The sequence below is a fragment of the Lactuca virosa genome, chromosome 1 (genome assembly GCF_052849685.1).
Source record: "Lactuca virosa cultivar CGN04683 chromosome 1, Lactuca_virosa_CGN04683_v6, whole genome shotgun sequence".
In the NCBI taxonomy this organism is placed as follows: domain Eukaryota; kingdom Viridiplantae; phylum Streptophyta; class Magnoliopsida; order Asterales; family Asteraceae; genus Lactuca; species Lactuca virosa.
In genome coordinates, this window is record NC_136426.1 from 64,999,626 (window position 1) to 65,071,714 (window position 72,089).

Sequence of the window (72,089 nt, forward strand, 5' to 3'; positions counted from 1 at the left end):
AAGTGTGATTTCTGGTTACGAGAGGTCCAGTTCCTGGGACATCTCGTTAATCAGAATGGGATATTGGTCGATTCGGCCAAGATTGAGGCGGTGATGAGATGGGAGGTGCCGAGATCCCCCACCGAAATCAGGAGTTTTCTGGGGTTGGCCGGCTATTATAGGAGATTTATTAAAGATTTCTCCAAGATCGTCGTGCCTCTCACCAGGTTGACCCGGAAGGGCGTTACTTTTTCGTGGGGTCCTGAGCAGCAGGCCTCGTTTGAGACTCTTCGCCATAGGTTGTGTGAAGCCCCGGTGTTATCCCTTCCAGAGGGAATGGAGGATTTTGTGGTGTATTGTGACGCATCGATATCGGGGTTGGGTGCAGTGCTTATGTAGAGGGGGCATGTGATAGTGTATGCATCGAGGCAGCTGAAGCCTCATGAGACGAGGTATCCCACCCACGATCTGGAGTTGGGGGCAGTGGTGTTCGCCCTCAAGATCTGGCGCCATTACCTGTATGGGGTTCGGTGTACCCTATACACGGACCACAAGAGTTTGAAGTATCTGATGGATCAGCCTAACCTGAATATGCGCCAGAGAAGATGGTTGGATGTGGTAAAGGATTACGATTGTGAGATCCTGTACCACCCGGGCAAAGCTAATGTTGTAGCTGATGCGCTGAGTCATAGTGCGGAGAGTGCCCCGATTCGAGACACTTGTATTCGATTGACAGTGATGACTCCGGTGTTGGACACCATTCGGGAGGCCCAGGCAGAGGCCGTGAGACTGGAGAACCGCAAGAAAGAGCGGGTGATTGGGCAGGTACCTGAGTTTGTTACCGATAGTCGTGGGCTGATGACCCTTCAAGGTCAGATTTGGGTGCCGTATGCAGGCGGGACGCGCACCACTTTGATGGAGGAGGCGCACCGATCGAGGTTCTCGATCCATCCCGGAGCCACTAAGATATATTTGGACCTGAAGAGGGACTATTGGTGGCCCTGTATGAAGAGGGATGTAGCATGGTTTGTTGAGAGGTGCTTGACCTGTCGCAGGGTTAAGGCCGAGCACCAGCGTCCGCATGGCAAGTTGCAGCCACTTGAGGTTCCCCAATGGAAGTGGGAACAGATTTCTATGGATTTCATCACCAAATTGCCGAGGACCGCGCGGGGTCTCGATGCAATTTGGGTGATCGTCGAACGGCTGACGAAGAGCGCGTATTTTCTTGCTATCAGTGAGAGCTCTTCTGCTGAAAGGCTGGCAGAGTTGTATGTGAGGAAGGTGGTATCGCGGCATGGGGTGCCGATCTCGATTGTGTCAGATCGAGATATACGTTTCACTTCCAGGTTCTGGAAGAAGTTCCACGAGGAGTTGGGTACGAGGTTGCATTTTAGTACCGCCTACCACCCCCAGACGGACGAACAGAGTGAGCGGACGATTCAGACACTCGAGGACATGCTTCGAGCATGTGTGTTGGACTTCGGGGGAAGTTGGGACACGTACTTGCCGTTGGCTGAGTTTTCCTGCAACAACAGCCACCATTCGAGTATTGGTATGCCTCCCTTCGAGTTGTTGTATGGGAGGAGGTGTCGGACTCCCATTTGCTGGGGAGAGGTAGGGCAGCGTGTGATGGGTAGCACCGAGATAGTGCTTCAGACGACAGAGCAGATACAACAGGTTAGACAGAGTTTATTGACGGCTCAGAGTCGTCAGAAGAGTTATGCGGATAGGCGACGATCCGAGCTTGAGTTCCAGGTGGGAGACTTCGTACTCCTGAAGGTGTCTCCTTGGAAAGGAGTGATTCGGTTCAGGAAGAGGGACAAGTTGGGGCCCCGGTACATCGGTCCGTTCAGAGTGACCGCGAGAGTGGGCAGGGTAGCGTATCGTTTGGAGCTACCTGCGGAGTTGAGCCAGATTCATGATACCTTCCACGTGTCTCAGTTGAGGAAGTGTATAGCCGACGAGTCGGCGGTGGTACCGCTGGAGGATATTCAGGTAGATGCGAGCCTGAATTATGCTGAGAGACCAATTGCGATCCGGGATCGGAAGATCAAGGTTCTGAGGAACAAGGAAGTGCCCCTGGTGCAGGTCCAGTGGCAACATCGGAAAGGGTCCGAGCTGACTTGGGAGCCGGAGTTGGAGATGCGGGAGCAGCACCCAGAGTTGTTTGCCGAGCAAGACTTTGAGGGCGAAGTCTGATTCTAGTGGGGGAGAATTGTAACATCCGGAATCCCAGGTATCTTATTTTAAGAATTTATTTTGAGTTTTAAGGAAGGACTCGGCGAGTAGGCGCTCAGACTCGCCGAGTAGGATCGCGCATTTCTTGTCTGATTTAATGAAGGACTCGGCGAGTCAATGCGTGGACTCGGCGAGTCCGGCTGTTAAGTGAAACCCTAATTCTCGGGGCCTGTGCCCTATTTAAAGGCCTTTATAGCCTCCATTGCGGCCACTTCACCCCTGAGAAACCCTAGAGAGAGAGAGAGAGAGCGTTTGTGGTGCTAGAGGAAGGCTAATTCACCATTTCTTGAGTGTTTTAACAAAGGAGAAGTGGTTTCCAACAAGAGGAGGTCAAGGGGAGCTGTGGATCCAGGGTTTTCAAGTTCAGATCTACACTATTGAGGTATCAAATCGAACTTCCTTTCTGTTTTGGGTTAAGATCTATGATTTAGGGTTTTTCTATAACCTTTGAAGGCTTAAAGAGTTGAGTTTATGGTCCCTTGCTGAGTTAGGCCTCAGATCTGGACCCATAGAGGTCCAAAGAACCTTCCTCATTCTGCTTTTTGTTTGTTCATGGAGGATTGGAGACTAGGTTGCCATATTTAGAGTTATTTCTCCATTTATGACTTGTTGTGGGTTGCATGAACGTAAAGGTTGCACCTTTACGTGACATTTGAGCATTTGAAGGGTAGATCTAATAGTTGGTGAAGCAGATCTGACCTCAAGGGATCTTTTGAGAGTTTTCATGAGAGGAACTCGCCGAGCCCATAAGGGACTCGACGAGTCGAGTCGGGTTGCGCCGCGACTCGCGACCCGTGGCGACCCGTGGAGTATAGGGTTGACTCAGCGAGTCAAGTGAGGACAGGGGCGAGGAGGACAGGCATGTACTCGCCGAGTCACTCTAGTGCACTCGGCGAGTCCGGTCAATGTTGACCGTTGACTTTCGTTGACTTTTAGGGTTTCAGTTAACATTTGGACTTTTAGGCCAAGGAGGGGTAAAATGGTCTTTTACCCTTCTGAGAGATCGTAGAAGGGGATTTAATCTAGCCTTTGAGAGCCATTATTTATTCGAGGATATTGTGTATGTGATTAGGCGGGGGCTAGATCAGTATATTCGTAAGCGAGATCATCCGAGATACCCGAGGTGAGTCTTCTCACTATACATTACCTACAGTGGTATCTATATGTAGACCGGAGGGTCTTGTGTGCTATGTGTATGTATGAGATTATGTGCATTGTGATATATGTATGCTATGTGTTGTGTAGACCGGACCGGAGGGTCCAACGATATAGACCAGACCGAAGGGTCCTGTAACGCCCGTAGATCCGGGCTAGTCAATTTAGAGACGATAAGCATCAAAAATGACTTTTTGATGGAAGATTAATTAGAAGGATTAATCTTAACCAAGTTGTAGTACATGTCTCGAGGTTTCCGAAAATATAAAGAACGCCGAAATCCGAGTAATAACGAAGAAGTTATGACCTGTCGAAGTTTCGCGACAAACAGGCACGGTGCCGAATGTCGTAAAAAGTGAGTTTTTGATAAACTAGTTTTTAGCCTTAGTGATCTAAACGAAAGTTGTAGTGCTCGTTAACCCGAGAGTATGTATAAAAAGAACGCCCAAATCTGACTTCGTATGAGGAAGTTATGATTTTTCGAAGTTTCAGCTTAGCAGTAGACAGCTAAAAACTCGAATTTTAGATCGAGTGATTTTTAGCCGACACGACCTAAACGAGAATCGAAGGTCTCGTAAATAGTAGCACAACGGTAAAAAGTCTAACGAAAACGGACGTCGGATGAAGAAGTTATGAATTTTTAACGGATTTCCTGTCCCGGTCTGTTAAAAATAATAATATAAAAATTAAAGTCAAAATTTTCCGACGAAGTCTAAACGAAAGTTGTAGAGCATAATTTTCTCTACGCGTGCATATAAAGAACGTCCAAAACGGAGCTTGTATGAGAAAGTTATGGATTTTACAAGATTTGGCACAATTTTCAAGAAAAATCGCATGAATAGTGATTGCCACGTCACCCTCGCTCGGAGTTGGCCACGTGTCCGAAGCTGCTGCGTGGCACGTCCGAGAAGCGACGCGTGTCGCACAGGTGTCCGTAATCGTCACGTGATCCTCGCATGCACCCACGTGATTCGACCCGCGTGTAGGCTTCTGATTCGACCGAGGAGGAGGCCCAATCCGAAGAGACCATCTGTCCGAACCGAGGCCTCGCAGCCTGCCGCGTGTCCGGACCCTCGCATACGTGTCCTCCTCCGGATCCGACCACGTTTCCGAGCCTCCTGCTGCCGCGTGTCTCGCCTGCTGACTCTTCCCTTCTAAGCCGACCTTCGGACCCCTATATATAGAAGGCATGCGAGCCTTCTCGGCTACATTTGGGAAATTGCCATTTTTAGCCCCTTTTTCCATATTTTCTTCATCTTAACATTCCCCAAAGCCCCGGTATCGATTATAACCCTTGGAATACGCCACGAAGTGCCCGAGAAGCCCGGAAAATTTATCTTTTCGGTTTTGAAGCCCGACCCTTCGCAGAGCCCGGTTTCTCAATAAAACTCCCGGTTTTATTAGAAACGATCGTTTTTAGGAAACGAATTGCTGCCCGATTTTCATTAAATCAGGTGAGTGTATAGTTACTTTCACCTTACACATATATATGAAGTATTTTCTTTAAAATACGTGCTATGTGTAAATATATTAATTGTTTATTTGAGGTGACTGTTGAATTGATATTTTATACAAGTTTTAAACTGTATATATATTTTTATCTACAAATATGTTGGGTAAAACATGGGTAGATGAATTAGATGATGAGTGATGAAATAAAAGTGATGAGAGGTATCGATGTTTAAGATGATCTAGTCATCTAGCAGAGTATAGACAACGGCCACAGACTATTTTAGATAGCCCAGTGGATACGTTAGTAGTCTTGTAATCGGTACGTATGTTCGAACTATATGTTCATTAATGAACTTGAGTGTTCATTCGCTGTGAATTTCGATTCAGTCATTCAGCAGAGTAGGGATGACAACCATGGACTGTTCTAAACAGTCCAGTGGGAAACATTAGCAGGCCCGCAACCTGTAGGTGTTAATGGACTTGGGTGTTCATTCGCTGTACTCTATTCCCCTCATGATTGCCTTTAGTGCATGTGTGGCTGGGGAAACCCTTTAGTATGTTCATCAGCTGTATGGAAAAACCCATTGACATGTATTGCGGGGGGGGGGGGGGGGGACACCCTTGGGAAATACCGTCGATGAATAAGAGTTATGGACTAGCACATGGCGACGATGTGACTTCGTGCCTATTTGACATAAATTGCTGAAGGAAAGCAATGTTGTCACCTTGTTGGTTGTTTTATGTTAGGATGTCTTGTTTGACATAACTTGCTGAGGAACCCCCAAAGCAATGGTGTCACCTCTAGTGATAATCCTTAGGCTAGGTCCCCTGTGATAGTTGTTTTAGGGACGTAAAGTGAGGATAATGGGAATGGGTAATTAGGGTTATTTTGGTTGATGAAATTAATAAATTTATTTGATTGAGAACTTAATAAGTTTATTATTTATTGTGGGTTGAAAACCCTATATGCTCACCAGGCTCCCAAGCCTGACCCACTCAGTTTAATTGTATCACAGGTATCGATACGAAGTTGCTTTACACTGAGAGATTAAAAGAGAAGTAGATCACTAGTGTAAATGAATGTAAGTTTTGTTTATGCTTATGTTTTTGTATTGACAATGACATCCCAATGGTTTTAGTGAATAAAATACATTTCTTCGGAAATGATTTGATAACATTTTTATCATGTTTCTCTGGGAACAAATTCCGCAACACTTTTAATCAAATGATTACTCTGATTTTATTTTTAAAAGCATAAACGAAATCGGTCTTTTCTGGCCGTGAAATTGGGGATGTCACAGGTCCAACGATACAGACCGGACCGAAGGGTCCAACGAGCTATGACCGGACCAGAGGGTCCAACGAGCTACGGGACTGGAGGGTTCCGCTGAGACACATCGACCGGAGGGTCGTACTGTAGCCTCGAGTGGCGTATATGTTGTATGTAGTATTTTGGGGAACTCACTAAGCATTTATGCTTACAGTTGTTGTGTTATGTGTTTCAGGTACTAGCGATGATCGCGGGAAGGCGCCGGCATGATCCGTACACACTGAGAAGATTTATGTATTTGAGGATCTTGGGATTTGTTTATTGTGATAACATGTGATACATTGGATTACTATGATATTTTATGAATGAAAGTATGTTTTTAAATTGAAAAATTGTTTTTGGAAATTTACGTTGTTACAATATTATATACATATGACGCCACCTAGGATGGATTCATCAAATTTGTTGGTAAGACTTGAGGGTGTAGGTGCGGTTCCTACCACAGTTCGCCACCTCAACATTGCAGCACATCGCCCCCACCCTTCGGTTCCTACCGAGGTTCGGCCTAGTGCTGCTAGGGAGTGCCACACTCCTCTCTCTCTCTCCCTCTCTCTCTCTCTCTTATATATATATATATATATATATATATATATATATATATATATATATATATATATATATATATATAAAAGGTATACACACCTAGTGGTGTCTACATGACAGAAAAAAGAATGTGGTTTTTATGGCATCATCCTAAGATGCAAATTTGGATGAGAGGTAGACATCAAAAACTAGTTCTAACATACAATGACACAATAGCAAGCAACAGTAAGGTTATGTAGGGCCCACATCCATGCACCACACTGTCCCAACCCATATTTTGAAAACCGGACCGAATCGGCCAGTTCAACCGGTGTATATATATATATATATATATATATATATATATATATATATATATATATATATATATATATATATATATATATATATTTATGGCACCATCCTAACATGCAAATTTAGATGAGAGGTAGACATCAAAGACCAGTTCTAACATACAATGACACAATAGCAAGCAACAGTAAGGTTATGTAGGGCCCACATCCATGCACCACACTGCCCCAACCCATGTTTTGAAAACCGGACCGAACCGGACGGTTCAACCGGTCCCGGATCCGATTCTTAAAGGCCAAAAAACCGGTATTCATGTGAACCGGCAAAAACCGGTCGAACCGGTAAAAACCGGTCCTGTTGAACCGGTCAAAACCGGTAATTTTAAAAAATATTTATTTTTTATTTTTTGTATTTTTTTATATAATTAAAATTAATAATAATGTATTTATGACATCATCCGGTTTTTCCGGTTTTTGAGACCGGTCCGACCGATTGTACCAGTCGAACCATCGAACCAGTAAGACGACCGGTTCAGTCTCCGTTCCGGTTTTCAAAACCTTGGTCCCAACTCCCATATATACTTTCCCCAAAATATGGCTACAAGACAAATAATATTATAGTTGTCGTATATTAGTAGCAACTTCAATTGTAATACATAAATTCAGCTTTTATTAATATAAATAATTAAATACAATCTCTTTTAGTTACAAAATTGAAAAAATACAGATATAAATCCTGACTCATTATCTCGACCGCATTATCATACAAAAAAGACCACCATCTTCATTGTTTGCTAATTAAGAATACAATATTTCACAACAACTTAATAATAAATATCCGCATGTCTTAATAGATGCTTGCTTATGGTGACGTGGCAGCATGATCTTATCTCTTCTGGAAATTGAAGGCTCTAATACAGTAGGCAAATATGAAAGCGAAAAACATAATCAATCCGATATGCACTCCGGCAACCGCGGGCAGAAAATCATGCTTGTAACCAAAATACCGATCCAAGTAGCCTTTCACGGTCTCGTCACCAAGCTGGGTGTCGAAGTCCCCAAACTGCGATGCAACCATGCCGTAGATGGTCCAGGCCAATGGGTTCCCCCAGTAGTACCATCTCCACCACACCGGAATCCTCTGTAAAAAGGGCACCCGAGTTGTATCAGAAGGTGCAATTGAACAATAAAGAATGTAAACAACAATAGATTTTTGAGAAACTTACAGGTCGTGGGATAATGAACCCTGAAAAGAGATTGAAGATTCCGAAAAATGAAGCGGCGATGATGGCAGCAATGTTGGCGTTGGGTGTAATGGCGACTGTCATCATTCCGTAGTATGTCATGTAGAGTAAAGAGCAGAACTGGAAGAACAAGTACCAGAAGAACTTGGCTGCTGTCCAATCGAACCCAATCATCGCGTACACTATTATACTATACACTGCACTTTGTGCAAAAACGTATGGGATTTCAACCAGAACCTGAAAAAATTGTGAGAATGTAAGAATCCAATCCAATACATTTCAACCAGAACCTGCACTATAATGATGTTGGATCGATGTAGTACCTGAGCGAAGGCGTATGGCAAAGCGGAATACATTCCGGCCGCTCGTTCTCTGTAAAAGACGGTGCGTTCTACATCTACAACCGGCTGCACCGCTAATGCGTTTTGAACTCCGAGGAAGAGGGTTGCAGCATACACGGAACCCATTGCGTTTATTAAATCCCGTTGAGTCGTCCTGAAATGATTTTTAAAATTAATACACTTCGAAAGATGGGATGAATTTCATATGTTTAAGTTTAGGGAATTAATTAGGGTTTTACTTTTTGCTTCCGAGATCCCAAAACATGGTACCGAACATGATGGCAATGAAGGTGGTGAAGACGAAACGGACAGCAGTGTAAGGAGGGTTTCTCCAGTAGGACCAACGTTGTTTCCATAGGCAAGCAACGAATTGAATAACGAATGACTGCGAGTATTGGGTCGGGAAATAGAGATCTTTTGTTCCGGGACGTGGGACACTCAGTTCAACGATGAGTGCTTTGTTTCTCTTGTAAAGATCGGAATTTCTGTAGATTTCAGTGAAATCTACCCCTAAAGCCGTTTCTTGTGCTGAAGTACTGACTTCCAACATCCATGTAGCGGGGTTATATCCGTCTTTTATCTTGCTTATCCCATCGATCTCCTCGAAATATTTGATCAACTCGCAAGATTGACGACCCACGGGTCCCACGTATAATTCTTGTCCTCCTCGTTTCATCAAGAACAACTGCAATTAAACCGATTGTTGTTTTAAGTTATGAACAACTAACCAAATAGTAATCATTTGTAATAACGAATTATGTGCACATGACTTTCTTTGTTACCTCATCAAAAGCTTCAAAGATGTCAATGCTGGGTTGATGAATGGTGCAGACGACTGTTCTTCCTGTGTCCACAGTGTTCCTAACAGTTCTCATGACAATAGCAGCAGCTCGAGCATCAAGTCCTGAAGTTGGCTCATCCATGAAGATTATAGACGGATTGGCTACAAGCTCAACTGCTATTGTCAACCGCTTTCTTTGTTCAGTCGATAGCCCATTGACACCTGGCAACCCGACCAACGCGTCTCTTAATGGGTTCAGCTCGACCAGATCCATAACCTCATCAACAAAACTCTGTAAACAAACATCAAACTTTGTCATGTAACTTGACAAAAACTGACACTTCAAATATTGGGACAAAATGTATGTTGTAAACAAACCTTTCGGGTATTTTCGTCAACATCATTAGCCAGCCTTAGCCAGGCTGAATAGAGCAAAGACTCGTAAACAGTGACATGTGGCGAGTGGATGTCGTTTTGCTCACAGTAACCAGAAATTCGGGCAAAAGTTTCTTGTTTCTTTGGATACCCGGAAATCCTAACATCACCTTCAATATAACCACCGGTTTTTCTTCCAGCCAAAACATCCATCAGAGTTGTTTTTCCAGCACCACTGACTCCCATGAGAGCTGTAAGAACACCAGGTCGGAAAGCTCCACTCACACCTTTAAGTAGCAGTAATCTGTCTTCACTCACCCCTTGATCTTTCATTTCCTACAACATTTATCATCATCATATTAGTTTATTAACACAACCACATTCCACTCCGAACTGTTTTCTGAGTGTTGATAGTAAAGGGTTTTCTACCTGTGGCATATCAACGGAGTATTTGACATCATTAAAGGTGATTGAATGTGGTTCAAATGGCAGAATCATCCCTTTCTTCTTGGCCTGAGTGGCACCATCTCCGGTTGTCATGGCTGACAATTCAACTTCTGTGTCACCATCAGTCTGCGCTGCATTCGACTGAGATTTCCCGAATGCTGTAGTAGGGTTGAAAAAATGTTACGTAACATACCCTTTTAATGTTTAAACAATACTTGAAAAGTCAAAGATGGGGATACTTACGGTCAAGGAAAGCGAGAGACAAACCGAAACACAAGTTCAAGACAAGAATGAATCCCAACAAGGCAGCCACTGCAATCCAGTACCAGTAACTTTCCGCAAAGAACCCTCCGGATGTGATGATTGTTTTCCCTAATGTGGTGTCGTTTAATCCGGTATCGGTATTGTTCCATGGCTATAACACCAAATAAAATTGGTAAAGATAAATTTCATACATATGTTTATATCTATCGATATATAAACACACACTATGTCACTATTTATATTTTATAAGCATTGCTTGACTTACTGTTCTCCACTGATGTCCAAGAAACTCGTTCACAGCAATTCCGTTCATGGCATACATCATTGGAGATGACCAGTATCCCCACAACCACCACTTCTTTACATCCTCTTTTGAAAACAGAAAAAAGAAACGTTAGTTGACCAAAAAAAAAAGCGGATGGAAGGTCATGTTTTGAACTAATTAGTACCTCGAACAATAACAAAGCCACCCAAAGCAAAGACTAAGAGAAGCGCAAATGAACCAAATGTGTTTGCAACAATCATATTACGACCCAATGCTCCAATGAACCGAAACAATCCAGAAGACATCTGATTAACAAGCAACAGAATAAGGTACTGCTTGAAGAATCTGCAAAACAAAAAAATATTCCATAAATAAGCATATGAAAATCAGAAAACACAAGTTTCCAACTTTTAACTGGTAGTTGTCAAATGTTATTACCTAGAGACATTAGGATCGAACCCGATTACATAATAGGTGAAAATTGTCCAAACAGCAGCTTCAATAAACGAAACGGGAATCTTGATGACCCATGAGGGTAGAGCATAAGACCACGAGGGGTAAAACAGGTAGTCCCTTTGTTTGTAGTATACAGGAAGCTTTGCAATTGTCATTGATATTTCAGACATCCCATTAAACATGATTATAACAACACCAAAGAAAAGAGCACCCGTATACAATGCACCATCTTCTGCATCATTTCTATTCATCTCAGTACGGAAGAACACAGTCATAGTGATCAGCGACATGAAAAGTAACTGAAACCGAGCAAAACAACATGAAATTGGTTAGACTTTGAGCAAAAAAAAAACCTGAAATTTTGACTTTTAGAGAAATATGATACTCACTTGGAATATCTTGAAGAAATAAACGAATGAATTTCTCTTCATGAGCAATATCTCTCTATCAGTACAAGCCTTCAAGAGCTCCTTTTTGTTTAGACCGTATTTTTCAGTTGTGAGAGCAGCCGGATGGCTTTTTGATTTGTCATAAGCCGTTGAGATATCTTCACCCATTTTCCTTCCAACATGAAAGGATTGGTATGCCTCAGCAAATTCTTTAGCAGTCACAAATCTATAAGCCTGGTCTCTTCTCACCCAATACTGCTTTTGATCTTTCTTTGATGTCACCTGTAACCCAATTTTGTTAATAAATACTGGATGCAAACAATCCTCTCGATTACAATTATAATTTAAAATCACTTTGTACTTACTTCTTGCAAGAAATCAGCAATGCCCTTCCTCTCGGGGCATTTGAACCCCATAGATTCAAAAAACTCAAGCACATTTTCTCGCGGACCGTGATACACAATCTTTCCATCAGTCAGGAGGATAATGTCATCGAACAAGTCATATGTTTCGGGTGCCGGCTGAAGGAGAGAAATGACGGCTGTTCCTTCTAGAATGTGTAGCATCTGCTTAAGTGATTTCACGATTTGGAAAGTTGTAGAACTATCCAAACCAGTAGATATCTCGTCCATAAGAAGAACCTTTGATGGCCCCACAATCATTTCACCTGTTGTCACACGTTTCTTTTGTCCACCAGAAATACCCCTTATCATCTGATCCCCAACCATGGTATCAGCACAGATGTCTAACCCCAATAACTGTAATCATTAAAAAATTCATATTAGATCTTAACTCGGTTCCCATTTTCTATATATAATTATAGAAATGTTGTACAATTATTATACCTTGAGAGTATAATCTGTGACCACACTAGCTTCTTGTCCAGCTGTTGCAGCAGCCTAAATGATAAAACAACATTCCTAAGATTTCGATAATGTTCTCGATTAAAAGACGTTCTTGGAAACACGTTATTTACCTTCATGAAGATATCGATGTCAGGATCGGGTTTAATATTTGCGTCTTTCTCCCTTCTTGACAACTCTGCCAACATCTCTGTAATTCATACAAGAAAACAATTATTAATCAAACCAGTTGTCAAAATGATTTCCTTTTATATATTCTAACACCATTGTTGATGAAACTAACCATAATGTGACCCAACTCCTTGGCATCGTGCAGAGAAAGCCAAGGTTTCTCTAACTGTCATTTCCCCAATATGGACATCATTTTGACTGATATAAGCAGATGTTCTTTCGGGTACAAACTCATGCAACTCATGGCCATTATATGTCACCTTCCCCGAGCTCTACATTTAGAAAATTTAAATTTAGGGTTTGATACAAGACTTGAATAACCAGAGTCACTTATGAATGATGAAAATTACCTTAACTTCCTTTGCAAGCTGACCTGCCAAGGCCAACAACAATGTTGTCTTCCCAGAACTTGGAGGGCCCAGTAGTAATGTCATTCTACAAACACATTTGCATGAAATCTTTGAGTACAATAACTGAATTTTGTTACCAATGAAAGAAAATCATAATCTAGTTATATTGATATGTTATTCATGTTCTTTATAATCCCACCTGCTAGGTTTAACAACACCACTAACATCATCAAGGATGGTTATATGCTTCTTCGAATTTGGAAGTAGATGGAACAAGTTCAATAACCCCTATATAACATGAACATGAATGAATATTTTAACCCTTGGTATTAATATTAAAAAAAAAACAGAATGAAAAAGAAATTCTTGTATTGCTTACCTCAAAAATATCAATGTGGAAATTTATAAAACTAGGCAAAGCTCTGCTTCCTGTATTGACATCTGCTTCCACAGTCAGATGTTCAAATCTGACTTCAATTGTAGGCAAATCAATCCCAACCCTGTAACATTCCCAAATTAGTATATGATTGAATAGATTTCTAAGCTGGGATCATTGTTAACCAAGTATCATACTTTGTTAAATACAAAAAATGAAAAAAACATAACATGCTAATCCATTGAAAGAGTTGAAAAATGAACCTGTCAATTCTATTTCTGAGCTTCAACAAGAATTTCTCATTATCTTCATCAGCCACCTTCACAAGTCTATCAACCAAATGTTGTCTCTGTTCAAATCCAAGATCAGTGACATCAACTTCATTGGAAGGTCCTTTTGATCCAAACAGCAAACCTTTCCTTAATCGATCAAAAGTTGGTAGCTTCTCAAGTGAAGCCCATTTAAGAGCCTCTTCATCATCTTCTTCACGAGAAGATTTTGAAAACACATCATTGCCAGAATTCCTCCATACAGAAGTACTTCCAGATCTTAAACTTGGTGTTCTTCCACTTGGTGCCCTTAAACTCCCTAACCGTATACTACTACTAGCTTTATATATATCACCACCATGCATTTTTTTGTTTAACAAAAAAAACCAGTTAACTCTGATAAACAAACACCTTCGTTTTTTAGCCAAGTCCCAAGAAGTTGTAAACTGAGAATCTTTATCAAATCAAGCATAAAACCTAATTTCTCTCTATCCCTTTTTATAGAGTTTGTTAATTATGAGAATACTAGTGTATTCCGTCTTAGGAGATGGTTGACTGGTCTTGAGGCTACTATTCATGCAGGTGTATTTAACTGAATTGAATATATATAAATATCTTTCTCTAGAACTGTAGAATTTGTTGAAAAAAAATCATTTTAATATATATAGTAGCTGACTATAGTTGATTATTGATCTAATAATTGACCAGGCGACATATCTTTTAAAACTTATATGCATCGATTTCTTTTTTTTTCAAATAGATTCTTTTGAAAATTATTAGTGAGGGTAAAAATGTAAAATTGTCCTTGACTTTGTATATTTTTGGTGTTTGATCATTGGTCAAAGACTTATGTTAAGCCATTACCAAGTCAAAAGGTGTATTTGTAACAGATGGGGTAATAATTTTCCATATGGAAATCTCAAAAAGTAAATTGGATGTTTCTTTCGTTGAAGGTACGTAAATATTTTATTAATAGAAGAACAATTATTAGTGCAATAATGTCCAAGGAAAGTAAAAGAAGGTAGACTCTCTAGAAAAAGCAGCCATGAAAAGTCTACCCCACCAAACTAGGAAGATTAACAAGTAAGATGAATGTTCTTCTTTCCTCTTCATTCAAACAACAGCGCCTCGCCTTCTAGATTATCCCCCCAAACTTAAGTTAGTAATTCAAAAACATTCATATGGAACGAAATTGCAATTCGATCCAAATATAACTAAAATTGCGATGTTACCTGCAGACGAATTATTAGAGCATCGACATCGTTTCTCCACCGACCATGCGTTGATGTCTTCTAAGGAAGATTATGAATTCATCGTCCTTCCTTTAGCAATTGTGTCGCATTCCCCTTCCTCTGCAATTTCTGATGCAGATTGAAGACGGGGGCCGTGCATTTTTTTTTTGCCGGAGTGAATAAGTGCCGTGTAGGTTACAAGAAGTCACGGCCTCCAAAACCGCAATTCCGGTGAAGTCTGCCATCATATTCACAATCTGATGCAGATGCACCCTCCTCCGAGGATGACAAAACTCCATAATCGCCGGTTGACACCAAAACTCTGTCTTCCTTCTTGTTTGGATGTACTGTGTATACACTTAGGTTTTCTGTCTCTGTCAATCTGTCATCTGTGTGAAGGTACGGGCCGGACCTCCGGTTTAAAGTGTACAGTATCGAATAACATCAACCGAGTAGAATGTCTTGGTTCGTCACTTGCACGATGACGGTCATTGTGCGATTTGAAATAATTAATTTTTAGTGGAGAAAAAGACGAAATAAGTTTATTTAATATTATTTTATTTTTAAGAGGGTGTGGGATTCTTTTTTAAACTTTTAACTTTTCAAAAACTTAAAAATTATTAAAAGTTGTTTGACAATTTGAAAAGATCTTTTAAAATCAATTTTTAGTCAAGAATGAAAAATTGGCCGTAGAAAAGATAGGAATTCTTATCTTTTTGTGACTTTTAGCTTTTATAACTTAAAAATCATAAAAGACAAGTCAAACACATTTTAACATTATCTTTTAGAAAAAGTTATTTTACAAAAAAATCATTTTTACGTTTATGTTTGAAAAACAATCCCAAACACACCCTAAATAGTTAAAACGATATTTTAAATATTTATTGATTTTGTAGACGATATTTACGAAAAATTAATTTTATATATATAAAAACATAAAGAAAAAAATTGAGCTTTTTGTGATAAAGTCTTTAAAGACAATTTTGATAATAAAAAAAGAGTTTTGTTTGTACTTTTAACATGTAAAAATGAAATAAATAATAATAATAAATAACATTTCAAAGAATTCCTAGATTTGATATGTAGAATTCTTAATCTTTTATATATATTTTGCGATTTTTATTTAAATGATTTTTTTTTAATGTTAAAAGTCTTAAAAAAAACATTTGTACAATAAAAAGGAGCTTTTTAAATGGTGTAAAAATGAAGTTTTTAGAGAGTTTTCATCTAAAAATAATGTAAAAGTTTTAAAAAAATGAGAAATCTCTCTCTCTCTCTCTCTCTCTCTCGATATATATATATATATATATATATATATATATATATATATATATATATATATATATATATATATATATATACATATATATATATATATATATATATATATATATATATATATATATATATATATTACAAGGAAATCGACACATATATCATCAAATGTTTGTTCATTATTCTTCAAAGCTTCTTTCTTCCTCTGTTACAGAAAAAACATATCTTTGTGATATGAAACATGAGTTGTCATTTCAAAAAATATACATCATTTCATAAAATAAGTATAAAGTGGGTTTGTGGTGCCGTACAAAAAACTTAGGGAGATAGTACACAACAAGAAATCATATCATCTCTTCGATTCCCTATACGATTCCCTATACAACGATTTTTTACAAATAAATAATTTTACCCTGTTATTATTTACATTTTACCCCTCCTACTAGTGTAAAACCCTTCCCTTAAACTCAGAAATCGTATCGTCTCTTCAATTCCCACGCCTGTTCATTTCTTCCATCTCCGACTTCGAGGACGAAGTCTAGATCATGTGCGGGAGATTTGTAACCTCCTGATATTAAGGTACTTCAAATTTCAACCTTTTAATTCATTTATATTGCATTTGGTCCCAAAGTTCAAGAAATGTATACAAAAAGGTCTTTAATGGCATTATGATAATTTGAGGCTTCGGAGTACGCCATGCGTACGTGGTGTACGCTAGAAGTACTTGCTAAATAAGGAAACCCTAATTTTTAGGGTTTGGCTGGTATTTAAGCATCCTTATGGCCTCATTTCCCTTCACCTTATCAGCCTCCACCCTCTCATTCGTGTTTGTAACCCTAGATCTACTTGAGAATCCATTTCTAGCCTTAAAGTGTGTGTTTGTGTGCTTAGAAGAAGAAAGAAGGAAGCCAATCTCATCTTGGAGGTGTGAAGCACCTTGGATGTGGGATTTCTACTTCATTTGCAATCATTCTCGGGTAAAAAGCTTGCAACTTGATCCCTCTATCTCATAGATCTAGTTTTGGTTGTTTTATGGAGCTTTTTGGGTCCCAAAATGTTAGATCTTGAATATGGCATGTTCTTGACCTTTGAGTTGTCCTTTCAGACCCTAGGAAGGGTCTTAAGTCATAAAAATGGGTTCCAAATGGTTAGTTTTGTTTCATGCATATTGTAGAATATCTTAATGGAATAAGACCTTGTGTTAAGCACTTATTGGACACGCTAGGTCATAAAGTTGGAGACTTTATGACTCTTAAGAGTATTTTGGCCATGGATTTGAAGTTTGGACGTAAGAGCTTAAGCCATTAAGCTCTTAAATGGATTTTGAGACTTGCGAGGGTACGCCCCGCGTACGAGGTCAACCACCCCGATGGTGGTCAACCTGCGAGGCCTCGTGTACGCCCATCGTACCTCAGGAGTACGCCCCACGTACGCACCCTGAGTTGACTCGGCTGGGTTGACTTAGTTGACTTAGTGGGTTTGACCAGTTGACTTTGACTTTGACCAAGTTTGACCTTGGGGGTATTTTGGGTATTTTGGGATTTTTGTGGAAATTGGTCATTGGTGGGATTAGGTGTCGGTTAGAGAGTTGAGATTCGGAGTCGGGACCTCATCAGCTTCTGTTCAGTTGTGAGGTGAGTTTTCCTCACTGTACTTTCGTGTCAAAGGCACTAATGTCGGTCCTTTGGATTTGATATCCTGTTATGTATGCTATTGTGCTGTAGTGATTTGTCAGGTCGGTATCCTGGTATATAGGATGTTGCTATGCTTAGTGATCGGTTGATCTGTTTGTTGTCTGTTGGCTGATTATATGTTTATCTGTTATGTATATGTGCACATATTTGGTTGGTGGTTGAGGCTTTACTGCTCTATGCGTGAGCCAACAGACCGGGGGCATTCCAACCCGATGGTTGAGTGGGCCCGAGGGTATTCCATCCCGATGATGACAGGACACGTTGTGTATTGACATTCCAACTCGGTGGTTAATGGGTCTACGGTATTCCAACCCCATGATTGACTGGACCCATAGTGTATTGGCATTCCAACTCGATGGTTGAGGGGCCTGGGGTATTCCAACCCAATGGTTGATTGGACTCGACATGTTGTTATTGTATATGTTATTGTTGTGTGTTGGTACTTTGGGGTGTGACATCCCCAATTTCACGGCCAAAAAAGACCGATTTGTTTATACTTATTTAAAAATCAGAGTATCCTTTTTGAAGAATAATATTGCAGAATTTGTTCCCAGAAAACATGATAATGATATTATCAAATCATTTCCGAAGAAATGTATTTATATTAAAACATTGGGATGTCATCGTCAATACATAAACATAAGCATAACGAAATATTACAAGCCATAAACTAGTGGCTTAATACTCCTTGAATCTCTCAGCAGAATATATCTTTGACATCGCTACCTGTGATACAATAAACTGAGTGGGTCAGGTTGGGAAACCTGGTAAGTACATAGGAATTTCAATCCCACAATGTTATAACGTGTATATATATATATATATATATATATATATATATATATATATATATATATATATATATATATATATATTAGAACTCGCAATATACAATTTCACCTCATATACGCAATTTTACCCCACCCCATCGATCCTCACAACGACACGATTCATACTCTTGGATCTAAAATGAACGGATTTACCTAATCCATACTCTCGAATCAAGTATGAACAACTAGTCTAATCCATACTCTCGGATCATTGACAAATGACTATGCCCACTCCATACTTTCAGACTAGGGACGAATGACTATGTCTAATCCATGCTCCCGGATCAATGACAAATAACTATGCCCTCTCCATACTCTCGAACTAAGGACGAATGAATATGTCTAATCTATGCTCTCGGATCAATGACAAATAAATATGCCCTCTCCATACTCTCGGACTAAGGACGAATGACTATGTCTAATCCATGCTCACAGATCAAAGACAAATGTTAGAGTTCTACCCTCCGTGAATATCTCACCTGTACTCTTAAGGAGATACTACCCGATATTCATCTTAATTAATTTAGGTTTACTCTATATGTCCTAAATCATCATATATTATTAGACATGTTCTTAACACATATTCCATGCAATATAAAATATCTCACACATAAACTCTTTAACATATATTTAATACTTTAATTGATACTTGTATTAAAATCATGTTCATGAAAAGGACTATGCACTCACTTGTTAAAGTGACGACTCGAAATTTGGTCAACACTTCGCTCCTAGCAACTGTCTTTTCCTTCGATGTAACCTAGTATCATTATCACTAAGTCTTAGTCTGATATTTATTGCAACTAATTATTAGTCTAGATTCATCATTAATTCAAAGTCTACTTCAAGATCTATCAAGTAAGGAACAACCAGGTAGGATCATATCGGAGGTATGGTCTGTTTGGTATACAAAGTATACTGTTTGGAAATCCCACTTTAAACACCTCACTAAATCCAGCCTAGACATCATCCCCGTAAGTATATCAATCAGTATAACGACTTGGAATCACTGATAAATCTTGTTTATAGGTTCATAATAACGATAATGAACTTAAACATGCGTTATACTTAAAGTACGGTAAACATAGCTTAACTTACAGGTGGTTTAGCGAGAAACCGAAATTTACACGGACAGAGCTTCTAAGCCGAAAGTTCTACTTCTCGGAGCTTTCCGACGCTTCGGAGCTTCGCTACTAACACCTAGGAAGTGCTAGAGAAAGACATTGAGGCCTTGGGGGGGTTAGGAGAGAATGGAATGAAAAGGTGTGATGAAATGAGTGAAATTTGGCTCTATTTATAGGCTGTCCAGGGGCTCCTCATGCCGTGAGACTTTTCTCTCACGCCGTGAGCTTGCGTAGGCACCAAGGCTTCGCCTGGTGCTGACACGTGGTGCAGGACGCAGGTAAAACAACCAATCTTAAAAAATTCATAACTTTTGCATACGAGCTCTGTTTTTGACGTTCTTTATATCCACGCATAGGTATTGATAAGATCTACAACTTTTCTTTTGACCCCATTGGCTAATTCTCGATCGATTTTAAATTTAATAGTCTGAGAAGGTTACACTGTTAACGATCGTGTAAAATTCATAACTTCTACATACGGACTCCGTTTTCGACTGTCTTTTTATCGTTGAACTCCTATTAATGAGATATTCAATTCTCATTTAGATCATTTTAGCTAAAACTTTTCTGATCTAAAATTTGATTTTTGAGTTGTATACTGCTACGCTGAAACTTCGAAAAATCATAACTTTCTCTTATGAAGTCAGATTTGGACGTTCTCTATATGCACGCTCTCAGTTTAACGAATACTATGAATTTAGTTTGGATTACTAAGGCAAAAAAGTAGTTTATCAAGAATTCACTTTTTACGTTACGCTGAGCCGTGCCGGTTTAATCGTGAAACTTCGACGGGTCATAACTTCTTCGTTATAAGTCGGATTTCAGCGTTTTTTATATGTACATAATCCTTGTGACATATACTATAACTTTGGTTAAGATTAGTTATCCTAAATAATCTTCTATCAAAAAGTGGCTTATTATCTCTAAATTGACTAGCCCAAATCTTCGGGTGTTACATGGGGGATCTCGCTAAGCGTTGGCTTACAGTTTTGGGTTATGTTTCAGGTACTTCAGATGACCACGGGAAGGCGAAGGCGTGACCGCACACTTCCTCATGTTTCGACTTATGATTTTGAGAGACTCTGATGTTGAACATGTTTTGAAAACTATGTTTGTAAACAATTTGTGAAATTGGTTGGTTTTTAAAATTTTAAATTTATCATGATTTTTATGAGTGTTACAACTTGGTATCAGAGCCTTGGTTTGAGTGAATTGGAGGAACACTCGTGCAAATCCAGTCTCAAACTAAGGAAAAAAGATTTTTAAATTGTTTTCAAAATAATCAAAGAGGATGCGATATGTGCGATCAGCCGGAGCCAATCAGTAGACCCCAAATTACCACAATGTTATTTGATCTTGTGATATGTTAGAACAATATGCTAGTGATAGGCTAGGGATCTTCAGGAATTGCATGATAGAATTGCCTGATTGTATGATTCATGATAGCTCAGGGTTCTTTCTTTTATGAAATTGACATCATTGTTGTAGTTGCTTAGTGCATGCATCATAGTTATACATAACTAAAAGCACAGGACCCGTACGTGAAACAGGGAAGTCACAACCCTAGGGATTTTTTGGGATTTGGTTCCCCTGGTTTGATATGTGTATTATCTTATATCTCCCAGTTTATTTTCAGTATGGTGATGACGAGACGAGTTGAGGCCGGGTTCGGATCGGGATCGGGAGCTGGCAGCCAGGATGGGCCAGCTGTGTCCGAGGACAGGATTATGGATATCCTTCAGGAGGAGATAATTGCTCACTTTTTAGCACAGTTTCCAGAGATGTTCGGGTCTATTAGGACTGCCATGGTTGAGTATTTTGATGAGCGTTATGTTGCTTTGTCTGAGGCTCCTGCTGCAGCCACCACAGTTGTTTCCGCTGCTGGGGTTGGTGCTGGGAGGGTTTTCCATTATCGGAACTTAGGCAATACGAAACCCCAGATATTTGATGGAGTTCAGGACCCGATCATATCCATGATGTGGATGTCTGACATTGATGGGTGTTTCTTCACGTGCGCTCCGAACCTTTTGAGATCCGGAAAGAAGGATTGGTGGAGACTTGTTACCAACTCGTATTCTCCTGAGCAGAGGACGACAATGACTTGGGAGCAGTTTTCAGAGATGTTCTGTTCTTGATATGTTCCGTTGGTCGAGCGTGAGAGGTTGGCCCAGGAGTATTTGGACTTGAGACAGGGGACGAATTCGGTGACGAAGATCACCGAGATGTTCACAGAGAGGGCCATGTTTTGTCTTGAGTTTGCTGCTTCCGAGGAAGCTCAGATGACCCATTACTTGAGCATACTCAATACGGATATCAGGCAGTTTGTATCCACCCAACGTTATGGTTTATTGTTGGAGTTGCAGGAGGCCGCCAGACGGCGTGAGATCGAGATGGAGCTCCAGTTGAGGGAGCAGAGACCAGCCCCGTCGTAGTAGTAGCTTGTGCCGAAACGGTTCAAGGCCGTTGATACTAGATCTGGAAGTCAGTGGGGCCATACTTGTGGGAAGTACGGCAAGGTTCATGATGGAGCTTGCCAATCTTTTTCGGGATGCCACAAATGTGGCAAGCAGGGTCACATTGCGATGGACTGCCGGCAGCAGGCTCCAGCTTCTGGCATCATACTTTGTTATCATTGTGATCAGGTGGGCCATATGAAGGCCCAGTGCCCCTTGCTTGTTGCTAGGCCGGTGTAGGCCCCAACGCCGGCTACTTTGAGGATCACAGATGGGAGTTAGGGTAGGTTGGAGCCCCAGAGGGCTCGAGGTCACACTTTTTAGCTCACTGCCGAGGAGGCCAAAGCAGATCTAGATGTTGTGACTGGTATGTTTCTATTTATGATTATGTTGATTATGTTTTATGCCATGCTTATATTATGCCCCTGATAGGTACGTTCTTAATGAACTCTTTGCCTGCTCTTGTGTTGTTTGACTCGGGTGCGAGTCGGTCTTTTGTGTCTCGATTATTCAGTAGGGCATTTAATATGCCTATTGGGGAGTTAGAGTGTCTGTTGCGGGTTTCTATCGCCAACAAACACGGGTTTTCTGCATCTGCGGTATATGTGACATCCCCATTTTCACGGCCAGAAAAGACCGATTTTGTTTATGCTTTATAAAAATCAGAGTACTTCTTTTAATAAAAATCTTGCGGAATTTGTTCCCAGAAAAACATGATAAATACGTTATCAAAGCATTTCTGAAGAAATGTATTTTTATTCATTTTAAAACATTTGGGATGTCATCGTCAATACAGAAACATAAACATAAACAGAACTTACATTCATTTACACTAGTGATCTACATCTCTTTTAAATCTCTCAGTGTAAAGTAACTTCATATCGACACCTGTGATACAAATAAACTGAGTGGGTCAGGTTGGGAAACCTGGTGAGTACATAGGGTTTTCAACCCACAATAATATAATTATTATGTTTAATCATCAAACAATTAACCCAATTACCCATCCCCATTATCTTATTTACTCTTAAGGATCTACCCTAAGAATCAGCTATCTCTTGTTCATTCTTTCCTAAGGATCATCCTAAGGAATCGACACGAAGTCCATCATCACCGGGGTTTAGGCACTAAGTCTGCATAGTCGCCAGGATTTATACAACAGGCACTAAGTCCGCATAGTCGTCAGGGTTTTAGGCACTAAGTATGCATAGTCGCCAGGGTTTTAGGCACTAAGTTTGCATAGTCTCCAGGGTTTATACAACAGGCACTAAGTCCGCATAGTCGCCAGGGTTTTGGCACCAAGTCTGCATGATCGCCAAGGTTTAGGCACCAAGTCTGCATGATCGCCAGGGTTTAGAGTACACCGGGTGAACACATTGTTCACAACACCTACAGGTTGCGAGCCTGCTAGTGTTCCACTGGACTGTCTAGAATAGTCTGTGGTTGTCATCCATACTCTGCTAGATGACGGGGCCAGCATTTGGGAACAAGGCTTCTAACATCGTCCACCTCTCACCCTTACCTCATGGTCTATATCACCTCTCAACTCATCATCCAACTCATAGTTCTTCTACCCATGTTTTACCCAACATATTATGTAGATATAAATACATATACAGTTTAAATCATATAAAACTTGGATAAAATTATTCATCCAGCATAGATAGCAAGTATACAGATAATATGCACACATAGCACGTAGTTTTTATAAAATACTTCATATCTATGTGTAAGATGAAAGTAACTATGCACTTACTTGATAAGGTGGTGACTCGGTACTCGGACATCGCTTCGTTTACTTTTAAAATAATTTCCTTCGACGAAACCTAGTATTATTACCACTAGATTTTAGTCTAATATTTACCGTGACTAATTATTAGTCTTATTGTTATTATTATTATATAAACGTTTAAACAATACTTTCCAACCACTATGTACAGACAGGGGTCAGACATAAAACACCGGAGGGCAGGACCATTTTGGCATATAGCACTTCTGAAATCCAACAACCCTATGCGGTCCTTTAAACTAGATTCCCCGTACCGCGAGTAGTTAAAAAGATATTATAACGACACTTATATAAGTCATAATAATAGCTCAAATATTTATTATAAGCTCATAATAACAATACTAATTTTAAATGTAAGCTATATTAAAATAGATAAGCATAACTTACTTACAAGGGGGTTTTAGCTAGGAGTTGGGCTCTGCAGGGGCAGAACTTCGTCGCTGAATCTTTCTAAGAAAGATTCGTGCAGCGCTTCAGCGCTCACCTTACTATACTAAAACTACAGAAAGAGAAGTCGAATCACGAGGGACCGAAATGCTCGGGGGATAAGAAGAGAAAGACTCTTGAATCAAGAGAATGGTGTAAGAAATATGAGAGTCCAAGCCTCTTATTTATAGTAATTGAATTTACAAAAACTACCCTCCATAATTACTTAATGACCTTATAGTTATATAAACGACTAAACACCCCTTCATAATACTATTTTAAATAGATTTAACCATATTTGTATTAAACTAATATCGAAAGTACTCAACACTAGTCTTATAATAACCACATCGTCGATACCTTTCTAATGATATATACATTTGTATATATGTGTACGTACATATGATTTATACTTTATTTTAATACGTAAATATGCTATTATAATTTGTAACTCGTTCATATGAACTCCATTTTTGACGTTCTTTATATCCACGCGTTGGTATTTACGAGTACTATAACTTTCATTTAGACGCCGTCAGCTAATTCTCATTCTATCTCAGATTTACAAAACTGTATCGAATTTATCGCGCTCGAAGAGTAGGGACCAAGTTCCGTCCATATCTTTAACATACGAGCTCTACTCTCGACATTCTTTATATCCACGCGTAGGTAAAACAAGATCTAAAACTTTCATTTAGACTCCGTCGGCTAATTCTCGACCGATCTTAAATTTAACAGTAGGAGGAGATTATACTGTTAAATGTCCGCGTAAAATTCATAACTTCTACATACGGACCCCGTTTTCATCTGTCTTTTTACCGTTGAGTTCCTATTAATGAGATCTTCAACTCTCATTTAGGTCGCGTAGGCTAAAAACTGCTCGAACTAAAATTCGAGTTTCGGGCCGTGCACTGCTATGCCAAATCTTAGAAAATTCATAACTTCCTCATACGAAGTCAGATTTGGGCGTTCTTTTTTGTATGTTCTCGGTTTAACGTATACTACAAATTTTGTTTAGATCACTAAGGCTAAAAAGTCTTCTACCATAAATTCACTATTTACGTCTCCCGGTGCCGTGTCGTTTTTGCCGTAAAACTTCGACAGACCATAACTTCTTCGTTATAACTCGGATTTCGACGTTCTTTATATGTACGGAACCCTTGTAACATATACTACAACTTGGTTAAGATTAATCCTTCTAAATAATATTCCATCAAAAACTCATTTTTGATGCTCGTCGTCTCTAAATTGACAAACCCGGATCTGCGGTCGTTACAGTATATCAGGGTTGTGTACTAGAGATCTTCAGGGTGCCTTATCCGATTGAACTGATCCCTATTCCCATGGGGGATGTATACGTGATAGTGGGTATGGATTAGCTGAGCAGGTTTGGTGCCATGATTGATTATGAAGGCCATCGAGTGGTAGTTCGAACCCCAAGTGGGGGAGAATTGGTTATTTATGGAGAGGGAATCAAGGTCAGTTCAGGGTTTTGTTTGGCAGTTAGGTCTCGTCAGTATATTCAACACGGATGTGCAGGTTATTTGGATTATGTGGTTGACACTCGAGTTGGAGATCAGATTTCAGTTTCAGAGGTTCCAGTGGTCAGGGAGTTTGCTGATATATTTCCGGAGGAGTTGCCCAACGTGCCTCCCGAGAGGCAGGTCGAGTTCAGGTTTGACCTTGTGCCAGGTGCGGCCCCGACTGCCAAGGCGTCGTACCGCTTGGCACCGACTAAGATGCAGGAGTTGGCATCGCAGATATAGGAGCTGCTAGGCAAGCAGTTCATTAAACCGAGTATTCTACATGGGGAGTGTCGATTCTATTCATCAAGAAGAAGGATGGTTCACACCGGATGTACATTGATTACCAGAAGTTGAACAAGTTAACGGTGAAGAACTGTTATCCCCTTCTGCAGATTGATGACCTCTTTGATCAGTTGCAAGGTGTATCTTGGTTCTCCAAGATAGATCTGAGGTCGGGGTATCATGAGGTGAGAGTGAAAGAGGAGGACGTGGAGAAGACCGCGTTCCATACTCGTTATGGGCATTACCAGTTCGTGGTGATGCCATTTGGGCTCACCAATGCGCCTGCGGTGTTTATGGATTTGATGAATAGGGTATGCAGGCCGAAGCTTGGCCAATTCGTCATTGTGTTTATTGATGATATCTTGGTGTATTCCAATACCAGAGAGCAACGTGAGGAGCATCTTTAAGAGCTTTTGGGGGTTTTGAGGAAAGAAAAACTTTACGCCAAGTTCTCAAAGTGCGAGTTTTGGTTACAAGAGGTCCAATTCCTTGGGCACCTCGTTAACCAGGATGGGATTTTGGTCGATCCGGAAAATATCGAGGCTGTGATGCAGTGGGAGGTTCCGAAATCTCCTTCAAAGATCAGGAGTTTCTTAGGTTTGGCAGGGGTACTATCAGAGATTTATTCAGGACTTCTCCAAGATTGTGGTACCCCTCACTCGTCAGACGAGGAAGGGGGTTGATTTCCGATGGGGCCCTGAGCAGCAGTCGACATTTGAGACTCTTCGACAGAGGTTATGTGAGGCCCCAGTATTGACCCTCCCGGATGGAGTTGAGGATTTTATGGTATTATGTGATGCATCCATCACCAGTTTAGGGGCGGTCCTCATGCAGAGAGGATGGGTGATTGCTTATGTTTCGCGACATTTGAAGCCGCATGAGTCACGATATCCCACACATGATCTGGAGTTGGGGGCAGTGGTGTTCGCCTTCAAGATTTGGAGACACTATCTATATGGGGTACGTTGTACGGTCTACACGGATCACAAGAGTTTGAGATATCTGATGGACCCGCCGAACTTGAACATGAGGCAACGCAGGTGGCTGGACGTGGTCAAGAACTATGACTACGAGATCCTTTACCATTCGGGTAAAGTGAATGTGGCGGCAGATGCTTTGAGCCGCAAGTCGGCTGAATCTTCGTCCGCGGAGATGTGTATGACGATATTGGTTGATCCTCCACTTTTGGGTTTGATCAGGGAGGCTCAGGTTGAGGGAGTGCGGAAGGATAACAGGAAACATGAAAGGATCAGGGGTGAGATTGACATATTGTCGCGGATAGTAGAGGGTTATTGACCCGATGTGGTCGGGTCTGGGTTCCAGTTTCTGGTGGGGTCAGGCAGATTGTGTTGGAAGAGGCTCATAAGTCTCACTTTTCTATACACCTGAGAGCCACCAAGATGTATCGGGATTTGAGATTGAGCTACTGGTGGTAGTGTATGAAGAGGGAGATAGCCTGCTATGTTGAGAGATGCTTGACCTGTAGGATGGTCAAGGCTGAGCATCAGAGACCGCATGGAAATCCACAGCCTCTGGAGGTTCCCATGTGGAAATGGAAGCAGATCACGATGAATTTTATCACCAAGTTGCCGAAGGCGGCAAAGGGTTATGATGCTATATGGGTCATTGTGGATCGATTGACCAAGAGTGCCCACTTTTTGGCCATCCGGGAAAGCTCTTCGGCCAAAAAGTTGGCTGATGTTTATGTCCGAGAGATTGTTGTTCGTCATGGGGTTCCAGTCTCGATTGTTTCGTACCGGGATGTTCGGTTTACTTCTCATTTCCAGCAGACGTTCCATGAGGAACCGGTCATGAGGTTGCATTTCAGCACTGCTTATCATCTGCATACCGACGACCAGAGTGAGCGGACGATACAGACCATTGAGGATATGTTGCGGGCCCGTGTTATTGATTTTGGTGGGAGTTGGGATTCATACCTACCTCTTGTGGAGTTCTCCTACAACAACAATTATCACTCCAGCATTGGTGCTCTGCCTTTTAAGCTCTTGTATGGTCGGAGATGCCGTACCCCAGTTTGTTGGGGGGGGGGAGGTTGGTCACAGGGTTATAGGAAGGACCGGAGTAGTCCTTCATACCACGGAGCTTATTCGGCAGATCAGGCAGAGACTGTAGACCGTTCAGAGCCGACATAAGAGCTATGTCGACCGGAGCTGATCTGAGTTGGAGTTTCAGGTCGATGATATGGTATTACTGAAGGTCTCACCTTGGAAAGGTGTGATACTCTTCAGGAAGAAGGGGAAGTTGGGTCCCCGGTATATTGGACCTTTTCAAGTGGTTTCCATGTTTCGCAGTTGCGGAAGTGCATATTGGATGACGAGGCAGTGGTCTCCTTGGACGATATGCAGGTCGATGAGCGCCTGAACTATGTTGAGAGGTCGGTAGCTATTTTGTAAAGAAAGATGAAGGTGTTGCGCAACAAGGAGATACCTTTGGTAAAGGTACGGTGGCAGCATCGGAGAGGCTCCGAGTGGACCCGGGAGTCGAAGGCTGACACGCGGGAACATTATCCTGAGTTATTCGCCATAGCAGACTTCGAGGACGAAGTCTAGATCAAGTGAGGTAGAATTGTAACATCCCGATGTTAAGGTACTTCAAATTTTTAATTCATTTATATTGCATTTGGTCCCAAAGTTCAAGAAATGTATGCGAAAAGGGCCTTAATGGCATTATGGTTATTTGAGGCTTCAGAGTACGCCATGCGTACGTGATGTACGCTGAGCGTACTTGCTAAATGAGGAAACCCTAATTTTTAGGGTTTGGCTGGTATTTAAGCATCCTTATGTCCTCATTTCCCTTCACCTTATCAACCTCCACCATCTCATTCATGTTTGTGACCCTAGATCTCCTTGAGAAGCCATTTCTAGCCTTAAAGTGTGAGTTTGTGTGCTTAGAAGAAGAAGGAAGGAATCCAAGCTCATCTTGGAGGAGTGAAGCACCTTGGATCTGGAATTTCTACTTAATTTGCAACCATTATCATGTAAAAAGCTTGCAACTTGATCCCTCTATATCATAGATCTAGGTTTGGTTGTTTTATGGAGCTTTTTGGGTCCCAAAATGTTAGATCTTGAATATGGCATGTTCTTGACCTTTGAGTTGTCCTTTCAGACCTTAGGAGGGGACTTAAGTCATAAAAATGGGTTCCAAATGGTTAGTTTTGCTTCATGCATCTTGTAGAATGTCTTAATGGAATAAGACCTTGTGTTAAACACTTATTGGACATGCTAGGTCATAAAGTTGGAGACTTTATGACTCCTAAGGGTATTTTGGTCATGGATCTGAAGTTTGGACGTAAGATCTTAAGCCATTAAGCTCTTAAATGGATTTTGAGGTTTGCGAGGGTACGCCCCGCGTAATCGAAGTACGCACTACGTGTACGCAGGTGAACCACCCGGATGGTGGTCAACTTGTGAGGCCTCGTGTATGTCCAGCGTACCTTAGGAGTACGTTCCACGTACGCACCCTGAGTTGACTCGGTTGGGTTGACTCAGTTGACTTAGTGGGTTTGACCAGTTGACTTTGACTTTGACCAAGTTTGACCTTGAGGGTATTTTGGGATTTTGATGGAAATTGGTCATTGGTTGGATTAGGTACCTGTTAGAGAGTTGAGATTCGGAGTCGGGACCTCATCAGCTTCTGTTCAGTTGTGAGGTGAGTTTTCCTCACTGTACTTGCGGGTCGAAGGCACTAATGTTGTCCCTTTGGATTTGATATGTTGTTATGTATGTTATTTTTTTGTAGTGATCTGTTAGATCGGTATCCTGTTATATAGGATGTGGTTATGCTTAGTGATCAATTGATCTTTTTGTTTTCTGTTGACTGATTATATGTTTATCTGTTATGTATATGTGCACATATTTGGTTGGTGGTTGAGGCTTTACTGCTCTGTACGTGATCCAATAGACCGGGGGCATTCCAACCCGATGTTTGAGTGTGCTCGAGGGTATTCCATCTCGATGATGGCAGGACCCGTTGTGTATTGGCATTCCAACCCGATGGTTGATGGGCCTGGGGTATTCCAACCCGATGGTTGACTGGACCCATAGTGTATTGGCATTCCAAACCGATGGTTGAAGGGCTTGGGTTATTCCAACCTGATGGTTGATTGGACCCGACATGTTGTTATTGTATATGTTATTGTTGTGTGTTGGTACTTTGGGGGATCTCATTTAGCGTTGGCTTACAGTTTTGGGTTATGTTACAGATACTTCAGATGACCATGGGAAGGCGAAGGCGTGACCGCACACATCTGTCATGTTTCAACTTATGATTTTGGGAGACTCTGATGTTGAACATGTTTTGAAAACTATGTTTGTAAACAATTTATGAAATTGGTTGGTTTTTAAAAGTTTAAATTTATCATGATTTTTATGAGTGTTACAGACAATGTTGCTCAGACTTCTACTTCCTCAACTGTGTCGGATCCTGCATGGTACTTCGACACTGGAGCAACTGATCATGTCACTCCTGACATTTAAAAGCTTCATCTTGCAGAGAACTACACTGCTACTGACAAATCAAAGGTCGAAAATAGTAATCATTTGTCTATTTCCCACGTTGGCTTCAGTTATTTACATAACTTACGCTTTCCATCTGTTTTAGTTGTTCCTAAAATGACAAAAGATCTTCTAAGTGTATCCAAATTAACCGCTGATAATGATGTGTATCTTGAATTCTGGCGTAACCATTGTAATGTTAAGAATTTGCAGGGAAAAACACTAGTCCAGGGGACGTTGATCATGGCTTATATCGGTTCCCAAAAAACACCAATAAATATTATTCTCACATGGCTCTCTCGGGTGTTCGCATTTCTGTTCATGGTTGGCACCAAAGACTTGCTTACCCACATGAGCCTCTACTCGAAAACTCATCTCTACTTTTCAACTGCCTATCTCCTCAAATAAGTTCTGCATTGTGTGCGACTCCTGTCAACTGGGAAAGAGTCATCGTTTACATCTATTTGTTTCTCATATTAATTCATCATCTCCTTTTGATTTAGTGTATTTGGATGTTTGGCATCCAGCCCCCTTATTTTCACTTAATGGAAATCGATATTTCTTACTTTTTGTTGATGATTGCACAAAGTATTTTGGATTTACTTTCTGTCTAAAAAAGCATAGGTTTTCTCTACCTTTATCAAGTTCAAACAGATGGTTAAAAGTCAATTTAACTGCGACATTAAAGCCTTACAATCCGACTGGGGAGGAGAATATAGAAATATGTCCAATTTCTTACAAACTCATGGCATTGACCATCGAATCTCCTGCCCACATACCCTAGAACAAAACGGGTCATTCTAAAGACGTAATTGCTTAACTTTCGAAAAGGCTCACACCTTGTTGTCTCAATCCTCTCTTCCACAACTCTTTTGGGAACATGCATTCAAAACTGCTACATACCTCCACAATCGTACCATGGCATTGACCATCGAATCCCATGTATTTTTCTTGGGTATAGTACTACTCACAAAGGATGCCTTTGTTTTCATCAACCATCATCACGCCTTTATGTCTCACAATATGTTGTTTTTAATGAAGATGTTTTTCCTTTTCTACCCTCGGTTTCCCTTCCACACTCCTCGTCTCCCCCTTCTCCCCATGCTACTTCCGATTTACTTATGCATGAAACCTCCCTTTCCCCTCTCTCTACACCACCTGATCCATTAACATCCTCATCTACCACCGCAACTTCTGCTACTTCCATCGTCCCAACACCACCTCCCTCTACTATATCTCCTATCACCTCTACTATCCTTTCTCCTGCTGTAACGCCCGCAGATTCAGGCTACTCAATTTATAGATTATAAGCGTAAAAATGACTTTTGATAGAAGGTTATTTAGGATCAATAACCTTAAACAAAGCTATAATTTATGTGACAAGGGTTTCGTACATATAAAGAATGTTGAAATCTGACTCCGTATGAAGAAGTTATGCTTCTTCGAAGTTTCATGATTTAAACCGACACGACTCTACGCATCGTAAAAAGTAGATTTTTGATAAATTACTTTTTAGCCTTAGTAATCTAAACAAAATTCGTAGGACTCGTTAAACTGAGAGCGTGCATATATAGATCGTCCAAATCTGACTTCGTGAGAGGAAGTTATGATTTTTCTAAGTTTCGGCATAGTAGTATTATGCTCAAAAATCGAATTTTAGATTGGTCGACTTTTAGCCAAAATAATTTAAATGAGAGTTGAAGATCTCATTGTTAAAAATTTCAACGATAAAAAGTCTGGCGAAAATGGACTCCGGATGAGAGAGATATGTTTTTTATACGAGCTTTAACAATCCAAGCCTGTGCGAAAAGTATAAATTCAAAATTAGCCAACGAAGTCTAAACAAAAGTTGTAGATCTCGTCGAGACCTTTCTAGGGATATAAAGAAGGTCAACAACGGAGTTCGTATGAAGGAGATACATAATTTTGAAAACCTGAAAAATGGTACGTGTGCGCGTCGGGTGCACGGCGTGCCCGACAAAACCACATACCCCCACCTACTTTGTGACACGTATTTGACCAGTATTTAGCTACGTAACTATGTCCCGACTAGGAGCGCGACGCGCCACCATGATGCACAATGCGCATCCCAAGAATTCAGCCTATAAATACCAGCTCATTCCTTCATTTCTCTTCACACCATCCATTCGAATTCTATCTGAAACTTTCGTTATTTAGCATATTTTTCCTTCGTTTCTACTCTGCGGCGAAGCCCTGCTACGCCCCTAAGTACTCATCTGAGTAGTAGCCTTCGAGTAGGAGATCCTAAGTCAGTATTCTTCCCACGTAGATCCCGATTCTTGTCTATAGTACTCTGTAAGTGAGCTACGCTTACTTTGCCTCTGTGTAATTTATAATCATAATTATAAGCCTTTACTAGGAACGTATAAGTAAGATTTATCAATGATTCTGAGTCGTTATATTGCTTATCTATTTACGGGAGTAATGTCTGGGTTGGATTTAGTGAGGTATTTAAAGTGGGATTTCCAAACAGTATACTTTGTATACCAAACAGAGCCTACCTACGATATGATCTTACCTGGTTATTTCTTATTCAGATCTTGAAGTGGACTTTAGGGTTATTGAGGAATCTAATCCCTTAGAATAATAGACTAAGAGTTAGTGTTACGTACATCTAGGTCTTTTGGAAAAGGTGTAAGGAGAAGCTCTACCCGATTCACCAATCACAAGACACTTTTGTCAAGTGAGTGCATGGTTACTTTCAAACTTACACATAGATACAAGTATTCTAAATACTTAAATGCTACATGTGTTATTTTTGTTGTGTTTATTATATTTATACAATATGATATGATTGTTACTTGATCTAATCATATACTTAATAATATAATTGGGTAGTAAATGGTTGTGTGTAATAATAAATGAGAGGTTGTGTTAGGGCCGTGTAAGTTAGTGGTTGTGATAGGTTAGGTGAGAGTTGTGCGAATTAGTAAGCCGTGATCTGTCATGCTTATCCAAATACTATTGTACTGTCGTGCTTATCCAAGTACTATTGTACTGCCATGTCTAGCCAAGTACTATTATACTGTCGTGCTTATCCAAGTACTACTGTCGTGCATAGCCAAGTACTATTGTACTGTTGTCCTTATCCAAGTACTATTGTACTGCCGTGCTTACCCAAAATATTATCATCCTGCCGTTAGAGATCCTTTAGGAAAGATCTCTCGAGATCACCATACTAGGATTAGAAAGTGAGGACAACGGGAATGGGGTAATTGGGTTATTTGAATGCTAAAGAATATATAATTAAAGATTATAATATTGTGAGTTGAAAACCATATGTATCTCACCAGGTTTCCCAACTTGACCACTCAATTTCTTTGTATCATAGGAAGCAATACAAAGTTACATGCATGGTGATAAATTCAAGGAGATATAGACCGTTAGATTATTGAGACATTGTAAGTCTCCGTTTATGCTTATGTTTCTGTATTAACGATGACATCCCGAGTTTTATAAATAAAACACATTTCTTCAAAAATATTTTAGTAATATTATTATCATGTTTTTGGGATAAATTCCGCATAATAAATCTTTTTAAGAATACTCTGATTTAATAATCATAAACAAATCGGTTTTTTTCTGGCCGTACAAATTGGGGATGTCACACCTGCTCCATCAAATCAACCTTCCACATCTCACTATCGCACTGCACCTTCCAACACTCATCCAATGCTTACTAGAGCACACACAAAGTCTCTAAAACCCAAATTCTTTCACACCTCTACCTCCGACAAATATGATTATGAACCTCGAATTTTCTCTCAAGCCATTAAACATCCCTATTGGCAACAAGCTATGCAACATGAATATGATGCTCTCATGCAAAATAACACATGGTCTATTGTTTCTTATCCTACTAATGTCAATGTTATTGGTTGTAAGTTGATTTTCAGGATCAAAGGACGCTCAGACGGCACCATTGAACGTCACAAAGCATGCTTGGTAGCTCAAGGTTTCACTCAAGAGGCTAATGTTGATTACTTTGAAACTTTCAGTTCGGTCATTAAACCCATCACCATCCGACTTGTTCTGTCCATAGCTCTATCTCAAGGACGGTCACTTAGACAGCTCGACATCAACAATGTGTTCCTTAACGGTGATCTAAACGAAGTAGTCTACATTAAACAACCACGAGGATTTGAAGACCCCAATAGACCCCAACATGTGTGCAGACTCAACAGAGCCCTCTATGGCCTTAAACAGGCTCCAAGAGCATGGTTTAACAAGCTCAAACCTATCTCGTTGATCAAGGGTTTACAACTTGTCAATCCGATACTTCACTATTTGTTCACATCAGTTCAACCACCATCATTTACATCTTGGTTTATGACGATGATGTGATTATCACAGGAAACAATGCAGTCAAAATTCAATGCTTCATCAACCAACTTTATAGGGTGTTTGCTCTCAAAGATATTGGACAGTTACTGTTGGATTAGTGTCTAAGCCCATAACTATATTTGGTAAGTACTTGACCCGGTTGTGCATGGTCCTTTTGGGTTGCCTTCACCATAGCAACTTGACAGGGTGATTTATGGAAAGAGAGAAGACATTATGGTTTATTAATATATTATGAGAATAATATATTAAAGGAATAATCATATTATTTAATTAATATTAGTTATAAATTAATTGAGAATTAATTTGGTGACTAAAAGAGATTAACTGAATAAAGGGGACTTAAACTGTCAAATGTGTGATAGTTGTGTTTTGGGCTGGGAAACCCAATGGAGCAAGGGGTGAACGAAATTATGATGGGAGTCCATCATATTTTCGTCCATGGCCTTAATCCAGAAGGTTCCATGGGCTGCTTGGTGATTAAGTTGTCCATTAGGGTTTTGGCTGAAACCCTAGAAGCTCACAGTATAAATAGATCCCTTGGGTTATGGAAATCGGCTACACTTGCTTCCTTGGAACCCTAGAGCCGATTTCATACCTATCTCCTCTCTCTAAATTGCCCTCTTGCCAATTGGTGTTTGTAAGCCATTAGAGGAGTGACACTTGTGACTCTAAGCTCCAAGAACAAGAAGATTCAAGCAAGCAACAAGAGGCAATCATCTAGATCTGAGTTTCTTATGTCAAATTCAAATTGTATACACTAGATCTAGGGTTTTCAAGACTTGGATAAATTGCATGTACAATAGAGAAACCTAGATCCAAGCATTAGGGTTTGCATGTGCACATAGGAAAGTTCTTATGGCTCAAACCCATCAGTGGTATCAGAGCCAGGTTGGTTTCTATTGTATTGATGCCTTGTTTACTTGTTCAAGCTTTAAAAATCGATTTTTCTGCCCCCTGACTGACAAACTCGACGAGTCCCATTGTGGACTCGACGAGTCGCATGAACTCGACGAGTCCATAAGGGGACTCGGCGAGTCGGAGCGTCTGTCAGAGTGATTTTCGGGATTTCTTGCTGTTTTGCTTAAGGATACTTACCTAAATCGTTTTGGTTTAATAAAATACGAACTTTATCACCTGGTTGACAATATCCTTAACAAAACAAAAGATAATTACCAATTATTTAAATAATAAATTCCTTATTTGATAATGTTTGCTTATTTGAACTTATTTGGTGAATTATCTTATGAATAATCTTGATTAGGTCAAATTTAGATAATCATTAAATTAATTGTTTAATTTAAAATTATTTGCTATTTGATCCTTTATGTTTTGAAAAGTTCAAAACCTGTCCTCAAGTTTTGAAATTTAAATTTTGTGATTAAAAGTTTAATTTGAACCATTTAAATTTCAAACCTTAGAATTTTACAAGTTTTAAAATTCAACTTTATACTATATAATATTCTAAGATTAATACATATATATGTATAACTTAAAATGCTAGTCTTACCGTTAGTAGGCCTCATTCACGAAGCCGATCTATAAGGGGGGTATAAGGTTATGGCCTATAAAATGGTCGTTTAATGGGTGTCCACTCTCACCCACCGCTTCCTTGATTGGTGGAGGGTCGTTAGCCGAACGGGTAGGATATGACAAACCTTTCCTCATTAAAAGTATAATGAATATATATAAAGTAACTAAATGTTTTTTCAAAAAATTCCCAATCTTAGTTACTTTAGGCAAAAGTGAATTTGATGCGATCCCATGAAATTACACTTTGTACCCTTGCTAAGACGTTAATGGAGCGTGTGTGGTTAACCAGCACATTAATTGGGTTCTAAGCAAAGGTGGCAAAGGGTGACTCATTGTTTGTCATAGTTCGATGGAGCGTGTGTGGTTAACCGACACATCGAATAGGTGACTGTAACAATGAGGGCACCATGTATATTTGCATGGTTATTAACACCCGCTTTGTGATCCTCGGCATCCCAGTCACAAACTAGAGGGGCATATCGAGATTTGAACATGCCATTGAAAGGTTCAATGAATCTCAAAGGATCTAGGAGTTTTTCAATACATTTTAAACTTAATCTCTTTTCGTTTTTCATGGTGGAGAATTAGTGAATCGACATTCACTTACCTTCAAATTATTTGCTTGTTAGATTACGACATCCCTTTTCTAATTTGTAAATAATGTTGTTGGTTCCTAGCCATAATTTCTCATTTGGGTGTTTAATTGGGGAATTCCTTTCTAATCAACTTTGTTCTTTTTCCTTTTCAGATGTCGAACGCAAACAACAACGCTTCTGGTTCAAACTCCTCTGGTTCGTTCTCACTCATGAACTTGTGTAGGAAAGTGATATTTGATGGGATCAATTTCAGTAATTGGATCCACAACATTCGCATGGTCACTCGCTACGAGGACAAAGAATATGTCCTCGATGAGAAACTAAAGGAGATTGACATCGACACTGCCACCGTTGAAGAGATCGCGGCCTATGAGGCCCACGAGCGTGATGCCACGAAAGTCCATTGCATCATGATGGCGACTATGACTACAGAACTCCAGAAGTCCTATGAGGACAAGTACCCCTATGAGATGCATCAAGATCTGCTAGAACGCTACCAACAGAGCGCTAGGCAAGAAAGGTACGAGATCATCACTTCGATGATCACTACCAAAATGGGTAGTGGCGAGTCCCTTACCGCTCATCTGCAAAAGATGCAGAGATATGTCGATCGCCTGCTGAAGTTAAATGTAAACTTCGATGAAGAGCTGGCAATTGAGATCATCCTTCATTCCTTGCCTCCCTGCTATAGCCAGTTCCGCATGACCTACCACATGAATAAGGAAGAGGTCTCTTTGAGCAAGCTTCAGGGCTTGTTGAGGACTGCTGAGAGCAACCTCAAAGATAAATCTGTTGCATCAACTCCAACTCCCGATGCTGCCCCTGTCTTGGCAATAGGGCAAGGGAATGGTAAGAAGAGGAAGGCTCCCTCAAGGGGCCACCACAAGGGAAAGTCCCAAGATGGCACATCTTCTAGTGGAACCAAATTTGGTTCTGCTAAACCCAACTCTAACCTTAAGGAGGCAGAGTGCCACTACTGCCCAGAATATCTGCAGGCCATCAAGGATGGGAAGATCAAGCCATCTTTCGCAGGTATTTACACAATTAAATCTAAGCTACTTCTTGGGTTCTTGATACAGGATGTGGTTTTCACATATGTTCTGATTTGCAGGGACTAAAAAGAAATAGGGATGTGGAGCATGGAAGGATGAATCTGATCATGGGAAACAGAAGATCGTCGCCGGTGACCAAGATTGGAGTTTATTCCTTAGTGCTTAGTAATGGATTAGGTTTAGATTTGAACAATTGTTGCTATTCGCCAGATATGGCAAGAAACATCATTTCATTTCATGGTTTATATAAACAAGGTTTTAGATATTCATTTGATAATGAAAAGGGTTCTATTTATGCTTATCTTAATAATGTTTTATATTTTGAAGCATTGCCTTGTAATGGAATATATGAAACTGTGATGGTTGTAGATAACTTAGGAAATGATGTATTGTGTGTAGATTCTTCCAATAGTATGGATAAAGCATGCTTGTGGCATTGTCGTCTTGGACATGTCAACAAGAAACGCATAGCCCAACTCCAAAAGGATAGAGTGTTGGAGTCATTCGACCTTAGGGACGATGACATGTGTGAGTCTTGTTTACTTGGAAAGATGACCAAGTCACCCTTCAGTGACACTTGTGTGAGGGGTGAGGGTTTATTGGATCGCATACATACAGATGTGTGTGGACCCTTTAGATCCACCACAAGGGATGCGAGCCGCTTCTATGTGACTTTTACCGACGATTATAGCAGATATGGGTATATCTACTTAATCAGGCATAAGTCACAAACCTTTGAAAAGTTCAAAGAGTTCAAGAAAGAAGTGGGGAATCAATTGGGCAAGAAAATCAAGATGATTCGATCTGATCGGGGAGGAGAGTACCTAAGTCTTGAATTCCACGACTACCTCAAGGAATGCAGAATTGTTTCGCAATTGACGCCACCTAGGACACCGCAGTTGAATGGTGTAGCTGAGAGGCGTAATCGAACCTTTCTAGAAATGGTTCGTTCCATGATGAGTCGTGCTTCACTACCTATCTCATTCTGGGGGTATGCCTTAGAGACTGCCGCCCATATCCTTAACTTAGTCCCTACGAAAAAGGTTGCCGAAACACCTCACGAAATGTGGACAGGGAAGGCTCCCTCGTTGGCACATATCAAGGTTTGGGGTTGCGAGGCTTTCGTAAGACGAGAGACTCACGACAAGCTCTAACCTCGCAGTGAGCGATGTATTTTCATCGGCTACCCGCAGAAATCCTTTGGATATCTCTTCTATAGACCAAGTGACAATGTTGTCTTCGTTGCGAGGAGATGGGTTTTCCGAGAGCGAGAACTCATAAGCCAAGGAGACAGTGGGAGGCAAATTGATCTTGAAGAGCTTCAAGAGTCGAGCGATGAAGGAACCTCTAACACTGGCGCTCAACCTGAGGAGGAAACTCCGGTTGAACCAATTGACGAGTCCTCACCTCTTAGACGTTCCGAAAGGGTTAGTGTTCCACCCCAATTTTATGGTTTTCATATTACTATGGAAGGGGATACGTTCATTAGTGATAGTACACTAGTGAATCTGGATGAACCTAACAGCTATAAGGAAGCCATGGCAGGCCCGGAGTCTGTGAAATGGAAAGAGGCTATGGACAGCGAGATTCAGTCCATGTATGACAACAAAGTTTGGAATTTGGTTGACAATGTACCAGGTCGTAAGACGGTCGGGTGCAAATGGATCTTCAAGAAGAAGACCGACATGGATGGAAATGTGCACACTTATAAGGCGCGATTGGTTGCGAAGGGTTTCACTCAAACTCCTAGAGTAGACTATGATGAAACCTTCTCACCAGTTGCAAAGATAAAGTCTATCAAGGTGATGCTGGCCATTGCTGCATTTCATGACTATGAAATATGGCAAATGGGTGTCAAAACCGCTTTCCTTAATGGGAAGTTGGTTGAGGATGTTTACATGGCTCAGCCAGAGGGTTTTATCAATGCAAAGCATCCCAATAGAGCGTGTAAGCTTGAGAAGTCCATTTATGGACTTAAGCAAGCGTCTCGCAGATGGAATCTTTGTTTTGATGAGAAGGTCAAAGAGTTTGGTTTTCTATGAAGAGAGGATGAATCATGTGTATATGTCAAAGCCAGTGGGAGTATAGTAAGCTTTCTCGTATTGTATGTCGATGACATACTACTCATAGGAAACGACATCCCGACACTGCAGGAGGTTAAGTCCTGGCTTGGGAAGTGCTTCGCTATGAAGGACCTCGGAGAGGCTTCCTATATTTTGGGAATAAGGATAGTGAGAGACAGAAGTAAGAGACTAATAGGACTTAGTCAGAATACTTACTTGGACAAGGTACTAAAACGTTTTAGTATGGAGAATTCAAAGAAAGGGGAATTACCAATCCAAAGTAATGCCAAGTTGAGTAAGACTCAAAGTCCGAGTACTGAAGTCGAGATAGCAGAGATGAGCCGAGTACCTTACGCTTCCGTAGTCGGCTCAATCATGTATGCTATGACATGTACTCGCCCTGATGTGGCCTTCTCTTTGAGCATGGTCAGCAGATATCAAGGGAACCATGGCAAAGCACATTGGACCGCATTCAAGAATATTCTTAAGTACCTTCGGAGGACCAAGGAATGGTTCCTAATCCTCGGTGGGAGTGATGACTCAAAGGTGCGAGGGTATAGTGATGCCAGTTTTCAGACCGACAGGGACAACTACCGTTCGCAGTCGGGCTGGGTCTTTACCCTTAATGGAGGCAATATGGTTGAAGGAGCGGTTGCCTTGACTAAGGAACCCAGGGATCATGGCAGATCTTGACATATCGACAGAAAATATCACTTTATTCGACATCGGGTGGAAGAAGGACTCCTCGTAGTAAAGAGGGTGTCGTCGGAGGATAACCCAGCAGATCCGCTTACGAAGGGACTAAGCAGGGTTAAGCACTTGCAACACGCTAGGAGCATCGGGCTGAAAGAAGATATTAGTTTAGATTATATAGTTTAGAAACGTGTAATAGATAAATTGTAATTAACATTTGATGATTAAATAAAAGTGTATTATTTATTAGTAATGTTACTGTCTTATGTTAATCTTTTACCTATTGTTTCATTTTGCATGTTTTGACTTCCTGAATAATTGAATTATTTGATAATAATTGAATTATTCGAACGGTCCACAGTCGTTCATATGTTGGAAGTAGATACGAATGAAGATTGTCATGAATTGGTGTGTAGAGTGTCTAAAGTGTATTAGACATAGCAAAAGTTTGCTGCAACGTTCATGAGTGCTTATGAACAAGTTTTGAGCATTGTAATAAACCCACGCTTGCTGGAATCACTTCATGGAATTTATCACGAGTGATCGCAAGACGGTAATATCATATGGTCTTAAAACCTAGATATATGGTTTATTATTTGCTAATTGGTTGTGCATTGATAATGCGTAAACGCATAAGTAACTTGATGTTATAAAACGCATTGTTGTGTATGATTTGACTAGTGGATAGTAGATGCATATAAGTCGAAGTTTATCTGTTCCTTTTATCCTAAGAGGGTAAAAGCGATATCAGGGCCCCTCGATGATTTGATTTGACTTATGTGTCGGGCCCGGTCAGGACTGAATTGATGTGTTCGATTAAGTTCTATGTCAAATGAATATGAGATCGAGAAACCAACTGCTGGACAATAAGTATGACTATGTTCCATGTAATTGTCCGCACGATATCTAGAACAGAGGATTATACGATCCCTTATCTAAAGGACAGGTTACTGATAAAATCAGAGTTCGACAGCGTCTTTGAGAGCTACGATTGCTAATCGGATAGAGTTTGCATTTATAGTTACTAGACTTATCCAAGTGGGAGACTGTTAGATTAGTGTCTAAGCCCATAACTATATTTGGTAAGTACTTGACCCGGTTGTGCATGGTCCTTTTGGGTTGCCTTCACCATAGCAACTTGACAGGGTGATTTATGGAAAGAGAGAAGACATTATGGTTTATTAATATATTATGAGAATAATATATTAAAGGAATAATCATATTATTTAATTAATATTAGTTATAAATTAATTGAGAATTAAGTTGGTGACTAAAAGAGATTAATTGAATAAAGGGGACTTAAACTGTCAAATGTGTGATAGTTGTGTTTTGGGCTGGGAAACCCAATGGAGCATGGGGTGAACGAAATTATGATGGGAGTCCATCATATTTTCGTCCATGGCCTTAATCCAGAAGGTTCCATGGGCTGCTTGGTGATTAAGTTGTCCATTAGGGTTTTGGCTGAAACCCTAAAAGCTCACAGTATAAATAGATCCCTTGGGTTATGGAAATCGACTACACTTGCTTCCTTGGAACCCTAGAGCCGATTTCATACCTCTCTCCTCTCTCCAAATTGCCCTCTTGCCAATTGGTGTTTGTAAGCCATTAGAGGAGTGACACTTGTGACTCTAAGCTCCAAGAACAAGAAGATTCAAGCAAGCAACAAGAGGTAATCATCTAGATCTGAGTTTCTTATGTCAAATTCGAATTGTATACACTAGATCTAGGGTTTGCAAGACTTGGATAAATTGCATATACAATAGAGAAACCTAGATCCAAGCATTAGGGTTTGCATGTGCACATAGGAAAGTTCTTATGGCTCAAACCCATCAGTTACATCATTTCTTGGGTCTTCAAATCATATCTAATGCTACTGGTATTGATCTCTCACAACAACGTTATCTCTTAGACATCCTTGATCGCAACAAAATGACCGATGCTTCACCACTTTCCACCCCAGCTGATCTGGGTTCTCGTTTATCCAAAGATGGTGAAACATTTCATGATCCAACATTGTTTCGTCAAATTATGGGTTCACTCCAATATGCTACAATCACACGTCCCGATATTGCATATGCAGTCAACTAAGTGTGTCAATTCATGCACTCCCCCACCATTCAACATTAGCAAGCTACAAAACGCATCCTTTGTTATCTAAATTGCATCATTGTCTCTATTTTTCACCAACCAAAGTTGTCTCTCTTCTTGCCTACTCGGATGTCGGATGGATTTCAACCCACGAGGACAGTCGGTCTTAATACGGATATGCAATCTTTCATGGTTCCAACCTTATCAATTGGAAATCCTGAAAACAATGAGTCGTGACACGATCAAGCACAGAGGCAGAATACCGGTTCTTAGCATACACACCAACTGAGTTATTGTGGCTCAAACATCATACAAACGAAGAGTTCCAAAGTCCCATAAGTCAGCAAATCGGAACAACTCTATGGTTTGCCTTTTTGACCCTTGTTTATGCTCACAGTAAGCTCTCAAACTCTTTTCTCTTATCTCAATTTACTAAAATATTCGATCTTTTGAGCATTAAATATCAGTCTTCACCTTTCTAACAAACACCCATAAAAACTTGGTAATTTGAAACTGTAGGGAGAAGTTGCAAAGTAATCTTTCAGGATTCGTAGTAACAATTTGGTTGTTCGTGGTGCTTGTGCTCACGTCAACCTACACTGCAACACTGAGTTCACTTTAACGGTACAACAAATTGGAATGGAGGAGACCTTTATTGGATTCTTGGGTCTTTCTTCAGTAGGACTGTAGGACGAGTTGTCTTTACAATAGTTATGGATTAAGTTAGACAATAAATTTCGGTAGAATTTTTTTAGTGGGAGGGGTACAATGTAAAGTTTGATAAAATAGAGGAAATGGTAAAATTGTAATTTTGCAAAAAAAGTTGTTATGTTTAGGAGGCAGAAATATTTTTTTTTAGTTTGAGGGGGTAAAATGTAAAGTTTATTAAAATAGAAAAAAGGATAAAATTGTTTATTTATAAAAAACCATTGTGTATGTTAAAAATCTGGTGTGTACTATCAGCTTCCAAAAAATTATCATCATGTTATAGTTGCTGTGTTTATCATCATGTTATAGTTGCTCTGTTCGAAAGACACAAATAGAAATTTTGTGGTCATCACCATTTGTTATGTTATGAGTTGCAGTTATCATTTTATGGTCTTTGGTTTTTCTTTAAAATGCATGCTATCATTTTGAAATGTATTTTTTTTAAGTGGGAACCACCTCATTAAGCAAACTTGCAACAAAAAAAGTAGTCATTTATGAATATTTGGTTATTTTGTGATAAATGTCTAGACATGGTCATTTGGTTACGTACATTATCCCATTTTGGTGTTTTTGTGATTACCTTTTTGCAAAAACTGATTATGACTATGTTTTTTTATTAGTATTTAATATATATACTAGTCGTTTACCCGCGCCAAGCGACGGGTGTGAATAGTTTTTTAGAAATTAGTTTCTAGAGGGGATTAGTTCTTTTGCGCAAATAGTTACTATATTTAAATAATTATCAATAAAAGTTGTGCTAGCAAATACGAAATCAGTAAGAATAAAAAATAAAGCTTTCAGATTGTAACAAACGGGAAATAGATAAATCGACGCTTAGACGGAGACCTTCAATCGATCTAGGCGGTCAACTGACTAATCAACGCCTAGACGGTGACTCTTAAATGTAATGTAATTTATTTTTCAAAATTAAAATTGAGAATATTTGAAAATTTTAATTTTTTTTAAATATATAAAAATTGAGAATTTCGAATTCTTAAAAATTTGATTTACCAAAATATATTTAAACATGTTTACAACTTTAATGGAGAAAATCTTCACAACGGTTAAGATTTGCCCCGATTTCCACATTTTTATGCTTCATTAGTCATTAGTCATAGTTAGCTCAAAGCAAAAGCCGATTAGGTAGCATCATACTTTTATTAATTGTTATTTCAACATTGTACTTTAAAGAATCAACCCAAGAAAAGAAATGTCATCAACCTCAAGTTACATGCTGTCAAGTAGTAGACCCAGACATCAAGATGCCACCAACAGTTGAATTTCTATCAGATTGAGAGAAAACACAAGACAAAGGAGAGTATAAGTAGATAAAAAGGAAAAAGTGGGGTAATTATAAAGATCTTTAAAGTATGTACCACTGATTGTCTGTAATGTGTATCCACTCTTGGAGGGTGTCGAAAAGACATTATAAGCCTATACAATTTTGGTGGTTGTTATTAATTGGTCATGCTAAGTACACTTGTACTTATAGTATTTAATAATCATAATCAATTTGTACAAAATAAAGGGAGATACAAGGTTAAAATTAATAAATCAAAAGTCTGTTGCTAAATTAAGTTTGTAGTCCGCTACCAAAACAGATTTAAACAAAATTGAAACTTGAAACTTACAAGTTTGTTACTAAACCAGTTTTAAACACACCACAACCGTACAATTTTCAAACTCAAAGTAGATTGGTAATACTTGCTATAAAGTCAGCCACCCAACAATCTCGATTTAACCTGATAAACAAAATATGAAAAGAAAGTAAAATAAAGAAGCAAAAAAATAGTTTTAAATCTCAAAAACTTGTACCGTTGCATGTAAGTAAGTATTGTTATAGTGTTAATGTACAATTGAAAAAAAATTCACTGAAATTTGTTGATCCTTAACTATGATTGGCTTCAAAACTTGTCCCACTACCTTATTGCCACCAAGTCTTTTTTTTCCTACACCACTAACATTTCTCAAAATTTACCAACAATTCAGAATAATTTTGAGAGCTATCAACTGGCATGTTATGAGTATCATTATTTAAATTACTTTTTTTTTATTTTTCCTCTTTCTCTACACAGACATGTAAGATCAAACAGAGTCATTCATGTATGAATCCACAGGATAAATGAGAATGCACTTCAAAACATAGAGTCTTGATCTTTCTCGTGTTTGCAATATACGATTCATATAGTAAAGTAATTTCTTTTAATATTTGAAATAAACCTCTTATTTATAAAATACAATACATATTTATTTACCCATTATCACATCTAGCAAAAAACATAATTAGTTATTACCTTCTTTAGGAAAAAACACACAAAGAAGCTTTATTTGTAATGTTGAGCAACGCTTAACTTCCCATGCCTACAATCTGCAGGTTTAGACTCTCCAAGTTGAACCATGAGATATTATTTTCCTTCTTTTTGACATAATAAAGATAGGAACCAGTCAGAATTTGTTTTAACAAAAAGGAAAAACTGAGAGGGTCTCAAAGCAATGCTACAAAATAACCTCTCTCTGAGTGTCTTCAAGCATTTGCACGGATGGTCTTGTAAAATAAGCTACAAATTTTAGAAATCATTATTGTATAAATTCAAAAAAAAAAAGATCATCAATGGCTGAAAACATGAAATTATAATCTTAATCCAAATTTGTCTTGTAAAAAAGGTTAGTTGGTTGAGATTAAATGTGCATATTAGACTAAAATATCAAAATCAGTCTAACATTTTCTATAAAGATGATGGAAGGCGGGGCAAAACAGATTGATATCAAGAATTATTGAAGGCAATCACACTTGATGTCCATTTTCATTCATTTTTGTACTATAATAAAAATCTTGATCCAATAAAAAAATAACTAAAAGGCACTGTGTGAGCAAAAAGGAAACAAAGGAAATAGAAATAGAAAAAAAAGTGGAAAGAGGCAATACATGGATAGTTTTGAAGCTACATTATCTAAGTATGATGTTGAAACTATGATGATGGGTTAGTTAACCAGGACACACTACCACCATCACTTCTCTTTACAAGAAAAAAACAAACCTTAAGAAATCAAAAACTAAAACTATCCAAGAAGAAAAAGAAGATCCATACCATCATTGTATTTTAAGATCTGACATGTCTAGACTAACAAAGAGATTGTTTCACAATTTTGACCTGGACATGGAAATGAAAAAAAAGAGAGAAAACTAACCATCAGAAGTCCAAATCGTTGTCTTCTCAAAGTGCTGACATTCAAAACCCTATAGAGTGACATCTTTGTTTTTTCCATATCCAATTTGTAAATCTACATATCATTATAAAAGGAATTAAAAAGAAAAAGAAATAAAAAAAAATACCAAAAGTATACTACTTGACCTCATAAATTAAACAAAAACATGAAAATAAGAACATTGACAAAAAAACTCAAACCTAGGAAATAGAAATCCATGAAACCTTGGAGGCATTGATGCTTATGTGAAGTATACTTGATTTGTACAACAATTCAACATTAGGTTTCATAATAGAGACATTTGCAAGACATTGAGACCAAGTAAAAAACACAATTTTTTGATCCGGAAGAAAGAGTGTATGCAAGGAAGTGATAAATGTATTTATTACCTTTGGCTTCCAATCCATGTTGAAAATGATAGTTGTAGCGACAAATTGAAGAACACCTCCAACATGTATTGTTTTTTCTTGGTTACAATCCTTTGTTGTAGATATATATGAGTAAGTGTCAAATTATAACGATATATAGAGATCACACAACTTACTTATATGATGGACAACTGGTTACCCCATTTCTTCATAGCCTTGCCATAAACCCCAAAACATAATGGAATCATTTTACCTATCCCCATATCCACATATAAGCATCTGCATGATTTTTTTTAAAGAAGAAGAAAAGAGTGGTAACCATAAATAAATAATTTTAAAATTCACAAAACCCAAAACCATTCGAACTTACCTTTAAAGAATCCAGAAATGGAATTGAAAATTACTGAAAAAACATTGTTTAAAGGTCATCTGGAAATCTTTTGCTAGGAAGCAAAGATGTTGCTGGAAGATTTGCGTGAGGAGGTGTGAGATGAATCACAGTCAAAAGAAATTGACATAAAAAAATAACTAAAATTCAAATAGACTACCGAAACACACCTGTTTATAATGATTCACGAAATCAGGATTGACAAACTGATCGTCCAAAAGCATAGAAATAATCTGAACAAAATCCACATATTGTATGAAACATTCAACAAATCCATCAAGGGAAAACAAAAAATAAAGTAAGAACATAAAGAAACTCTTGAATAACCCACCTCGACCCGGTTTATACTGTGAGATGTCTGGTGGCGATGGTGGAGCCACTTTAGGGTTAGGGTTTCCGGTGTGCGATGGTGGCGTTGATGGTGGCAGTGAGTAGAGTTAGGGTTTCTCGTCTCGACATAAGGTAGAAGCGGGCGACAGATGCTAGTGAAGGTAACGGTAGCGTCAACAGGTTGGTGGTAACCGAGGCTATCGGAGATTGAAGAGAGTAAGGAGGGACACGGAGGAGATTCAGGAGAAATGACGGCTGATGGAAGATAGTAGGGTTTTCCAACATTTAGGCATAGGAGAAACTAAGACCAATAAGTTACGATGATACGCGTGTGTTGTAAGCTTAATAGGATTGTAAGCTTAATAGGATTGTACATCGTGTTATAAGTGTTATACCTCTTAATTTTCAAGAAATAGGCAATATGTTTAATAATATAGTATATATATATATATATATATATATATATATATATATATATATATAATTTTTTGTGGCTACTATGCAAAATCGAACAAAATACATGTCTCTTTTGTTGTGACTACCTACATTTAAGTTCATTGATACGTCGTATTGGCATCGATTCACCACCTTTGGTCGCCTCATCCCTTCACATGCCATCGGCTGTTGAGCCTTTATCCATGTCACATTTAACTACCTATTTTTAACACCTTGTCACAAGCGATTAGTACAAATACATAGCTTACATAGTTTAACGTCTTTATAATTTGATCTCCTTGGACGAATTTAACTTTAAGCGGGAAGTGTTTGTTTTGACGGCTAATATGTGGACCTTGTTAGCATATTGTATTTATGTATTTTGTGTAATTCTCATTATAGTTCGGCCCATGATGTTTGGCCCTTATTAAACCTAATGTACCGTGTATATATTTTGGAGGGTAATCTATTGAAAGACACATTGAAAACTATATATAGACGATTTCATGGTATCAAAGCGAATAATACCTTTAATCGTTCTATTCTTTTAATCCATAATATCAGTTGCCTCTCTGCCCTCTGTTAACTTCTTCTCCAATTCTTTTCTTTCTTGATCAATTACACTCAGCATGTCTACCACCCCATCTGATAAACCATCCTCCACCATTAATATCAAACATGCTGTCCCGTTCGTCCTTGATCTCGATCAGATGAATTACTATATATGGCGAGAACTCTTTGAGAGCCATTGCATCGGGTACGGCCTGGATGATCATCTCAAACCAAAACCGGCTCAATCAGACAAAGACAAAACCACCACAGACTCCTGGTTGCACGTGGACTCCATTGTCAAATCATGGATGTACGGTACTCTATCTATTTCTCTTCCCAACATGATTTTTCAAAAGAAGGCCACAACATATGATGTTTGGGATAGTCTAGAGAAGGTCTTTCGTGACAACAAGGCCTCAAAAGTCATTCAACTCGACAGAGAGCTTTGTAACATATCCCTTGGTAATTCCTCCATAACTGATTACTGTAACAAAATTAAAAACATTGCTGATCGACTTGAACATATGGATGCAAAAGTGTCTGAGTCTAATCTTGTTGCTTATATGATTTATGGTTTATCATCTAAGTTTCGGTACATAGCCATTAATATGCGACACATGGATCCACCACTCCCGTTTTGGGATGCCAGATCTATTCTGATCTGTGAAGAGGAACAAATGGTGCAAGATGAAAAACGGGATGCATACCTTATCCATTCCGATCACTCTTCATCGCCCGCCGCACTCACGGTTACACCTCGAAATAATTTTAATCACAACAACAACGGAGGAAATCGCAGGGGTTTTCGTGGTGGTCGCAGTGGACGTCGTGGTGGCCGTGGTGGACGCCGCTACGGTGGTCGGAGTGTTCATGGTGGAGGCCAGTATAATAGCGGCCAACAGCGACAAGGTGGGGGAGGTGCTTGGGCCTACGGATGGTTTCAAGTCCATCATCCATCCAATGGGTCTCCACAAAATGGGCTCCTGCCTAGCTAAATTGGCGCCTCAAATCTGTCAGCATCCCATGGGAGTGGGCCTCGACGGCCATCAACTCAATCACATATGGGTCACCAGCAACATCAGTTCTTTACTTCTCCACAGCCCAACTATGCTCCAACCCATCCGCAGGCTCATCTCATCCAACAGCAAGGTATCGATCCCACCACTCTCCCTCACATGTTTAACACTATGTCGCTAAATGATCCGGGTCAAGCAGATTGGTACATGGACACCGGGGCGACTTCACATCTTCACTCAAACTCAGGTATACTCAAGTCTGTTTCTGATAAATCTAGTATTTTTTCTTCATCTGTGTTAGTTGGTGACGGATCTTTAATACCTGTAACTACCATGGGACACACCACTCTTCCACTACCTAATCCCTATCGCACCTTGTACTTACGCAATGTTTTAATAACCCCGAATATTATTAAAAATCTTATATCTGTACGCCGTTTTGTTCGTGAAAATAATTGCTCAATTGAATTTGACTCTTTTGGATTTCCTGTGAAGGACTTTCGTACCAAACAAGTTCTCATCCGATGTGATAGCACTAGTGATCTTTATCCGGTTACCTCTCCAACTGCTCAAGCCTTCATCGCCATTGCTCCCTCCTTATGGCATCAACGTCTTGGTCACCCGGGTCATCATATTTTCAAATTTTTAGTCAATAATAATTCAATTTCTAGTTCTTTGTCAAAAGAGTCTACTTTATGTCATGTGTGTCGGTTAGGCAAACATGTTAAATTGCCTTTTGGTTTATCTACTTCTGTTTCGCATTTTCCTTTTGAATTGATACATTCAGATGTTTGGACATCTCCTATTGAAAGTTTGAGTGGAATTAAGTATTATGTCATATTCTTAGATTATTTTACTCATTATGTGTGGGTCTATCCAATCCGTGCAAAATCTGATGTTTTTGCCAAATTTGTTCACTTTCGTGCCTTTGTCAACAAACAGTTTAACACGGATATCAAAACCTTTCAATGTGATAATGGAGGTGAATATGACAACACAAAATTTCATCATCTCTTTGCTCACCATGGCAGTCAAATTAGATTCTCATGCCCATACACCTCACAACAAAATGGAAAATCTGAAGGCATGCTCCGCACTCTCAATAATACGGTTCGAACCCTCTTAATGCATGCTAGGCTTCCACCAACCTATTGGGCCGAAGCATTACACATGGCGGCCCACTTACTTAACATACTACCCTCTACCACCCTCGACCATGATACCCCGTATCACAAACTCTTCAACAAACCACCATCCTATGATCACCTTCGTGTGTTTGGATGCCTCTGTTTTCCTCACCTTAATGCTCCTCATAAACTCTCACCACGATCAACTCCTTGTATTTTCCTTGGTTACCCGACAAATCATAAAGGATACCCGTGCCTAGACCTTGAGACAAATAAGATTATAATATCCCGGCATGTTGTGTTCGATGAAACGGTGTTCCCCTTTGGCTCACTGACGCCTAACCGTGCCCCATCCTACTCCTTCCTTGACCATGATAAACCTAACATGAACCATCCACTATTTACCACCCCTATACCACATCATGATCCTCCAATGCAAGACCAACCTTCTGCCGAATCATCCAAATCTATCTCAACCTCTATTGCTTCCCCTACCACACCTACTGGCCCAACTCAACAAACTCTCGGCCCAACGCCCTCTTCAGCCCGTGAACAGAATTCATCCAACCCACCTAACTTCGGTCCACTTCACCACAACCCATCCTTTACATCATCCACAGATTCCTCTTCCCCTAACCGTGTAATCGAATCTACACATCCCATGGTCACACGAGGAAAAATGGGTATTACAAAACCCATACGTCGGTTGAATCTACATGTTTACACCATTTCCTCTGTCCCTAAAAATTATTTTCAGGCTTTTAAAGATCCTAATTGGCTTAATGCAATGACAGAAGAATATATTGCTCTTATCACTAACAAAACTTGGGTATTAGTTCCAAAACCTAAGGAGGTTAATGTTATTAACTGTATTTGGCTGTTTAAAAAGAAAATTAATGTAGATGGTTCCTTATCTCGCTACAAAGCAAGGTTGGTGGCTAATGGCCGTAGTCAAAGACCGGGTGTTGACTGTGATGAAACTTTTAGCCCTGTTGTCAAACCTGCCTCCATCCGTACGATCCTCACGATTGCTGTCACCCACAAATGGCCCATTCGACAACTTGATGTCAAGAATGCTTTCCTTCATGGTCACTTGCAGGAGACCGTTTACATGCAGCAGCCACCTGGTTTCCGAGATCCGACGCGTCCTGATCACATGTGCTTACTTCAACGATCACTCTATGGTCTTAAACAGGCCCCGCGGGCATGGTTTTAGCGCTTTGCGACATTTATTTCTAACATTGGTTTTGTTCATAGTAGGTGTGATTCATCTTTGTTTATCTATCGACATGGCTAGCATATTGCATATTTGTTACTATATGTCGACGACATTATTCTCGCAGGATCATCCACTCAGTTGCTTGCTTATTTTATCTCCTTGCTAAGTGGTGAGTTCTCCATGTCCGACCTCGGCGATCTACATTACTTCTTGGGGGTCTCAGCTGTTTGATCTCCTCATGGTTTGTTTCTCTCTCAACAAAAATATGCTGCTGAGATCCTTGATCGTGCCTCTATGTCGAATTGTAAATCTGCCTCCACTCCTGCTGATTTATCTGCCAAGTTTGATGGCTCCGGGCCTCCTGTTGATGATCCCACCTTATACCGCAGTCTTGCTGGCGCTTTACAGTATCTCACGCTTACGCGTCCTGATATCACTTACGCTGTTCAGTAGATCTGTCTGTATATGCATGATCCACGAGAACCTCATTTCACAGCTCTCAAACGCATAATGCGTTATATTCATGGTACACTTTCTCATGGACTTCAGTTGTACTCTTCTCCTAGTCGTGATCTTATTTCTTATTCCGATACTGACTGGGCCCTGGCTATCCTGTGACGAGACGATCTACCTCTGGCTACTGTGCTTTCCTTGGTAATAATCTCTTATCCTGGTCATCTAAACGCCAGAACGCGATCTCACGCTCGAGTGCAGAAGCTGAATACATGGGAGTTGCTAATGCCGTGACGGAATCATGTTGGTTACGTAATCTTCTTCTTGAGCATCATTATATTCCTTCGAAGGTCACCCTTGTTTATTGTGATAATGTGAGCGCTGTTTACATGTCCTCTAATCCTGTCCATCATCAACGAACGAAGCATATTGAGATTGATATTCATTTTGTTCGTGATAAAGTTGCTACTGGTCATGTTCGTGTGCTACATGTTCCCTCATCGTCTCAATATGCGGATATCTTCACGAAAAGCTTACCGTCTTCTTTGTTTCTTGACTTCAGATCCAGCTTGAACGTTCGTGATTCTTCCCCCGTTCAAACTGCGGGGGGCTGTTAGCATATTGTATTTATGTATTTTGTGTAATTCTCATTATAGTTCGGCCCATGATGTTTGGCCCTTATTAAACCTAATGTACCGTGTATATATTTTGGAGGGTAATCTAATGAAAGATACATTGAAAACTATAGATGATTTCAAACCTAACTCAATTTCTATGATCAAGTGATCCATGTTAAATGCTTTTGCTATTTATTTTTCTTTGTATCTTTAATTGTCATGAGATGGTGTTCGTGTTTTTTTATCGAAGTTCTTATTCCTAACAATATCGTGACATTAACCATTAAGCCGTTATCAAGTAAATGTGTTTTCTTTTTTATTATAAATGTAAGATATATATGGAGACGTTGATTTACTCCCCAATAGAGCTCTTAAAGGAGATACCATAAACTCCAACATATATATAGAGAAATATATGATCATGTCACATCAATATGGATACACTAACACTCATATGGAGACAAAGGCTTGATGATGGTATATATAAGGATGTGTTAGGCCACAATTACAACACGAATATGAGATACACTAACACTCCCCAATGCTAAATAAGGATATACAATATTTGTTAAGCCATGAGAGTCTCATACATCAGCTCTAATATTATGTAAGATATACATGGAGTTATTGATTTGCTATTTTGGGGAGAGAGTAGACTCTAACATATATATAATAAATATATCAAACTTTCGAACCTGTTAAGATACACTAACAATAAATGTGTAGAATATATTTTACGGTTAATTTCATATATGCTCTTGTTAAACTTCAAAATGTCATATTTGCCCAATTTAAAATCTAAATAACATATTTATCATTCTTAACTTTCAGAATATCGTAATTGTGCAAATCTATTTTATAAACATTTTATAATATTTTTAAAATTTTAAAATCATTATATTTTATAAAACAAAACCATATTGATCGGCCCTTAAATATAACTGCATGCATGGATTCAAAAGTCTCAACATAGTAAGTATTTATGTCTACCCATGCTCTTAGGGAAGACAGAGTTGAGGTAGGGTTCACATTTAATCTTCATCGCCCCCTTTAAAAAATGGTTCCAACAAGTTGTTGCATTTAATATTCTCAAGGGTTTTACTAACCCGTCAAAACTTCAAATGTCTGTCTTCAATTTTCTTCATGCATGCGAAAACATGTCTTTTTTTCTTTGGTTTTAATATTCTCTACACTCACACACACACACAAAGATATATATATATATATATATATATATATATATATATATATATATATATATATATATAGGGCTAGGTTCTTGTGTTTCTTATATTTATTGTGCGCTAGAATGCACCAATAGGTATTTAGTAAAATTAAATAATTATTTAATTAAATAAAGATAGATATTAAATGATTTCCATAATTGTATGTATATTAAATGATATCTATAATTATAATTCTCTTTTTTATGGAAACTAATTAAATTTGTCATTAATGTCAGCAATAACATTTTTTCAGAATGAATTCGCATCTAGGTTTTCATGTATGAGTTCGTGTTTTGTTTATGGACTCACCCACTTAAAATACAACAAAATTGGATTGAATATGAAGAACGAGAGTGTATTCTACTCGAATACACTCTCATTCTGTTACAATATATTCTCATTCTTTTAGAATAAACTCTCATTTTACTAGAATACACTCTCATTTTCCATGTTCTAGGCAACTTTGTTGAATTTTGAGTGAGTGAGTCATGAAACAAAATACGAGCCATACATGAAAACTAGATGCAAATTTATTCTGGAAGAATATTATTGCTGATATTAATAACGAATTTAATTAGTTTACATAAAAATGAATTATAATTATGGATATCATTTAATATACATATAATTATGGAAATCATTTAATATTTATCTTTATTTGATTCAATAATAATTTAATTTTACTAAATTCTTATTGGTGCATTCTAACACACAATAGATGTGAGAAACATTTGAACCTAACCCTCTCTCTCTCTCTCTCTATATATATATATATATATATATATATATATATATATATATATATATATATATATATATATATATATATATATATATATATATATATATTCATTTGAGACCATGTCAATTTTGTGAGACATGAGGACGTGATCCTAGCCACTCATCTTGGAGATAAAAATAATAATAATAAATAAATCTAAAATGAAAAATAAAATGAATAATCCAGAAATTCTTTTTTTTAATTATTTTTTTCGTCATTTTATTTACCCAAAAAAATTACCGTTTTTTAAAATATACGTGAAATATTCTAATAGAATATTACACTGTAAATATTCAAATGAAAATTTAAAATGTTAGAATATTCTAGTATTCTAATAGAATTGTTAGATATGTTCAAATATTCTAATATTCTACTAAAATTATTAGAATTTGTAGAATATTCTAATATTCAATTAAAATTGCTTGAACATTAATAGTTTAATATTCTAATAGAATATATGAATATTCAAAAAGTTTTGTTGTAATTTATATACTGAATATTCTATTAGAATATTTCACAAATATTTCAAAAAAACGGTAATTATATTTATTTATTTTTGTTTTGAAACTATAAATGATAAAAATAATATTTTATTTTATTTTTTTAATTTTCAATTATTTTGCATTTTAAAAATATTTTTTTTGATCTCCAAAATGAGTGACTAGGATTGCGTTTCTATGTCTTACAAAATATAGTGGTCTCAAATGAACATAACCATATATATATATATATATATATATATATATATATATATATATATATATATATATATATATATATCAAGGTTGCAGAAAACGCTAGACGTTAGCTAGGCGGTAGACTGCGGTCTAGGGATTAATCGGTTAGACGGGGATTAATCGGGGACAATTAATTATTAAAAAAATAATTCAAAAATTTATAAATCTAACTTTAATACTAAGAATATAAGGAAAATAAGCATAAAAGTTTAATAATAACTTAATAAGTTTAACAAGCACAACCATTTATCATCAAAAATAAGCATAAAAGTTTAATAATAAGTTTAACAAACACACAAAATCATCATCCAACAACATCATCCGGGATAACACTATATTCCCAACCAACATCATCTGAATTTCGTTTATGTGGTGGTTGATCCAACAGATGTAGTTGAAGCATTAGATGTCATTGATTGTCAACTGTTATAAAAAAATCACATTAACACGTTAAAAATGCTCACTCAAATCAATTTATCATCACTTCATCTTATATTGACTATATCATCACATTAACACCATATTCATATCAATTTAACACAATAAAAAATCACAATAACATATTAAAAATACTCACTCACATATCATTTTAACAGAAAAATTAAGTATATCATCACATTAACACCATATTCATATCAGTTTATCACTTTATCATCCCTTCATCTAATATCATCACAAATCAGCATCACAAATAAGCATGCTCTGTATATACTTCATATCAATTTAACAGAAAAATTAAGTATATACTTCATATCACAAGCCAAAACAGGTATAGAAAAATTAACTGCTTAAGCTTCATATCAAAAGCTTCCAGTAGTGAAAAAATGAAAATGCAGAAAAATATTTGTTGATTAACAACTTAAATAAAAAACGAGTCCATTGTTGACAGCATAAATCGAGATTAACAGAGGTTAATAGAGTAAAGTTGTAACATACACGTTTTGAAATCGTGTTTTAAAGTAAATAATATTATGTGATATCGAGTGTTGAGTTCTAACAGATAGTTTTTACCAGAAATGAAGTAAAACTATGTTTAGAATCACTCGGAAAGTATTGGAAGTCTTATGAGATTCCAATCAAATACCAAACAGTGAAATTTAGCGAAAATATAAAATTTGAAATAAGTAAAAATTTATTATTGAAAGTTGTAGAGAATCTTATTAGAAGCATTTAGGCGAAAACCTCATCGAAATCCGATTTATAACGAAGGAAGTCATATTTAGAGCCGAAATGTTGCCCAAATTACTAATTTAACCCCCGGTTATTTCACGGTGAGTTTAATATATAGGAACAATTGTATGTTATGTGTTATATGTGCTATGTGCTTTTCAGTGTTATTATTCCGATTTATTTTTCCATGTTATTTTTATTTCTACTATTTATGATAGCAAAGTTATACCTTTGACCATGTGATTAGTGAAAGGACTTAGATTCACAGTGGTACTGGTACGTAGCCTCTGGCCATGTAGAGCATGTCTCTGTAAGAGAATGACTTCTATTCTATGGCATTGGCAGATGGTTAGACAGGGCTATAAGCCTGAAATCTACTGAAATGTTTAAATCAGAAAGTGTGTGTCTTCTGTGCCATTTGGGCCGAAGCTTTATTGGTGTATATCAAGTATAGAAATTGTCATGTCTCATTGATCGTATATCTTTAAATCAAATCATTGATTGATAGGGAAAGTTTGTCTCATGATTCACATATGCCTTTGTTGTTCCTTGTTCCTCTTTGCTTCTGCCATGTTGAAGTATATATATATGGCATAACGTTATATTGTATCTATTATTGAACTCACTAAGCGTTACCGCTTACCCTCTCAATGTTTAACAAATTTGCAGGAGATAAGTAACCAGTATAGTCATATACTGTTGGAAGGTTTAGAATAGTTGTAATGCTACTTTTGTATTTCAGTTATGTTTGTATAAAATTACAATATCGTGGGTAGTTATGTAACATATTAAAACATAGTCGGTTTGTATCCAATCTTTTGTAATCACTTTATCAATGTAAGATATTGTTTTATAAATATGCATGTAGCATGTTTTGGTGTGACAATGTCTTTAGTACGAAAGTTAGGGTCTTTCAATCATGGTATCTGTCACACCCCAAAACCGGAACGACGGAAACGTTCTGGGGTGGAGGACGTCATGTTTAGTATCACAAGACATGCATCATAGTAAGCAAAGTAATGAACAACCATTTCATTAGAAGGAAAGTGTTTACAAAGGGTGGAGGACTTCATGTTTAGTATTACAAGACATGCATTATAGAGTCAGTCACCTAAGGTCCTTTAAAGTTATACTGGTTTAATAAAATGGATTAAACCCTTAACTGGTAAGTTTCTAGTTTTGTCTACCAAATGTTCTGATTTGGGAAGTATGTTTTGTACTAGTAAGTTGTGCATCGACTCTGTGTCCTATGACCTGACCCGTACCTGGTACCCCTATGATGAATCAATGTATACTGGACATATATATCTAAAATCGAATAGATAATAGACTGGACGAATATGCTCCAAGCCCACAACCAAACAAGGAACAGGAAATGAAGCGGAAAACACACATCCTATCACCTGTCGGATCCTGTTGATATATATGTATCCTTAGATGTATACATTAAGGAATCATAGGGTTAGCATTATGGTCTTACCTACTAAACGTAGCCTTCTACCAAGGCCTCAAATGTTATGTATGTTTGTATCTTGTATGATGAGTATTTCCTAAACTGTGACTATCATTAACTAAATATAGTCTATACATTAATGGAATATGTGAGAAGATCACACAGTAAATGTAATAGGGAAAATAATGTTTTACCTCAGCAGTGACACTACTGGTTATAAAGTGAAAAACAATGCAGACTCCAGGTAGTATTAAATGTACAATACACCTCGGGGAGTCTAAAGTAGTAAAACACAGACTCCAGGTAGTATTAAATGGACAATACACCTCGGGGAGTCTAATTGCCTTTAATTCTTAGTTAGTTAATTAAAGGTTTAAATGTGAACTCGTATGTAACCATGCTGATCGACGGCTGAATAACTGATGACCCTCTGGTGTCATATGTAGTGAGGTAACATTCTGTCACCCCGTGGCCTTATCGGCTGGGACTGTAGCTAGCAGTCGGGGTGTGGGAGTGTCTGTCCCGTATAGATCTATACACACAATGCCCGCTCTCCCTCCAGGAGACTCTGGTTACAAAGTGATACAACAATGTGTGTCGTATCGAGAAGTAGTATGTCACATTCTATTTATAGTATTCAAATGTATGTATAGTGTAGTAATGTTCACTCTGTGCTAGTGTATAGTGTGTATTGTTTCTCATAATAGTGTATTCTGACTCGTGTATGAACTGACTCTAAACTATACCTATTATAGTTTACTAGTAATGTACTTGAACTGTTGTTGAAAAGACTCTTTTATCTACTAAGTTATGCTTGCACTTTAGAACGGAGTTTTGGTAAAACTATAAAGTAACATAACTTAAAAGAATTTCTGAAATGTTTTGACAACTTATAAATGACATAAGTAATCCTTTTGAAAATGTTTATAACAAACAATTTCACAATTAACATTGTTTTCAACTTGTATTCCCCCCCTTAAAACATTTAAAATAGTTAAAAGATTCATTACGGGGTACGAACTCACCTGATGTGGGTGATTCAACGATCACGCGCGTAAGGATGCGAAGTTCCACGAATGAAGTACCGAGACTTAACGAGTCCTAAATGACATATAATGGCATATATTAACATACATATAGTGTTTAGAAGCAACCAAATGCAAGGAAACACCTCACGGGACTAGGAAACACTTTGTCCAAGTGTTGGAATCACATGTGATTTAAACTAAGGGAGTGTACGGCCACTTGACGGAGTGTGCGGCCATGGGTGTGCGGCCAGGGGAGAGTGCAGCCGCATACTCATGGTAAAGTGTGCCCAAAACGTTTTCCAAATGGTGGGGAGGCTTGTAGGACTGATGCTCATTGAGTGTTGAAGCTAGAAAGGCACTTTAGAAGCCCTAAAGCACCAAACAAAGGGGTGTACGACCACATGGAGTGTGTGCGGCCGCACACTCCTTGATGAACATGTTTTGGACATTTTCTAAGGTTCTTATCTAGTAGGTAACAAGCTTGGGAAGTGGTATTCACAGTATAGAAGCCTTTAGGGGTGTTTTGATGGTGTTTTGAGGGTGTTTGAGGGGTGTACGGCCACATGAGTGTGTGCGGCCGCACACACCATATGATCACGAGTTCTGGGCATTTCTTAGGGCTTAAAAAGTGTTCTTAACAAGATTCAAGCATTGGAAAGAAGTACTTACTATCCGGAAGCTCGAGAAGGTCCAAAATCGCCAAGAACAAGTGTGTGTTCTTGGTGTTCTTGGTGAAATGAATGAAGACTTGAAGATCTAACCAAAACACGATTTCAAATGGATGAAATCAAAGGTTGTAACTAGTTTATGAAGATTAACCACAAACCAAAGTAAGAACACTTACATTCTTGGGGATTTAGGCTGAAAATCGGATGGTAGTTGAGAGCAAAATCGAGTTCTAGGCTTGGGAGGGTGAAAAGGGATTAAAGGAGGCTGAGTTCTACACTTATACCCGTGAGTGTGCTTCCAGGAGAGGGGTGTGCGGCCGCACACCCATGTGTACGGCCGTACACTCCTTGTGTTGGAGTGTAAGGCCCGGTTTTGATGCTAGAAGTGTACGCGATCCATTCCTATGCTCAATGCTTGAATGTACTGACCTTTGGACCTTTAAACGGACTCCAAAACGAGGCTAAATGATAGCAGAAATGACCCTGACACTCAACTGAGCTGACTGGCTGAGTTTTAAAAGCAAAAAAAATTTCACGTTGTCACATCATCCCCCCGTTAGAGGGAATTTCGTCCCGAAATTTGCTTTCTTCGTAGTACTACTGGGGTTGTGCTTCTCCGATTTGTAGGATACTTATTCGTAGGCCTGGCACCTTGCCCTGGTGTTCATAGTAGGATTCGTACTAGGTCCATCTATCATCACCTCGTTCATACGAGTCGTACATAATTAGGATTAGTAAGACGGTTGGATGTGCGACTCTGCCCCAGGTCCACAACCAAACAAGGAACAGGAGATAGGGCGGAAACACACATACTAAACCTGTGTAATCCTAATCATATACCGCCCTTGCGTATACACTGAACGGTGATAGGTGGGCTGTATTCGTCCTTAGCCTCTGTGCTCGAACTTGGGTCTGTTGGACGAGTAGTAATTCTTGACGGTCTGCAGATATCTGTTGATAAGGCTTCCGGGCACAAAGTATTTTTCGCACGAGTACTTCGGGGTTTGGAATACGAAAGATAAAACTGAGGTTTAGGTCGGACAATCGATACAAATGACGAAGGTTCCGAGAACTTGACGATCGATGCGGTAGAAACATATGAACTTAGTATGGTGAGGACCACGCCAATTCATGACGAATGATAGTAACGACTCTTTACTGACAACGTTTGGCCGATTTGAAAGGAACGTCTGTTATACGATGATGTACTTCCCTAATGTGTTCGAAAATGTACTCTTTGTCTAATATGCAGTATGTTTTCTAGTGTATAGTGTGTAGTAAGTAATGTTTCTCGTTGTAGTGTTCTCCTTTTCTGTTTTCCTCTTGATGTTACCACTTCTACGTATCGTACCGCGATGTGCGCGTACTTACCGCGGAAGTGCTTTGTTAACTAGTATTGATACTTTAAACTACGATCCTCTTTGGTACCACTACGATTGCCAGAAACATACTAGTTATGGATAATTAAGATGAATTGGACGGTCGACTGAGTAAATCTGCCTCAAATCCACAACCAGACAAGGAACAGGAATTAAGGCGGAATCACTCACTCTAAGTCTGCAAAATCTTAGCTATGCACAACCCTTAATGTACATTCTAGCCATCATAGCTTCTCAGAACGGACCTTTTAGTTCCCTTGAATTTTGTGACTTGTTTCAATAAGTGAGTTATTATAATTACTTTTAGGTGTTATCCCCAAGTTTTAATCTTATATAAATATAAATCAATCTTTTAAGAGTAATTACTATCTCGAAAACATACCACTGCTTGTCGACGACTCCGGGGTTGATTCTCCTGCGGTGATCATTAGAATTCTTCCATCCGTGCCTGGGTCCTTGGTTATCGGGCAGTCCTCCTGATAGTGTCCAGTCTCACCACAGCCATAGTAGGCTGGGTTTTCTTCAACTCCAGGGACTTGGGAGATTGGTTGAGCCGGAGCCCTACAGAAACGGACTGTGTGTCCCATTATGTGGCAGTTCAGACACTGCATTTTCCGGCATCCTCCGGTGTGATGATATTTGCACTTCCCACACTTCGGAAGGGTTCCAGCATATCGACTGGCAGGTGCTGGGGTAGCGGGTGTTGTGGCGGTGTATATAGTACTCGTTTGCTCCTCCTTCCTCTTGTTACCCGACTTCTATCCATAGTCCCCTTCCCTCGATGGTTCGGGAACCGGGACTTCTACGCCTTGGTGGATTTCATAGTCGATAAGTTGCTGAGCCAGGTGCTTTGCACTATCGAATGTGGCCGGGTTAGAAGACAACACGTTTCCTCGGGTCGGGGCAGTCAGACCCCAAATGTATCTTTCTATCTTCTTGCTTTCCGGGGTAACCATCCCGGGGCACAGTGCTGCCAGGTCGCTAAATCTGTTGGTGTAGGCCACTATGTCTGAGCTGACCATTTTGAGCTCCCATAGCTCTTGTTCCAGTTTTTGTACTTCGCCCCTTGAGCAGTACTCTCTTATCATTATTTCCTTCAAGTTTTCCCAGCCCATAGAGTTTGCCACTGATAGAGTCAGTGACTTAACACGGCCATTCCACCATGTTAGGGCTCTGCCGAAGAAGGTGCAGGCAGCAAACTTCACTTTGCTCCCCTCGGGGCACGAACAGATCTCGAAAATCGACTCTGTTCTCTCGAACCATTGCATCAAAGCAATGATTCCACCACTTCCGTCAAAGGAATTGGGTTTGCAGCTCATGAAGTCCTTATACGAACACTCCCTTGGGTGTTCGTGGGTATCTTCGTGATTGGTTAGGCGAACACCGCCACCAGATCCACTGATACCTCTTGCGCGAATTTGGGTCAGAGCGGCTGTCGTTGTTGCTGTTACCGCTGCCTGAAAAGCAGCTAAGTCGAACTGTGGCGGGGGTAGTGGCGGTTGAGTTGGAGTTATCGGAGTGGTGTGTCTGTTCGATTTGCGAGGAGGCATCTTTGCTAAAAGAAATACAAAGATGAGATGGAATAAGTCTAAAGCAATGGACACAAGCCGAAAGCTGAAAAGACAACGTTATCCTACTTCTGAGTGTATCGGGTCCTGACTTCCACAGGGTTATAGAATCAATTCATAAATGAGTCTATACCAAATAAACTTTATGAATTTGAGATGGCCATCCTCGAATGAATATCTGTTACCTGATTAACTGTTACCAGCTACATGTAAGAAAATAATCCTAACACATAATGTGAGTAGTGTCTCCACTTGCTTATTAAGTTAACAAGATTATTATTTATTAGTGTGGCGTGTAAGACGTTTTGGTTGCCTCGGTTGATTCCTTTTTGAAAACTTTTCAGGAGCTTGCTCTCGTTCCTCCCAGACCCTTCTGTTGTCTGCTATGAGGAAGTGGTTACATATATCTGGGTTTGTCGTGCGAGAATGGAAGTGACTAAAGAATCTATGAGTTTTAAGGTAACTTTATGGGGTGATCCTTACAGAGTTCTCCTATAATTACGAAATGTATACAAGTTGTATATAACTTAAGACTAAATAGACCTTCGAATAAGTGATCCTACTCCAAAACCACAACCAAACAAGGAACAGGTAGTGAAGCGTAGATCACAAATTCTAAGTCTATAAAATCTCAATTATATATAACCTTGGAAGTATACATTGCAAGATTATAGACCTATCCATAAGGGTCTTTTAAGTTATCACATAAGTTATTTGTATAGTGCCTAAAATACTCCTATAGTATTTTAATGTAAGGTACTTAGTATGTTTCAACTTGTTATCGTGCTATAGTGTCACAGAATACTCCCATAGTATTCTAATGTAATGAACTTGGTGTGTTTTGAACTTGTTGTCGCGTTATAGTATCATAGAATACTCCTATAGTATTCTAACTATTCTCTTGGCTTAGTATTTGGTAAGTTTTAAGACTGTTGTAACACCACATCACTCCCAAACACATGTCGGTCACATCTCGAATGAATATAGTTGATCAGGCTATATTGTTCCCAGCTTATGATTACATAACTGTTCAGGTTTGACGACAGTGTTCAACCTTTAAATAATTTTAGTTCTGTTCTTCTTGTGATACTTGGTCTAGTATGTATACATGTATAAGCAAGTAGGTATATTTTTATAACTTACTGTTATACTCTTAAAATATACCATTATCCAGAGCACTTAATCTCCATTGTATTTATAATAGTGTATTCTGACTCGTATATGAACTGACTCTAAACTATACCTATTATAGTTTACTAGTAATGTACTTGAACTGTTGTTGAAAAGACTCTTTTATCTACTAAGTTATGCTTGTACTTTAGAATGGAGTTTTGGTAAAACTATAAAGTAACATAACTTAAAAGAATTTCTGAAAGGTTTTGACAACTTATAAATGACATAAGTAATCCTTTTGAAAATGTTTATAACAAACAATTTCACAATTAACATTGTTTTCAACTTGTATTCCCCCCTTAAAACATTTAAAATAGTTAAAATATTCATTACGGGGTACGAACTCACCTGATGTGGGTGATTCAACGATCACGCGCGTAAGGATGAGAAGTTCCACGAATGAAGTCCCGAGACTTAACGAGTCCTAAATGACATATAATGGCATATATTGACATAAATATAGTGTTTAGAAGCAACTAAATGCAAGGAAACACCTTACGGGACTAGGAAACACTTTGTCCAAGTGTTGGAATCACATGTGATTCAAACTAAGGGAGTGTACGGCCACTTGAGGGAGTGTGCGGCCATGGGTGTGCGGACAGGGGAGAGTGCGGCCGCACACTCATGGTAAAGTGTGCCCAAAACGTTTTCCAAATGGTGGGGAGGCTTGTAGGACTGATGCTCATCAAGTGTTGAAGTTAGAAAGGCACTTTGGAAGCCCTAAAGCACCAAACAAAGGGGTGTACGGCCACATGGAGTGTGTGCGGCCGCACACTCCTTGATGAACATGTTTTGGACATTTTCTAAGGTTCTTATCTAGTAGGTAACAAGCTTGGGGAGTGGTATTCACAGTATAGAAGCCTTTAGGGGTGTTTTGATGGTGTTTTGAGGGTGTTTGAGGGGTGTACGGCCACATGAGTGTGTGCGGCCGCACACACCATATGATCACGAGTTCTGGGCATTTCTTAGGGCTTAAAAAGTGTTCTTAACAAGATTCAAGCATTGGAAAGAAGTACTTACTATCCGGAAGCTTGAGAAGGTCCAAAATCGCCAAGAACAAGTGTGTGTTCTTGGTGTTCTTGGTGAAATGGATGAAGACTTGAAGATCTAACCAAAACACGATTTCAAATGGATGAAATCAAAGGTTGTAACTAGTTTATGAAGATTAACCACAAACCAAAGGAAGAACACTTACATTCTTGGGGATTTAGGCTGAAAATCGGATGGTAGTTGAGAGCAAAATCGAGTTCTAGGCTTAGGAGGGTGAAAAGGGATTAAAGGAGGTTGAGTTCTACACTTATACCCGTGAGTGTGCTGCCAGGAGAGGGGTATGCGGCCGCACACCCATGTGTGCGGCCGTACGCTCCTTGTGTTGGAGTGTAAGGCCCGGTTTTGATGCTAGAAGTGTACGCGATCCATTCCTATGCTCAATGCTTGAATGTACTGACCTTTGGACCTTTAAATGGACTCCAAACGAGGCTAAATGATAGCAGAAATGACCCTGACACTCAACTGAGCTGACTGGCTGAGTTTTAAAAGCAAATTTTTTTTTCAGGTTGTCACAGTATCAGAGCACTAGTTTAAGCGAACTAAGTATCACGGATTGGTATTTAGACTTAAACTGTCTAACGTTCAATATATGAACGGAGTCATTTGTAAGTACATGGATACAAACCATAGGAAAGACTTAAGTGGGGTATTGGGTAGTGATAAACCCTAGTATTTTAAAATATTAAGTTACTTCAAAATTTTTAGAGAATTAGTTTAGGTGAACTAGGAATTTTGAGAATTTCTAGACTTAAACATAGATTGTTAAGGGATGATGATATGATGTGTATCTAGTATACTTTAGGTTGAATACCTAAATGGACAAGCACTAGAATATTAGAGGAGATATGCATCATATTCTAATATGTGCTAAATGATAAATGAATATAGCATGCCTTAGGTTGCTTACTTATATTGCTATTACTTGAGAAAGTTTAAGGTCTGTTGCCGACCTTGGTCTGGAAGTAAAATTTCTATCGACCTATGAAAAAGTATTAGGATAGACTAAGTCGAGCATAAGCATGAAAAGAATCTTAGAAGGCGAGTATAGGAAATCTAAGATATATTTAATAGAAATGTGAAATCCCTAATTGAGTCTAGGAGAAATTGTCGTAAGTACTTGTTTGAACACATTCATGTGTGATAAGTTGCTTTGTGATTTTGAATGGCGACTTGGAAACTGCGAGACAATACTTGGGATGAGTATGAGTAGGTGTGAATAGTAGTAGAGGCCTATACTACTGGAAGCACAGGACTCACACTTGGATCAGGGAAAGTCACAAGGTTACCAAGAAACTAGTAATCGATTCCGTTTTTGTTCGAGTATGTCATTACCTTCGTTTCGGTGATGACTAAGAAGATGATTTTCATTCAGACCTTAATGGTTGTAAAGAATCGAGTCCGACTAAAATAGATCTGCGAAGTGAGGTGATTGGTTCAGAGAACCATGTCTCGTGTAGTGACGAAATTTTAGTCAAAGAATTAAAGAATGAGATGGTCAGACGGAGAGAACAATTCAAACGGTAGAAGATATGCTTTGTACATATGTATGGGAGTTGGTGCACGTCAAGTGGAAACACCATCGAGGCCCAAATATAATTAGGAAAATAAGAATGAGATAAGAGCGAAATATTACCAGTCATTTTTATCGTTATGATTTCGGGGACAAAATCCTCAAAAGGAAGAGGTATTTGTAACATACACGTTTTGAAATCGTGTTTTAAAGTAAATAATATTATGTGATATCGAGTGTTGAGTTCTAACAGATAGTTTTTACTAGAAATGAAGTAAAACTATGTTTAGAATCACTCGGAAAGTATTGGAAGTCTTATGAGATTCCAATCAAATGCCAAATAGTGAAATTTAGCGAAAATATAAAATTTGAAATAAGTAAAATTTTATTATGGAAAGTTGTAGAGAATCTTATTAGAAGCATTTAGGCGAAAACCTCATCGAAATCCGAGTTATAACAAAGAAGTTATGACCAATCGAAGATCCGCGACAAAACCGGCACGACGCCGAATGACGTAAAAAGTGAGTTTTTGATAAACTACTTTTTAGCCTTAGTGATCTAAATGAAAGTCGTAGTATTCGTTAAACCGAGAATTTTGATAAAAAGAACGCCAAAATCTGACTTCGTATGAGGAAGTTATGATTTTTCTAAGTTTCAGCTTAGCAGTAGACAGCTAAAAACTTGAATTTTAGATCGAGTTATTTTTAGCCGACACAACCTAAATGAGAATCGAAGGTCTCGTCATTAGCAGTACAACGGTAAAAAGTCTGACGAAAACGGACGTCTGATGAAGAAGTTATGAATTTTTAACGGATTTACCAGTCCCGGTCTGTTAAAAATAATAATATAAAAATAAAGTCAAAATTTTTCGACGAAGTCTAAACGAAAGTTGTAGAGCATAATTTTCTCTACGCTTGCATATAAAGAACGTCAAAAACGGAGCCCGTATGAGAAAGTTATGGATTTTACAAGATTGGGCACAATTTTCGAGAAAATTCGCATGAATAGTGCCAGCCACGTCACCCTCGTTCTGAGTTGGCCACGTGTCCGAAGCAGCTGCGTGGCGCGTCCAAGAAGCGACGCGTGTCGCACAGGTGTCCGAAGTCGTCACGTGATCTCGCATGCTTTCCTCGTGCCCGACCCGCGTGTAGCCTCCTGATTCGACCGAGGATGCTGACCCGATCCGAAGCAAGTAGTCGCGTCATCCGACCAATCCGAAGCTCGCAGCTGTTCCGACCCTCGCTTCCGAGCCTCGCCCTGCTGCCAGCTGTTCGGAACCTCGCAGCCACCTGCCTTCTTCCCCTCGCTTCGGATCCGGACCTCGCACCTATATAAGGGGTGCGAGACCTCCCGGGTAAATGTTAGAAATTTGCCACTTTTTACCCCTAAACTTATATTTCTTCTACTTCCACTTCCCCCGAAGCCCCGGTATTGATTCCAACACCCGAAACACCCCCCGAGATTCCCAAGAAGCCCGAAAAATTTATCTTTTCGGTTTCGAAGTCCAACCCTCGCAGGGCCCGGTTTTCAAGAAAACTCCCGGTTTTCAACGAAGGAAGTCATATTTAGAGCCGAAGTGCTGCCCAAATTACTAATTTAACCCCCAGTTATTTCACGGTGAGTTTAATATATAGGAACAATTGTATGTTATGTGTTATATGTGCTATGTGCTTTTCAGTGTTATTATTTCGGTTTATTTTTCCGTGTTATTTTTATTTCTGCTATTTATGATAGCAAAGTTATACCTTTGACCATGTGATCAGTGAAAGGACTTAGATTCACAGTGGTACTGGTACATAGCCTCTGGCCATGTAGAGCATGTCTCCGTATGAGAATGACTTCTATTCTATGACATTGGCAGATGGTTAGACAGGGCTATAAGCCTGAAATCTACCGAAATGTTTAAATTAGAAAGTGTATGTCTTCTGTGCCATTTGGGCCGAAGCTTTATTGGTGTATATCAAGTATAGAAATTGTCATGTCTCATTGATCGTATATCTTTGAATCAAATCATTGATTGATAGGGAAAGTTTGTCTCATGATTCACATATGTCTTTGTTGTTCCTTGTTCCTCTTTGCTTCTGCCATGTTGAAGTATATATATGACATAACGTTATATTGTATCTATTATTGAACTCACTAAGCGTCACCGCTTACCCTCTCAATGTTTAACAAATTTGCAGGAGATAAGTAACCAGTATAGTCATATACTGTTGGAAGGTTTAGAATAGTTGTAATACTACTTTTGTATTTCGGTTATGTTTGTATAAAATTACAATATCGTGGGTAGTTATGTAAAATATTAAAACATAGTTGGTTTGTATCCAATCTTTTGTAATCACTTTATCAACGTAAGATATTGTTTTATAAATATGCATGTAGCATGTTTTGGTGTGACAATGTCTTTAGTACGAAAGTTAGGGTCTTTCAAAAGTCGATGTTTGAAAGCATAACTCGAGATTAACAGAGGTTAATCAGTTGAGGACGAGCCCTTCAGTTCTTCACAAATCCGTTGATTAACAACTTAAATCGAGTTTAATAGATAAAAATCAAAATTTTACAGCTTAAATCGAGTTTAAAGAACTAACCTGTGTAGATGATAAAGACCGTTGTCGCTGTCGGTAGAGAAAGGAGTCTCTAATAGCGACGAAGACGAAGGAGAAACGGGAGGGTGCGATCGAATTTCAGGGTCCGACTTTAAGAGGTGATGGTGAGGACGAGGGTGACCGGCGTTGACCTGTGCCGCTTTCAGCTTTGAGTCGAGAGAAAAATTGAGAAACCACAAAACACGTTTTCACAGGGACGATGGAATGAGAAGTGAAAAACGAACCCTAGCAAAAGTTTTCAGTTTTGACAATTTTGCCCCTAATTTTTTTTGAAAATTCGTTGAATGTATCGGGTCAACCGCCTAGATCCGATTAGCACCGATTAGACCCGATTAGCTCCGAGTTTGACCGACGTTGACCTACCTCGATTAATTTGAGCGATTACACATAAACGTGGTCGGTTGCAGTCTGCCTAGCGCCTAGGCGCCGATTAATCGGCCGCCTAGGCCGATTTTTACAACACTAATACATATATATATATATATATATATATATATATATATATATATATATATATATATATATATATATATATATATATTCTAATATTCTAATATTCTATTCTTCGTAAAACTAGAACATGCAATATATTCTAACATTATATGTTTTAGAATATTTCAATGTAAAATATGTTAAAATTATTGTTTTAGAATATTAAAATAATACACATATTTAATTTTCGTGAACACTAGAATATTAGAATATTTCATTAGAAAAAAGTAGTTTCACGGTCTCACAAAATTAGGCCGTATCACATGAACCTATATATATATATATATATATATATATATATATATATATATATATATATATATATAACTAATATTTACTTTTTATAAATTAATTTTATATTTTATGAATTAATTTGTTTAATTTTAATTAGTTACTGTTTATTTTAAAATTAAAAATTAAATGAGTTGAATAGATTGAAAAAGATAAGATTTTAATATGTTATGGGTTGAGAAGGTTGAAAGAGAGAAGAGATAAAAGCTGATATGACGTTGATGTGCCAGTGGGTTCGGAATCACTTCCTTCTCCTTTATGTTTGCTGCTTTAAACCCAAAACTACATGCGTAGACTTTGTTCCGACCATGAAACATCATCGAAGTTCCATCCTTACGAGTCTTGTCAAAATGCACATATCTTCCTCTTCCTTTGAATTCCTGTTTAAAATCAAAAATCGAAGCCACACATGGCTCCATAATAACAAAAATTAAAAACCCTTACCAGTGAATACCATAATAACAACAAGTGTTATTATAGACCTATAGTTCCATAATAACAACCATTTGTTGGAAGATTCCCCCATGTACAGGCCTCCGCCATAGCCCAACAGCTTCACAAATTCAGCAATGCGTACCCACACTCTTATATTTCTTCAAGATAGTGCAACCCACATGCATTACCAAAACAGGTTATGATAAGAATAAAAAGAAATGCAACCACATGAATTCTTTCAAATCCTCACAACTAGTAACCAGTGAAGCACTAGTGAACCGTTTTCTTTCTTTGTCATTATTGTGAACTCCACACAGTTCCTGACTTGGGTAGTACATCACCATGTATTTAATAATGAGGCTACAGACTTGTGGCTCCATCTTTCACTCCCTGTCACACATCAAAATCTTAGGAACAACATACTAATCAACCACTGTCCTCTTCCTGCCTAAATGCCTGTCAGAGAGCAAACATGTGAAGCCAAGCTGCAACTTCAATCCTTACATCTTTCACTCCCTGAAACTCTTTATTTGAAAATCTCCCAAGAACTTTACGTTGCGTTTAGTTACGGAAAAACAGTTTTCATTTTCCGTTTTTCGTTTTCCCTTTTCAGTTTTCGCTTTCCGTTTTCGGTTTTCATTGGAAAATTTAGAAAACGCGTTTAGTTTAAACTTATTCATTTTTCATTTTCAGTTTTAGAAAATTAGAAAACGTGCTTATATGTGTATTTTTCTATCGGTTTTCATTTTTAGAAAACGGTAGCGGTGGTAGGGTGGGCGTGGGGACGGTGGTGGTGGTGGGGTAGCGGCGGGGGGCAGTGGTGGCAGCGGGGTGGCGGCGGCGGCGGTGGTGGCAGCTGGGTGGCTGTGGTGGTGATGGTGATGGTGATGGGGTGGTGATGGTGGTGGTGATGGTAGGTCGGTGATTGTGGTAGTGGTGTTGGGTGTGTGTGTATATAGGGGTGTGGGTGGGGGTGGGGGTAGGTGTGAGTT

General features: G+C 38.9%; 2 protein-coding genes, 1 long non-coding RNA gene and 1 pseudogene across 9 annotated transcripts in view; 2 read left to right on the forward strand and 2 right to left on the reverse strand.

Annotated features, from left to right (window-relative positions):
* Positions 1–7,634: 7,634 nt before the first annotated feature.
* Positions 7,635–14,201, reverse strand: LOC145141075 (pleiotropic drug resistance protein 1-like). Its single transcript, XM_079074445.1, has 20 exons — positions 13,573–14,201; positions 13,313–13,433; positions 13,133–13,221; positions 12,934–13,018; positions 12,696–12,855; positions 12,526–12,602; positions 12,395–12,448; positions 11,915–12,307; positions 11,550–11,831; positions 11,143–11,459; positions 10,889–11,049; positions 10,705–10,808; positions 10,419–10,590; positions 10,158–10,333; positions 9,732–10,064; positions 9,355–9,645; positions 8,812–9,257; positions 8,555–8,726; positions 8,214–8,468; positions 7,635–8,128 (listed from the first exon to the last, which is right to left on the reverse strand). The coding sequence occupies exons 1-20, from the start codon at positions 13,941–13,943 to the stop codon at positions 7,874–7,876; spliced, it is 4,314 nt and encodes a 1,437-aa protein (XP_078930571.1). The 5' UTR covers positions 13,944–14,201; the 3' UTR covers positions 7,635–7,873.
* A 30,743-nt stretch (positions 14,202–44,944) lies between these two features.
* On the reverse strand, positions 44,945–48,407 carry LOC145141179 (uncharacterized). 6 transcript variants are annotated; one of them, XR_013722498.1, is made up of 10 exons: positions 48,113–48,407; positions 47,952–48,014; positions 47,764–47,855; positions 47,570–47,672; positions 47,415–47,504; positions 47,008–47,100; positions 46,113–46,376; positions 45,450–45,560; positions 45,195–45,252; positions 44,945–45,101 (listed from the first exon to the last, which is right to left on the reverse strand). It is a non-coding gene; the product is annotated as an uncharacterized LOC145141179 (long non-coding RNA). The 6 variants fall into 6 exon arrangements; XR_013722715.1 differs by having other exon boundaries at positions 46,113–46,231; positions 46,327–46,376; positions 47,415–47,672; XR_013722670.1 differs by having other exon boundaries at positions 46,113–46,234; positions 46,327–46,376; positions 47,415–47,672.
* A 768-nt stretch (positions 48,408–49,175) lies between these two features.
* Positions 49,176–50,093, forward strand: LOC145114543 (uncharacterized). Its single transcript, XM_079050584.1, has one exon. It carries the CDS (start codon positions 49,176–49,178, stop codon positions 50,091–50,093), a length of 918 nt encoding a protein of 305 aa, XP_078906710.1.
* Positions 50,094–71,549: 21,456 nt separating this feature from the next.
* LOC145114558 (uncharacterized) overlaps positions 71,550–72,089 on the forward strand; it is a 7,460-nt pseudogene continuing 6,920 nt past the window's right edge. Inside the window, exons 1-2 of the transcript XR_013711076.1 lie at positions 71,550–71,729; positions 71,850–71,981. The product of XR_013711076.1 is annotated as an uncharacterized LOC145114558 (transcript). The remainder of the gene's footprint in view (positions 71,730–71,849; positions 71,982–72,089) is intronic.

What these genes read in the sequence shown, in the direction of transcription:
- LOC145141075 (XM_079074445.1), bottom strand. Translation starts at nt 13,943, where the DNA reads ATGCATGGTGGTGATATATATAAAGCTAGTAGTAGTATACGGTTAGGG. An exon ending in ACTCCGTTGATATGCCACAG is followed by an intron (nt 10,065 to 10,157) that starts GTAGAAAACCCT and finishes TAAATGTTGTAG; the next exon opens with GAAATGAAAGATCAAGGGGT. An exon ending in TTGACGAAAATACCCGAAAG is followed by an intron (nt 9,646 to 9,731) that starts GTTTGTTTACAA and finishes GTTTGTTTACAG; the next exon opens with AGTTTTGTTGATGAGGTTAT.
- LOC145114543 (XM_079050584.1), top strand. Translation starts at nt 49,176, where the DNA reads ATGTCTACCACCCCATCTGATAAACCATCCTCCACCATTAATATCAAA.